The sequence below is a fragment of the Prionailurus viverrinus genome, chromosome B2 (genome assembly GCF_022837055.1).
Source record: "Prionailurus viverrinus isolate Anna chromosome B2, UM_Priviv_1.0, whole genome shotgun sequence".
NCBI lineage: Eukaryota > Metazoa > Chordata > Mammalia > Carnivora > Felidae > Prionailurus > Prionailurus viverrinus.
Window position 1 is genome coordinate 72,994,660 of NC_062565.1, and position 72,089 is coordinate 73,066,748.

Here is a 72,089-nt window from a genome sequence, read left to right on the forward strand (position 1 = left end):
CCCTACTTATTATCTTACTGATTTTTGGATATTATAATTACTAAATAATACAATGCAAATACAGTGAAAGTCAGTTATAAATGACAAAGCTTATTTTGCAATACTGTATTGGAGAGTTGATCAATCCATAGGCAAAATCACTGACAAATTAGAAATGGCATAGTGAAACTGCTTAATTCTGATTAAAAGAAAATAATAAAGATAATCACAAGATAGAGGCTTCTAAAGAGAAAGATTGGTTATCAAATGATTAACAAAAACCCTTGGGGAAATTGATGAATATCTCAAATATTTTTGTACTCTTTATGATCTTGTGGTAAAGACCAAATAGAAAATGAAGGGGGCACCTGTGTGGCTCAGTCAGTTAAGCATCTAGTGTCCAACTTCAGGTGAGCTCATGATCTCACAGTTCATGAGTTCAAGCCCCATGTCAGGGTCTGTGCTGACAGTTTGGAGCCTGGAGCCTACTTCAGATTCTGTGTCTCCCTCTCTCTCTTCCCCTAACCCACTCACTCTCTCTCTCTCTCTCTCTCTGTCTCTCAAAAATAAATAAACATTTAAAAAGAAAATGAAGAACACTGGCATTCATGCCTTTCATATATGATGTGATTGAATTCTTTTTTATTTTTGTCCATTCTAAGAATTAGGTAGAATTTCAATTATATTTTGAATGTTATTGAATATAAAAACACACATCATCTTAATTTAGTTTCATTTTAAAATACTATATCATTTAATGTTTTTTAATTTATTAATTTCATTTTTATCTTAAATAATTTACTTTACATAGTTTTTCCTACTACGAATGACCCAACATAATAAAGACTTTCTATTTTTCAAAGTCTGTAGCCCACCTTTAACGGGCAGGAAAGCATTTGAAGATTTCTCATTTCAACCATCAGCATATGGTTGCAATGCACAACTTAAGGCTATGAGTTTTGGGTAGGGTATAGAAAGTTTTAAAGAGATCAATGTGACGAGTGACAGTTAATTGAGCTTCTGGTGAAGACAGTTTTCTAACAGACCTTCTTGGGTCTTCCTGGAAAAAAAAGTGGCTTTAGAGAATAGACAAGACCTCTTAGAGGATTTACAGGAGCCAGAGAAACCCTTTAGAGGTCCCTGAAGTGAGGTAGAGTGTGTGGTCACTTCTGACCAGCTGCCATAAAGCCAGTATCATCAGCATGATTCAAAAGAAGGGTGAGCCAAAGTCCTTCAATCATGGTGAGGCCTCCTAGTGGCCCAGATAATCAGAAGGGTTTGATTAGACAAAATCGATTAGAGATGCTGAAAAGACAGTTAACAAGAACATCTTTTGTTGTACAAAACATTGGCTAGTAAATTGTTAATGTACCTATGTGAATTGCTTACTAAGTCTGTGTGTACTTAACAAAGAATATTTTTGGATTCTTTTCAACTATGTTCTTTCATTCAGTTCACTGAATTTCCTAGTAAGAATAATTTTAGATTTTGTAAAACAGAAATAGTTGATTTTGGGTGAACACAGTTGACTATTTGGAAGTTTCTATAGTAATGTTCTATTAAGAGATGTTTCTTTGTTTTGTTTTATTTTGTTTTAAATAGTATACTAATAAGCTGGTTTGAAAAAGTGATGGCTGAACAGGAAGTTGTTCCATCTTGAGTGTTTTCATAAAATTTTGCAAACCATTCTGTTATTCATCCCCCCATCATTTGCTTTCAATCTCTGTTTCTGTCTTTCACTCTTTCTCTCCCTTGCTCCCTCTATCTCGCTCTCTTTCTCTCTCACACACACATGTAACACACATATAGTCAATTTGTTTATTTGTTTAGCCTTCTGGTTCCCCTGCTAAATCATGACTTCCCTAAAGGCAGGAGCTGTGACCTATTAATAATTCCAATTCTCTTAGTTTAAAAGTGAATTAAACGAATCCATGAATTTAAATAATTGTGTCACAGTTTCACAGGTGGCCTTACTTTTTCTTTCTCAATATCTGGACTCATTTACCTTCTCTAAAATTATAAAGCAACAATTTGTACATAGGAAGCTAAATCTAATTCCAATTATTTAGCAATGTATACCTCCTAGAGAGAAGGAAATAAAATAAGATGGTGTTCTATTATCATTTTCAGATTTATGATTTGTTCTAATTGATTATATACAGATTATATGAAAGGAAGACCAAATAATACTTGAGAGCCTAGGGTCCCATGTTGAAATAAAATTCTGAGTGATAAAAGCTGCTGTAATTTACTACAATTTCCTGAGTATCTATAGTGTATTAGTTTTTTTGCTAGATATTTTGCCTGTGATTTTTATACCAAGTATGTGAGATGTTTGTAGCCCCTTTTTACAGAAGAAGAATTTAAACTTAGTAATTTTTACTGTATCACAGAGAATAAAGCTCATAAATGGCAGAAACTCAGAAGTTACACTCAGGGCAGTCAGACTCTGAAGTATTCTGGTATGTCCTGGCTCTTTCATATTCTCGCAAAAGTTACACTCAGTTTGGGCTATGGGAGAGTTAGTCGAAAGCAACCATTCATTAGCTGCTAGTACCTCCTTTGGGGTTAATACATAGAGTCCTCTCTCAACAAACACTTCACCTTTGTGAATTCTGAGTGAAGTAGCATCTGTAGTCACTGGTGACCACAAAATCTTACTGACTCATCTTGTAGTGATGTAGTAGGTTTGCACTCTCATTAAGTACAGAAAGTCTTTAGGCATAGCTAAGTCATCCCTCCCCTCAATTAGGCCTTTTACATGTGGTGCTCTGGCAGTCTGTCTGCCTCTCTGTTCAAAGTAGAGAGGAGGTTACCCATGTATTGTGTTTAGCTTGGATCTGGCAGAATAAAACAAGCCAAATAATCCTGGCAAATACAGAGAGCGCTAGGTTTGCATTAGATCCAACTATTGTCTGAATATATATAAATAGACTTTTCTTTGTTGGAAATAGTTTGAGTTTATATGCTACAGTGTTCTGTTCTTACCTGTAACTCATGTAATTGCCACTGCGGATCCTTTGCAGCTATGGTATCTGTTTCTGAGTCTTGTGGGCTTGATACAGATCCTGCTGTCTCCCTGATCTTTTTAATGAATGCTTTGGGCTGACAACTCAAAAGACTGTTGAAGCATTGCTGCCTCATATATATAGTGTGTATATCTCCATAACACCTCTTCCAAAAACATGAGCTCATAAATGGAGATTATTTATCAACATTTATATCAATCCCATCAAGTGGGTGAAAGCTAACTGTAATTCTTAAATTTAACACCCGTGTGTCAGCATCCTGGTGTTGCATTTACCAGGACTTTCTCCATTGTCATCACCCTTCCAGACACTGCTTCTGTCCCCCTCTTCCCAGCCCCCTTGTTAAATCCACAGATGCAGAGTGAAGCAGGCACCCAATTGGCAAGAGACTCATACTTCCATTACAGAGTTGGCAATAATTAGCTGTGTGAACTTGAATGAGTTACTCAGTATCTCTGGGTCTTAGTGTTCTCGTTTAAAAATGAGAGACTCAGCTAATTGACACCGAAGACTCCTTTCAGCTCTGACATTCACTAGTTTTACTGAAAAATGACAAGGAAACATCAATGATTTCTCATTAAACCTTAGAGGCTTAACAGGTTTTTAGGCTTTCATTTGGTCTTGAAAGCAGAGTTAAGGGAGCAAATAACTCAGTCTCCTGAGACTGGGCTCTAAGGAATGGGGTGAACAAGGCATTCCTTTGGGCCCCATACCTGTCTTGCGGTCTCTGTCATTGCTGTATTTTTCCTTCCCTTGCCTTGACAGAGCATCTGGTCTGCTGCCCAGAATTGCCCTTACTAACCCCTCTTCCTTCCCAACTGCCTCTGCTGTTTCCTTAATCCCTCGCCCAGACTGTAGCAGTAACCAGCCAACTAGTCTCCAACTTTCTGGCTCTCACAACTCTACTGAATTTTATACTTTGTTCCAGGTGAAGATGCTTGAAATGAAATCTGTTCATGTCACTGTCCTACAACAAAAATCAAACTAAATAAAAACGCTGAGAGTGAATTCCCACTGACAACAGAGTTGAAGCAAACTCCATTTACCTTTATAATTTGGCTCAAATATTATTTTCCAAAAATAATTCTCAGTACTCTTTACACAACATATGTTCCAGCAAACTGCCTTCACAGAGATCCCTACCGATGTACCTTGATGTGATGGACATTTCTGTTCTTTCCAAGAAAATTTCTAGAACTTTTCAACTACATTATTCTAAATCTTGGTACACCCAATCATATCCATTTTTCAAGATTCAACTCAAATATCACCACAACCTCAAAGTTCTTTATAATATTCCATTTCAAAATACTATCTTCAGGGTCACCTGGGTGGCTCAGTCGGTTAAGCATCCAACTTTGGCTCGGGTCATGATCTCACAGCTTGTGAGTTCGAGCCCAGCGCCAGGCTCTGTGCTGACAGCTCAGAGCCTGGAGCCTGCTTCGGATTCTGTGTCTTCCTCTCTCTCTGCCCCTCCCCCGCTTGCACTCTGTCTCTGTCCCTGTCTCAAAAATAAACATTGAAAAATATTTTTTGAAAATACTATCTTCATTTAATGTCCCATAGTATACTTATACTCATCCTATTAATATCTATTTCTCTTTTGCACTCATACTGCCTTACAAATAATAATATATCAATAAACATTTGATGGGCAGGTAAATAGTCTATCCATAAGAGTCACAGACAATTCATCACCAACACCTCTACCATATTAAAATTCTAAGTGGGAAATTGGAAGGGGTGTGTTAGAATCCTTGGAGAAGGGGGTTTGTAAAGGCATATTTGTTTTGATTTCCTTTGTGGACATAATATTCAACTAATTTTGAAATTGCAACTAACTCTAAAAGAAGATTTTGATATTTAGTTTTTAATAAAATAACTTATAGCTTCAAAAATTAAGCACTGCTATATTTATTTATTATTCGTGAATTTTGCTATTAATTCTGGATTCAAATTTTCATTGGTTTCAGGTTACATTTCTGTGTAGTAATATCACCAGGCTTATGCTGACCACAAATGCTACTTTTCAATAAGAAGCTTCTCCTGACTCCAAGCAAGGTATGTTCTTACTCTGCCTTGGAATCCTTTGTTTTCCTTTAGTTATACTAGCACATTTGGCTGCAGACAGGAAGAGGTTATGTTCTTGTCTTCCCCATTATGTATTTCTTCCTTATTCATCATTTTTTTCCACCCACAAACTAAAAGTATTCTTTGCACAGAGTAAGGAACAACGACAACAATAATAATAACAAATGATGAATTGAATTGTATTTCTTAAAAGGAAGCTTGTTTTCCTGTTTTTATAAAGTTTTAAGATCCCAAATAGTTGCCAAAATTTGAGAACTTGTCTTTGTTGCTCATCGTATCATTTCATCATTGTTTACTTTATTTCTTAGCTGAATGATCCTTTCCTTCATCTTCAAATAGCTTCTCTGTTTCATAGCACATGGAATATGTATTAAGCTGTCTACTTTTGTTTGTGTTTGACATGGCACACTGATTTGATTTTCCAGTTCATATCGCTAATATAGAAATTATCCCATCCAGGCTCATCCAATATATGTGTGGTCTATTTTGATGTTGCTTTGGAAATAAACAATGCATTTACCCTATTTCTGGTGAGAGTTTCAAGAAAAAAAAGTAGATAATATGCAGATTTTAAAATAGTTAGTTTGTGTTTTCAGAATTTATGATGATGTTTTTTTTTTCTTTATAAAACATTTTAAAAATCAGCCTTTGGTGGGAAAGATTACAAATTATGTGGGTTGAGACAAAGAGAGTATATATCAGATGGAGTTTGTGTGAGCACACCAGTGACTACATTTCCTCAAAGGGTGATTCATTTTTTCCTAAGACAATTTATTTTACTTCTCTGCAATTAAAATTTTCTTTTCATGAGAACAATGGAAATATGTACCAGGAAAAAATTAAAACTACTAGCAATATAAGTACTGTTTGGGGATTAAACTTGGAATTTAAACCTTTATAATATAACTCCATCTTAATTGAGTAAAATCTATGAGCACTTGCATGCCCTTCTCATAGGAAAGAGCTTTCTCTTTAAATTGAGGAATTAAGGTGATATTTTGTCTGTTTTTCCTATGAGGGAAGAAATGGGTCATAAATAAAAATGAGATTGAAAAATTGCCTACAAGATATTAACTTCTTTAATGATGCTTGTCAGAACAAAAGAATATACAGTCTCATCAGTAATATTACAAAATGGGCTAAAACAATATGCCTAAAATAACCGTTTCTGTGCTCACACCTTCTGCAGCAGAAGGCTAACATTCTTACTTCATTCTCCAGTTAAATGGTGGCTTTCCTAAAGGCTGCTCACACAATAGTTTCTAAACTATTGTCACTACGCAAAATCTGGCCTCTTTGGGTCCTAATGCCTGAAGACTGCTGCCTATAAATCAACTTAGACGTAAATCTGCCTGCTGTCATTGCTGGTGATGCCTATCATGAGAACAACAATGTCCCAGCTAATGTTGCATTCCGCATACTTGCTTTCAAAACCATAGACCTTTTGGAATCTAGACAGGGAAGGAAGAATGACCTCACTTGTTGCCTAGACTGTAAAGCAGTTATCGATTTATGCCCAGATGTTCATAAAATCTCCAGAGTACAGTTGTATCTTTTCCTGTCTTTCAACCCTCTTGCGGAACTTCAAAGTCTCTTGTGGAAACATTTGTTTCAGTTTTTGTGTTTGTCAATATTTAAATGTCCCTTTTGTGCATGGGAGTGTGCAGGCAGGTGCTTCACTGTGGTGGTGGTAGATTATGCTTCAACTTGTCTGTCTATTCATGACCTTCACTGTGTGACTTTACACTTACTGACTATATGGTCAATAGAAATTTATTCATTTGTATCAATCAGCTGTTTCTGCATAATAAACACCAACAAAGTATCTTAGCAGCATGGAACGATTAACATATATTTTTATAGAGGTGTCAGTCACTCAGGGTCCGATGAGTGTTTAAATAGGCTCAACTTGGTGGCTCTGCTTCTTGTTGCAGATTTATGAGTTAACTGAGGAAAGGGCTCTGTTTCTTATTTCTTTACCCTTTTTGGACCACTGAACTCACCTAAGTATATATTTCTCATGACAATGGTAAAAATACAAGAGCCAGGCGAAGATGTGCAAGACTTCTACCCAATTCCATTGCCAAAGTAAATCATATGGCCAGGCCCATAGTCTAAGGAAGGAAATACATGCTTTGCCAACTGGATTCCGTCTTTTGCAAAACAGCTCATCAAATTTTCCCCCAGCTTTCTACTGGACTTTATGTTTCCTTTTCTGCCTGAATTTTAGGGAAATTTGTATTTTTGCTCAGAGTCCATTCTTACGCTTTCACCAACATTTAACTCTCAGACAATAATTTTTTGTTTCCATCTAAACCAAAGCTATCTTTTATTTGAATTAAGGTGCTTTACCCATCCCCCAAAACAAAATAGTCATAGTTGTCCTCTTTACTAGTTTTATATCTCCAAATTATATCATTCTCCTCATTTTTTTCATATTGCTAGATTTATTCTGCTGTGAAATGAGGAATTCCTTGGTCAAATCAGTGATGTTTGGATTATAGTGATGGTCTATAAGTCATTCTGTTAGTCCACTAATGATGAATTTAGCAGATTCCAATCCATAAGGAAGACAAATACATATCCAGTACCAGTGTGAATACTGGTAAATACAAGTTACTGCCCTCTACTTTATGGAAATAAGTCCATGTAAGCAACCTATCCCCAGGTTGTTAGCTGATTCCCATGGTGACTGAAGCCATATCAGGTGTTCACATTGACCTCTTTATTAATATGGTTGGGCATTCAGTAGTGACAATATCTAGATCAGTCTGATGAGAAGATATCCATTATTTTGAGCTGTCCATCAACTCCATTCCAACTACTATTACTAATTTGTATATGGACCCATTAAATAACTATTGTAGCTGAAGATTAAAAAAAAAAGACTGATAACCATAGGACAAGTCATATTTTCCACCATATTTTTTATGAAATTCAATAGGTGTTCACATTGGACTTTCAATTCTGTACCCATTCACCCATTCTGAGAGCTCCATTAACATAGATGAAGCATTATCTTCAAATTCCATATCCACTCTGAAAGATCCATCTCCACATATCTTGACTAGTCTTCCCATTTTGTTCTTTCCACATACCAGACCAACCTGACAACCCACTGGCATTGCCTATGAATTGGTATATAATTCCAAATTATGTTATCTATTTTTCTATTAAGAATGGGAATCTACATGTATTGCCTGAAATATGCCCACTGCAATGATTTTCCTTTACCACCCTGTTTCAAGTTACCCCTGAATGGGCCGTAATGCAGCAGTATTTCCCTAGTTCCCATGCTACCATATGATGCAGACCCACTATAAAGCAAGTTTGATATTTTCTTCCTTTCTCCCCTGATTGTAGGTAACTTCACATGAAGTCATAAGAGGGGCTGGGGAAGGGTCTGCAATACAACAGGAGAAGATATAGTGAAAATCTGATCTATCTGCTCAGACAACATACTTGTATCTTCTGACCTGTTGAAACATGATATTTCACGGGTCATTCCACTTAATCATGCTGATGCTGCATTCACTTATTCCCATGGCTTATTGGATTAGCTAACATGGTTTGCTATAGTAGTCATTTTCTTTTCTTTAGTCAGGCTTTTAGACTCTACCAGGGTTAGGTATCAATCAAATAACTGCTTCTCCAAAGAGAATAGTTATCCACACAGGAAAAAATAGCTTTTCCCCAAAACTTTTGGGGAGGAACCGATTCTTCTATTTGGGCCAATTAGAGATGCAGTTTAAACATCTTTATTTGTTACAGATACTTTGATTAGCATTGGTTCTACTGACTTACAAGACTTAAGTCAAAAAACTAATTGCATCACAACTTGAGTCTGCTGCAGAGCAGTCTCATGCTCTGGGTTTCACTCCCAGCTAGTTGATATATGTGTTAAGTTACATGTAAAAACACCACACCCAAATGTGGTTTATGTTACTTTCTAAATCTAAACAGTGGGGAGCTCCTGGGTTGCTCAGTCAGATAAGCATCCTATTCCTGATTTCGGATCAGGTCATGATCTCACAGTTCTTGAGTTCAAGCCCTGCATTGGGCTCTGTGCTGACAGCTCAGAGCCCATTTAGGATTTTCTCTCTGTCTGTCCCTCTGCCCTTCACCCACTCTCTCTCTCTCTCAAAATAAATAAATAAACATTAAAAAAGAAATAAAACTGGGGCGCCTGGGTGGCGCAGTCGGTTAAGCGTCCGACTTCAGCCAGGTCACGATCTCGTGGTCCGTGAGTTTGAGCCCCGCGTCAGGCTCTGGGCTGATGGCTCAGAGCCTGGAGCCTGTTTCCGATTCTGTGTCTCCCTCTCTCTCTGCCCCTCCCCCGTTCATGCTCTGTCTCTCTCTGTCCCAAAAATAAATAAACGTTGAAAAAAAAAATTAAAAAAAAAGAAATAAAACTGTTAAAAAATAAATCTAAAAAGGTCCATTATATGTTGCATTTTTCAACATCTGGTAGATATTAACAGGTATAGTAATCTGCCTTTTTCCTAGAATAGATATCCATACGTATCACAGACCACTGAATCTCTAGAAATTTTACTGATAAATTTAATTTATTATTTTTCAGGGAGTTTACTGTCCACCCTCTGACATTCTTGATATAAGGCATCTTAACATCTAGAGTAGCTAGTACTTCCTACTCACAGGTGCAATCATAATGTCATCAGTGTCATGGATCAACATGATGTTCTTTGAGACATTATGTAGTTGATGTCCCTGTGTCCTATATTATGACACAAAAGAGAAGAATTAAATTAGCCCTGAGGTAAGACAATAAGGTTGTCCCTGCCAGGTAAAAATCAAGTGACTTCAGATATGCCTTGCTAATGGCAAAAGGCTTATTTGCCAGATCAATAGCTCCATACCACATGCCACTGGCTATGTTGATTTGCTCCAGTAAAGACACGCATCTGGAGGAAAGCTGCAATTAGAATCAAACTTTGATTACATTAATAATAACCTACAGTCATAGATCCATCCAACTTTTGCATTGACCAAACTGGCCAATTTAAACAAAGATGAGCTATAGATCATCACCTCTACATCTTTCAAGTCATTGATGATTAAAGTAATCTCTATAATTCATTCATAAATGCAGGACTGGATTTGATTTAGTGTTTTGGTAGGGAGGAGTAAATTTAGAAAGGTCCATTTGGTATTTCTACCATATTAGCCCTTAGTCCATGAGTCAGGAAGCCAGTTTGTGCATTTTTTCCCATTTGCTGAGTCCAGCTATTTCAACTACAAATATAGGAATTGACATGTGGGAACACCACAGGATGTGTTCATTGATTAAGTGGGCCCCATGTAAGAGATTCAGACTAAAGCTTCTTTTATCAATTGCCTAACTTCCATATGGACTACAGAACTATTTTGTTTCCCCAAATTAGCATTAATTCAGAGCCAGTATCCCTAAAGTCTGTTACTCTTTTCCAAGTTCACAATCATCATATGTAAATAGCTTCAGAAACCTTTGGCAACATCTTGGAGAAATATTTATAGTATATGTTAGTTTTCTCTTGTTGATGTAACAAATTACCACAAATTTAGGGGCTTAAAATAACACAAATATATTATCTTACATTTCTGTAGGTGAGAAGTCTGATATAGGTCTCACTAGGCTGAAAATAAGGTAGAACTATGTTCCTTTCTAGCAGCTTTAGGGGAAAATCTCTCCTTGCCTTTTCCAGCTATAGAGGCTATCCTCATTCTTTGTTTCCTGGCTCTCTGCCTCTGTCTTCAAAGCCAGCAGCATTGCGTCTCTCTGGCCATTCTTGCTAGCCACGTCTCCCTCTGCCTCCCTCCTCTGCCTCCTTCTTCCACTTTAAGGACTCTTGTAACTACATTGAATTTGTCTAGATAAAGCAGAAAAAATGTCCATTTTGAGGTTAGCTGATTAATAGTCTTAACTCCACTTTGTCGTATAATCTAACAGGCTTCATGGATTAGGACAAGGACATCTTTGAGGAATCATTATTCTGCCTACCACAATACTATGGCCTTATTGCAGAGTACTTTCCCAAGAAGATCAGACTCCTCTTCTATACAGGACTGCTAACTGGTAAGAAAACCAGGACTTTCTATGTTGATAGTTCAAATAAAGTATCTTTTCACTGTGCCTAGGGACTTTTTGGTTATATGGATGAAGTAATATTTTAGTAGACTGTGTTATCCCTTGGCTCACCATAAACAATAAACCACTCTGATTGATTTCATTATGTCAAAACACTCTAGTTTCCACTCTATCCATGATGCCTATTATTACAATGTTGGTGCCCGCATTGACTCTGATGGTTAGTCACTATTTGCTGGACTCCTTTGCTACAGAATTCCATCATCTCTATTAAACTCAGGAACCAATTTCAATGGCAGTATCTGTCATCATAATTCCTAGCCTATCAAGGACAGCCATCATGGAGATATCATGGATGCTATTTCTCTTATTATTTAATTTCTTAATGCCTTAAGAATTGAGTGTTTCCTGGGTCCTCTGATGGATGAAATGGAAGTCTATTGATACAAAATAACTTCAGTCCACAATTCCCATCCCTATAACCCTTGATTCTTACCAATTATGCCAGGGAAATTCTGTCATAAAAATTTCACTGAATGAAAGCCACCGTTAAAATCAGGATTCTGGCAACCAAACTAATAATCTATTGAAGTCACTTCAAGCTGATCACAGTAACACACTAAGTCAAGAATCTTCATAAAAGGCACCCATATTAATAAATTTATTCTTCCTCTGTGATGTAACACTCTTAGAATCTCATCCTAGACTTGTTCCTTAGGTTACAGCTGAAATGAATTAGCAAAATATTGCCAAACTTTAGTTCATAAATCTCTTCATAGAGAAGATTCTGCACTTGTCCTGCTGGAGCATATTGATATTTAACTACTTATAGATTTGAGATTAATGGATGGTGTTTGGGTGGATTATGAAGAGAATAGGATGCTCTTTGTGAAGCAATCCTGTCAGATGAAACCATCACAGGGGTTTTAAGGGAAGGGCTAATCTATTTAGATAGGAAAAGAGAGCTTACCTCTGCTGGTAAAAGGAGCCCAGGAATATCAGACTCTACATAAGACACTCCAATCACATTTTACACACTCCAAATAATATCCGAAATTAAATTAAGAAAAAATAGAACTTTTTTGAGGCTGGGTTTTCAGCTTGAGTTTTGAGATTTAATTTTTGAATCTAATTCTAAACTATGTATTCTCCGAAGCTACTAAAACAGGGGTCTGAAAACTGAAAACTATAGCCCATGGCCCAGGAAGAGGAAGGCTTAGATGTTTTTAAGGAGTTAAAAAAAATAAAAAGGATACAGACTGTATGCAGCCCCACAGATCCTGAAACATTTACTATCTAAACATTTACTATCTATTACAGAAAAAAATTGCTGAACCCCAACCTAGAAAAAAAGTTATCTTAAGGTTATAGAGAATTCAAAATGAACTAAAGACTTAAACATAGGACCTGAAGCTATAAAACTAGAAGAAAGCATAACAAAAATTCTGTATACTGTAAAGTATTTTTCACCTCTTGAATTACTTCATTTACATCTTTGATAATCATTGCTATTGCAGTTGATCTTTTTTAAATCATTCTTTCTAAACTCTCCATTCTCTGTTCTCTAAATTATTACATCCCTCATTGATTACATATTTTTTGCTTATTGTGTAAAAAGCCATACAAAATGTGAATTTCTCCTTTGCATTGCTCATTATATTTGTTATATTTAAACAAGCCTTCAGATGAAGTTTGAAAATCGGTATATCATTTTTTTCACAATCTTCTTTTTCCTCCTTTTCTAATTCATCTCATATTCTTGCTTTTTTATTTAATCTTATTTTTTCTTTATAAAACTTGATTTCTGTTTTGTATAAGCTATGTCATACTTTTTCCCATTGAGCATGCAAGGTAATTTTCTTAACTATTAATTTGTGTTCTGTTATTGAAGTACTTTCAAGATGTTATATTTCCCCGAGTCTTCCAAAAATGTTGTCTTTTATTCTAAAGAATTTTTTATACCTATTACACTGGGTTTTTAATATTTATAAATTCTTGATCTAAGGAAATATGACCAAATGTCTTGCCAGTGATTTGAGTATATGTATAATCCTTGTTCAAATTCTTTGTCAACCTCAGTGCTGGTGGAATTCTCTTATCATTTTATAATTGCTGGATACATTGCTGTAGACAGTTTATACCTCCATCCTCAGTATCTGACAGGGTTTATTTAATACAATGCTGCTGTAATAACTTAATCTTCTGGTATCAAACTGAAAATCTTAGCATATCAAGTAATTAAGAACTTTTATATACAAGTAAATATTTATATCAGGATACTAATGTCTCTTCTCACATCCATGGCATGTTTCATGTGAGAAAAACATCCTTAGTAACATCAGCAGTAGTGTTTAGCTCTTTAATTATGTGTAAGTGGTAAATTGAGAGAAACCTAACATACTTGTTTAAAACTATTAGACAACAAACCGGTTTTTTATTAATAAAAAATATATACATACCCACACGTGTACACTATAAACTATTTCAATAGTATAGAAAAAATGCTCACAAAAGATAGTTATCCATTTTTATTTCCAGAACTTTCCTTCAATCCTGTTTACACATCATCGTGTTCAACTATAGTATGAGAGAGGATATAAAAAATATGTAGCAACAATAAAAATATTATTTAACTTACAGAGAACTATCCAACTTTATTCCACAAATTTACAATTTTATTTCTTAATTTTACCCTCATTTTAGTCATGAGTTCCTTGGAGAAGGTTATAAACTAAAGACGTCTCCAGCACCATCTGGTGTAGATTATTGCAGATGTTGCTTGTAGAGAGACAAAGGTCTGCGGTACTGATCCTCTGTAGATCATCTAATCCTGTACTACAGAATCCAAAGTGTATCTGTGTTCTGTATAAAACACAAGAATGCTGAAAGCCTGCCAGAGCAGCACAAAGCTTTAATCAATTCACTGTTTCTTGTTGAGGATGGTTTTGCTTCAGTGGGCAGAAATCCGATTATCCTTAAAAGGCTAATAGTAAAGTTGTCTATACCCTCTGATAAGGGTTTACTGACTGCATGGCTTTTCCAATTTCAGTTTCCTTACTGAAATATGACCTCCTCCCCTCTTCCACTGAAAGGGAAAAAAAAGGGCTCATTTAACTGGAAATGAGTGTCAGGACGAAATGAACATGAAATCCAGTATTTATTCATTCTTTCAGCAAAAACTATGATTGCATAAATGTGTCAGACACTGTAATAGGCACTGAAGGATCCAAGGATGTATACATACCACTTTAACCTCAGGATGCTGCCAGTCCAATAGTGAAGGAAAACCAAGATAAGACAGTTCATTAGCACTGTTTCAGGGACATAAACTACGTTTCTTTTATTTTCTTACCAGTGAGATGAAAAAAATGAAAGTTCTAGAAAAGTGGCTTAAAATTACAACATGTTTTCCAAGTTTGAAACTATGCATATGTATATATATATATATATATATATATACCCACATACATTCTCCCTCTCCCTGTTTTTTTATCCGCTCTCTCCTTTACTTTACTTTTCCTCTATTCTTATTAAAGTTTCAAAAATAGAAGAAACACTGATTAATTATATTTTATACACCTTGATAAGGCAACCCTTTCACATAATATAAGGCACTGATATAATTATCCAAAACACTTTGAGGTTCTATCATACTTCATAAAGTAAAGAGGAATTACACTTTATAATGTAGTGACTTTTTTATTAGGGATCAAATCTTGCCAGAGGACAATAAAATATTGGAAACATCAAACAGAAAAAGAGAAAATTGTATTTAATCTAAATCATACTGGTAAAATACAAGAAATTAGGAAATGTGGGGTGTTTCATATTTCTTTTCCCTAATCTTTCATGCCTGCTTTAAACTGAATTTCCAGTATTCTTCAAAGCATGATGAATTTCTTCAAGAATTATTTTGAAATCATGGAACAGAAAGATGTGTTTTACCCAGTGAACCATGAAATGAGTCTTGGAAGTATAAACTTCCTCTGAACACTTTGGACTTCCACTAGAACCTTTACAGAATCACATCTGTTTTAGTTCAATAAATTTATCTCACTTATGAAAAGTCACCGTTAGAGAGAAGGTTTTGATTATACAGGCACTAGTTTTAAAGATTCACCTTTATTGATAAGCATTCATTATATAAGGCTTTTTTTAAAATAAGAATTTAAATTTAGATAATTCATATGCTTTTGAGTTTGAACTTACCAACTGCAGTGTCTCCTCTCAAACATATTAGTGAAAGGGTTTACAATGTACTTAAACACAAAATACTTCTAATTAAAAATATACGTGGGGTGCCTGGGTGGCTGTCGGTTGGGTGTCCGACTTTGGCTCAGGTCATGATCTCGCGGTCCCAGAGTTCGAGCCCCACGTCGGGCTCTGTGCTGACAGCTCAGAGCCTGGAGCCTGTTTCAGATTCTGTGTCTCCCTCTCTCTCTGACCTTCCCCCATTCATGCTGTGTCTCTCTCTGTCTCAAAAATGAATAAACGTTAAAAAAATTAAAAAAAATATATATATATATATACGTAGCAAGACCTTCCAATAATGACTATGTGAAGAAGCCAGTGATTCCAACCATAGATAACAATTTCACATTTTAAAAACTAGAACAAAATATTTTAAAACTGTGTGTAGGCATTTGAAAATGAAAGAGTCAGTCAGAAACTTGTAGTTTTTACTCCTGAGCAACTGCTACATTGGATAAGAATGACAAATGTATGGCTCTCTTGTTTGAGGGGCTCGGTGACCCTTTTTCCCCCCAGTTCAGGAAATGGCAGTATGCAGTATCTCTGGCTCAAGGTGCACGTGACAGTCCTGAACAGCAGATAAGCTGCCTAACATTGCAAACACACGGAGGCCCGAGGGCATCTGCTGCAAAAGTGGACAGAAATTAGAGAGTACCTAACTTAAACAGAGAGAATTGCTCCTGGTGAGATTTGCGTGTTTGCTGTTCTTTTAGCATGTTGCCAAACCCATGTACGGTTTGGGAGGCTTATGAGCAGAACTGAGGCTCATGGTAAGATTGGGAGCAAACTCTGGAGGCAAAGAAACATCTGAGACAGTAAGTTTCAACATCTGAATATAAATTCTGCCTGGTCTTTGAATCAATACTAAGCTACACAGATTCAGGGGAAACTCTCAGGAGCCCAAGCTGAGAAAGGAACATCTGGCAGAAGGAAAAACTGAGCAAGATTATCAACAGTTGCCCACCATGCCAGAGAAAGATTTCTCAGTTTGAGTCTTGGCAAGTTAAACAGCTCCTATAACAAAATACAGGCAACAATTTTCACCAGGAAAAAAAAACAACAACCGGATCCCAAAATCTTCAAAACATAGTATTCACAATGACCGATGGAACATGAATATGGTAATCACACTCAAGAAAGAAAGCAGACATTAGAAATTGACTCCAAGTGGACCCAATTGTGGGGTATAGCAGATAAAGGCTTTAGAGCAACTATTTCAAATTTGTTCAAAGTGCTAAAATATGCTATGAATTAAGATTTAAAGACTAATTTGATACTAATGACAAAAAGGTAAGAAATCACAATAGGGAACTGGAAATTATACAAATGAAATAAATATTTTCCAATGTAAACAACAGAGAGAAGAAAAGATGTAAAAAAAAAAAAAGATGAATAATGCGGCAGAGACCTGTGGGGCCATATTCAATCAATGGACACTATACTTCGTGGAGACCCAGAAGGAAAGGAGGAAAGTAAGGAGGCAGGCCATTTTTTTTTAAAGAAACAATGGCTAAAAAACTTCCCAGATTCAATGACAAACATTAATATAAAAACAAAACAATATAAATGCAAAGAAAATTTCACATAGCCACATTGTATAAAAGCCAAGCATAAGAAGAAAATACTGAAAGCAACAAGAAAAAATGACATCATATATATAGCAAACAATAACAATTAATTACTGACTTCTCTTCAGAAATAATGAAGGCCAGAAGACATTGAAATGTTGTATTCAAAGTACTGAAAAGAAACTGTTAATACGTCTATAACTTACCAAACTAATCTTCAAATCTGAATGCCAAATAAATATTGAAACCAGAGAGAATTTATTGCTTGCAGAATTTCACTTCATGAAATACTACAAGAAATCATGCTGAAGGGAAATGGCACCCATGAGTAAAATGGATTATGCAAGAAAAAAATGAAGATCATCAGAATTGAGATATTGGTAAATGTGATACATACATATGTAATACATACATACATACATACATACATATATGCTTATACTCACACATGTACATGCATATATATGTACAATTTTTCTCTAAATTTCTCACATCACTGATTAAAACAAAAAGTCTCACACTTTAGGTAAGAAGCATTACTAGAGACCCAGTGAGATGTGATAGTGATAAGATTAATGCAGCAAAAAATATTTAACAATTATAAATGTACACTTGGCTATAAACAAAGCTCCAAAATACATGAAGCAAAATTAACAGACTGAAAGAAGAAATAGCATGCCAGTCATAGTTGAAGATTATAATACTCCTTTGTCACTGACAGAAAGAGTAGACAAAAAAATCAGTAAGTATACATATAAAACTTGAGCAAATCTATAAACTAAATTACCCTAATACATATAAAACAGTCCACCAACTAGAGCAGAATATACATTCTTTTCAAATATACATAGAGCTTACATAATTCTATGTTAGAGGTTCCATGTTCTATAAAACATGTCTCAGTAAGTATAAAAATTCAAACCACATAGATTGGGCAACAACAAAATTAAATTAGAAACTAATAACAAAATTATACCTAGTAAATAAAAACAATTTGGAATTCAAATGACACACATTTAAATAATCCATGGGTCTAAGACAAATTGGAAAAGATATTAGAAAACCTTTTGAACTGAAAATGAAAACACAACATGGAAACATTTTGAGAAGCAAGAAGTAAAATTAATGTGTGTAAATATGAGAAAATAAGAAAGATCTAAAGATCAATGATCTAAGCTTCCACCTCTAGCTAGAGAACAAAATAACTTAAATTCCAAGGAGGCAAAGGAATAAAACAATGAGAAAAGTAGAAACCAGTAAAATAAACAGCCAAACTAAAGAGAAAATTCAGTGAAATCAAAAGATGATTCTTTGAAAAGATCAATAAAATTGGAAAAAATCTCTTAGCTGGTCAAGAAATAAAGAAAAAAAGTCACAAAAAATAACATTACTAATATTAGTAATAAAATTGCTAACTAAAATTAGTAATAAGGGACATCAGTACAAATCTCATAGCCAGCAAAAAGATGCTAAATATTATGTACAAATTTATGCCAGTCCATTTAACAACTTAGATAAAATAGAATACTTAAAATTCCTTAAAAGCATTAAGTTACTAAAAGTGGCTTACTAAGAAAGAGAAAACATAAACATTCCTATATTTATTAAAGAAATTGAATTTATTTTAATTTTTTTAAATATGAAATTTATTGTCAAATTGGTTTCCATACAACACCCAGTGCTCATCCCAACAGGTGCCCTCCTCAGTGCCCATCACCCACTTACCCTCCCTCCCACCCTCCATCAACCTTCAGTTTATTCTCAGTTTTTAAGAGTCTCTTATGGTTTGCCTCCTTCCCTCTCTGTAACTTTTTTCCCCCCTTCCACTCCCCCATGGGCTTCTGTTAAGTTTCTCAGGATCCGCATAAGAGTGAAAGTATATGGTATCTGTCTTTCTCTGTATGACTTATTTCACTTAGCATAACACTCTCCAGTTCCATCCACGTTGCTACAAAAGGCCATATTTCATTCTTTCTCATTGCCAAGTAGTATTCCATTGTATATATAAACCACAACTTCTTTATCCATTCATCAGTTGATGGACATTTAGGCTCTTTCCATAATTTAGCTATTGTTGACAGTGCTGCTATATAAAGAATTTGAATTTACAATTAAAATCCATTCATAAACAGAACTTCAGACCCAGATGTTATATATGGTGAACTTTATTCATGCCTTCAATGAATAAATAATTATAAACCAACTCTCAGATAACAGAGGAAGAAATATTTTCCTACTTACTCAATGAGGATAGTATTATCCTGATACAAAATCAGAGAACTGTCTCAAGTAAAGATTACTAAACACAAATATATCCTATGAATATAGGTTCAGGTATCTTAACAAAACATTAGAAAATCATATCCATCAACATAAAACAATGATTAGTAGGCAGCTAGAAATACTATTATCTTTTTTTTTTTTTAAGTAAATCAACACATTCTTTTCAATTGTTTTTCTCATACACTTTACATTTTTTTTCTTCCATACTCCACTGCAGTTCTGTAAAGGCTCTGCATTATGCCCCTAGCAGCAACCTTTCACTACACCTTCCTTCCTATCCATCTTACTTACATGCTGCTGGTGACTTTATCTTCCTTTTACAGAATGTGCAGCATATCACTCTTCTCTTCAAACACTCTAACTCCCCATTGTCTCCCTAAAAAAATCCGCACTTCTTAGTCTTTCAATAATTTGGTGTTAGTATTTATTGACTTGATAATCCCCAATTCCATAATTGCACTTTTTTCTCACTAAACTTTGATTGAGACTGTTTCCTTTATCCAATAATACTCTTCCTGATTTTAAGCTGTTATGTTTTATGTACCAAGATTGAGGTAAGCAGTGTCTGTCTGGCTCAGTTGGTAGAGCATGTGATTCTTGATCCCAGGTTCATAAGTTAGAGCCCTACACTGGGGGTAAAGTTTACATTTAAAAAAGATTGTGGGGAGCCTGGATGGCTCAGTTGGTGAAGCATCTAACTTTTGGTTTCAGCTCAGGTCATGATCTCATGGTTCATGTGTTCCAGCCTCCATCGGACTCTGAGCTGATAGTGTGGAACCTGTTTGGGATTCTTTCTCCTTCTCTCTCTGCCCCTCCCCTGCTCATGCTCTATCTTTCTCTCTCAAAAATAAATAAATAAATTGGGGTGCCTGGGTGGCTCAGTTGGTTAAGCGTCCAACTTCGGCTCAGGTCATGATCTCATGGTTCATGGGTTTGAGCCTCATGTCAGGCTCTTTGCTGACAGCTTGGAGCCTGGAGCCTGCTTCAGATTCTGTGTCTATCTCTCTCTGCTCCTTACCCACTCGTGCTCTGTCTCTCTCTCTGTCTCTCTCAAAAATAAATAAACATTTAAATAAGTAAGTAAGTAAATAAATAAATAAATAAATATTTTTGTTTTAATCTCTGAAAAGAAAAAGATCGAGTTAAAATTCAGCCACTTCAATGACTTCTCTTTTATGATTCTCAGATCATGAACACTTTCCTTTAAAATTCTATAGGTCTTATCCTTTAAACCTTTGAGAGGAGCAAAGTAAGGAGCAAAGCATAGGAGTTTGAGTCATAGATTGATTTTCTGAGGTTTTTTTTTTTCAACGTTTATTTATTTTTGGGACAGAGAGAGACAGAGCATGAACGGGGGAGGGGCAGAGAGAGAGGGAGACACAGAATCGGAAACAGGCTCCAGGCTCTGAGCCATCAGGCCAGAGCCCGACGTGGGGCTCGAACTCACGGACCGTGAGATCGTGACCTGGCTGAAGTCGGATGCTTAACCGACTGTGCCACCCAGGCGCCCCAATTTTCTGAGTTTTTTAAAAGACCTACCTATGAAATCATAGGGAAATCATTTGATGTTTTTGAGGATCAGGTATTAGAATGTATGTAGTAATCCACAGAACAATGTGTAATTATTAATTATAATTATTACTCATAGATGGATTTTTTAAAACTCTCATGTACTACAGTTTTTTGATACTGAAATTCTACCATTGAATCAGGATATCTCTTATTATTATACTTATTATTCACTTATTACTATACTGCAGCTAGAATGCAAAAAACAGCATTCAACAAACATGCAGTCAATTAACTCTTTGAAAACCATTCATAGAAAAAGTGTTTGATATAAATACAGTGTTTATATACACACATGTACATGTATACATATAAGAAACATGGATATATATTATATACACAAGTTAGAAATGGAAGAAGCAATAATACTTTTCATTATAAAATTAATGTGCAACATGTAGATGAAAAATTAATTTTTTTCAGTCCACCTTAGACTAGTAAATTCCACTGATGCTAATTATAACATTTTCCAGAATGTGACTATTTGGATTTCTTTGGTGGCCTCTATAAACCTTTTAAACAATTGTTGAATAATATTTGGCTTCTTTTAAAAATATTAACTTCCCTGGGTTCCTGGGTGTCTCAGTCAGTGGAGCATTCAACTCTCGATTTCATCTCAGGTCATGATCCCAGGGTTATGGGATTGAGCCCAGCATCGGGCTCCTTACTGAGCTTGGAGCATGCTTAAGATTCTGTCTCCCTTTGCCCCTTTCCCCAGCTCATGCACTCACTCTCACTCTCTCTCTCTCTCTCTCTCTCTCTCTCAAATAAATAAGTGAATTAATTAAATTAAAATGTTAACTTCAAAATTTCAATTATGTTTTTCATCTGCTGCTGAGTTAAGGATAAATCATAGGTGTTGCCACATGACTCCTACTATATTTCAACTTCTTCCATTTTGTCCTTAGCATAGCATGGCCATAGAATCAAATTCCCTTCTGCATGTGATAACCATGTTTGTCATCACTGATTAAAAAATGCAACTCACATGCAAGTCCATTTAATAACAACAGCGACAGCATAATAAGAATAAAAATAATCATCCTTTAGTAATGTGCTAGGTACTATTGCATACATTTTACAAGTGTGATTTATTTTAATCCTCACATAAAAATTATGAAATAATTATTGTTTCCATCTGTAAGTGAGGAAGTCATGGTACAGAGAGCTTAAATTACTTCCCAAGGTCACACATGTAGTATATGGAGGACCCAATTCTTGAGGCCAGGCAGTTTGAATCTAGACCCCAAAGTCTGATTAAAATCTTGAGGAAAACCAACTCCTTTTGTAAGGTTTAATACATCACATATGTGTGGCAGATATTAAACCAAAGAATCTTTTTTGGCCAGTGATGTGATAAAGAAGAAGTGGTAATTCAGAAATAATCAGTATGATTAGGAGGGTAATTTGCTTGTGGTAGGCTGAAAAATTATCCCCAAAGGTATCCAGGTACTAATTCCTAGAATCTGGCAATGTTTATTTTTTTTTCAACGTTTATTTATTTTTGGGACAGAGAGAGACAGAGCATGAACGGGGGAGGGGCAGAGAGAGAGGGAGACACAGAATTGGAAACAGGCTCCAGGCTCTGAGCCATCAGCCCAGAGCCCGACGCGGGGCTCGAACTCACGAACTGCAAGATCGTGACCTGGCTGAAGTCGGACGCTTAACCGACTGCGCCACCCAGGTGCCCCTGGCAATGTTTAAAGTGATGTTGGATGTGATTTAGTTAAGGATCTTGAGATGGGGAGATTATTCTGGATTATCTGAGTGATCTCAGATCTATTCTAGATTCTCTAAAAGAGATCTCAGTGATCCCTTTTAGAAAGCTACCAACAGTACATGTATAGAAGAGAAGCAGAGCAAGATTCCACACCGAAGAGGAGAGGGTCCTGTGACCATAGAGACAGAAATTGGAGTGACACAGCCACAAATAAAGAATGCAGATTTTTTATCACACTGCGGGATTGGAAGGGCAAGGAATGGACTCTAAGCTAGAGCTTCCAGAGAAATGCAGCCCCACTGACATCTTAGCTTCAGCCTCGTGAATCTGACTTTGGGTTTCTGACCTCCTTAACAGAATAAATGATGTAATCCAATGAATTTATGGTAATTGTTATAGCAGACACAGGAAACTAATACAATACCAAATGACACTTCAGACAATTAGTGTGCAGTCTCTATTCCCCCTCAGTTGCTACACAAGGTATGAAATAGTATGAGCTATATTCCTCTTTCTTCAGTGTTGAAAATTAAAGAAAGATATATTCCCCAGGATGCAGGGGAGAATAATATGAACTAATTTATATTCAGCTTGTATTTTGTGCCTGGGTCTGTGCTAAACACTGCATAGTTTGTCTTATTTAACCCACCCACCAACTCTATGGGGATTATTTCCATTGCAAATGATACAAACAAAGCATTCAGAGAGATGAAACAAATTGCTTAGAAATTGCTTAGGTTTACCCAGCTGAGCCTGGAACTCACTTCTGTCTTTAGACCATGTTTAGTTTAATCATTACATTAAAATGACTTTTAATCAGATGCATTGTTTCCTCACAACCCATCGATGGGAAAAAATTGTTCTAGGAAAAATCTGGGTATAATCAGAAAAACAGTGATGAAATGTTTAAAAGCCCCTGACCACTTGCCTTGTTTGTACTTTGACATTTAAATAAAAGATTTCTAATGAGAGATATGGGAAAAGAGAAAATGGAATATTCTTGCTTACTATCCCTTCCCACCTAGCTAAACACTCAAAAGAAGATACAGAAATGAGTCTCTGAAATTACTCACCCAGTAAGTCCCATAAAAGATAATACTTTCAGAAATTTAGATAGATAAAACTACAGATGATAATTGGTAGTGATAAAAAGCTAACTTGCTAGCTAGATTCCTTAATTAGATAAGTAGGTATGACTCCTTATTTACATTCCACATTTTTTTTTGACTTCCAATAAAAACATACTTCTCTTTCCTTGTGGAGATGAATTCAATACATTGGGGGATAGTCGGTCCAACATTCTTTAGTCTATGTTCAAAAGTATACTTTTAAACTCTGCTGATGTCCTCTTTCTTCCACAGGATTTGGCCTAGCACAATGACACCACACATAAAATGGTTGTGAAATACAAGCAAGAATGATATATTAAACCATGGGTTTTTAGATAGTCTAAATTGCAAGCAAAATAAAAATGTTATGCTCTCTTCAGAAAGGAGCACTAGAAGGAGGGTTCTGCTTTATTTAATCTATGTGGGTTAGACTACAGATTACAAGCATTTGCAGTATCCTAGAATGTTCTAATAAATTGGTAGAAATACAAACCAATTTTTAAATACATCTTAATATATACATATGTTATATCCTTATAAATTAAAAGTATTGCTTCTGAGTAAAAAAAATAACTCAATTTTGTTTAATAAAAGTAAAAATCTCTCATGCTGGAGGGTAGAAATTCCTGTTATATTTGTGTACCAGTAATGTATTAGAATCACTAAGTGGCATACTACATTAAAAAAAAACTCATGCTAAGAACACTTAATTAGTTAATTAATTAATTTCAGCTTTAATTGACATAAAATTGTAAGAAAAATAAAGTGTATATCATGATGATTCATATATGCATCCCTTGTGAAAGGAGTCTTACCATCTCGTTCATTAACAGATCATCACCTCACATATTTTTCTTTTTTGTGTGTAAGAATATTAAGTTCTACTCTGCTAGCAAATTTCAATGATAGAATACAATGTTATTAACTATAGCCACCGTGCTATATTAGATACTCAAAACTTATTCCCCTTACAACTGAAAGTTTGTGCCCTTTTACCAACCTCTCCTATTCCCACCACTGCTTTACCCCTGACAACTACTCTTCTGCTGTGTTACTAAAAGTTTGACTTTTTTTAAAACCATGAGCTCAGTATCGGGAAGATTTCTTTACTATGTTTTATGGTCTCATTATTTGTAACAGTTTTCTTAAACATGTGTACCTTAAAAGTCTTACCTACGTCTACTTTATTTTAGTTTTCATTTTGACTGTTATGTTATATATTCAAAAAAAGATAAAGATGAATGTAAACACCCATTTAAAAATCATCATACAGGGGTGCCTGGGTGGTTACGCATCGGTTGGTTATGCGTCTGACTCTTGGTTTGGCAAGGTCATGATCTCACAGTCTGTGAGTTTGAGCCCATCAAGCTCTGCACTGACAGTGCGGGCCCTCCTTGGGATTCTCTCTCTCTCTCTCTCTCTCTCTCTCTCTCTCTCTCTCTCAATCTCTGACTGCCCCTACCTCACTGGTGCTGTCTCTGTCTCTCTTGGAATAAATAAGTAAACTTTAAAAAAATAAAATAAATTTAAAAATGCAAATCGTCATACAAATGAAATAAAATACACTCCTTTCCCAAGATTATTCTCACTCAATAATATCATACCAGAGGCAACTATTATCAGCATTTACTTGCATAACTGTCCTTCACTTTTTATTCTTTTCATATATGTATCTATATGTATAGATATATAGATATATATAGATATTGTCAGCGTACAATGTTGTTTTGTAACTTTTAAAACTTTACATTTTTATTACACATGACTATGTATATGTTTTTCTAATTTGTATTTTCTCTTAATATAATGCCTTTTAGTCTTTCTTTCAGTGTATTAAGATATAATTGACATATAGCATTGTGTAAGTTTAAGGTGTACCACATAACAATTTGACCTATGTATACATGCTACAAAATGATTACCGCAGTAAGTTTAGTTAACATCTATCTCCTTTTGTAATTACAACTTTTGTTTTCATGTGGTGAGTACTTCTAAGATCTATCCTCTTAGCAACTTTCTTATTTTTTTATTTTTAAAATGTTTATTTATTTATTTTGAGAGAGAGAGAGAGAGAGATTATACACAAGTGGGGGAGGGGCAGAGAGAAACAGAGAGAAAGAGAGAATCCCAGAATCCCAAGCAGGCTCCACACTGTCAGTGCCCAACATGGGGCTCAATCTCACGAACCATGAGATCATAACCTGAGCTGAAATCAAGAGTTGGACGCTTAACCATCAGAGACACCCAGGCGGCCCAGCTTTCAAAAATACAATACGGTACTATTAACTATAGTCACCACACTATACATTACATACCTAAAACTTAATTGTCTTATAACTGGAAGTTTGTACTTTTGACAATTTTTACCCATTTCCCCCATCTCCACTTCCTGCCTCTAGCTACTGCCAACCCATTCTCTGTGTTTATGAGTTCAGTTTTTTTAGATTTCCCACATGAGATTATACAGTACTTGTCTTTCTGTGTCTAACTTACCTCACTTAGAAATATTTCAAGAATATTTTTTAAATAATCTCAAAAATATACCAAGCTGTTTTTTTAATACCAAACTCTTAAACAAATAGTTCATTTTAAGGTATGAGATTGTAAATAATTTTAATGATCTTATATAGTTTTTTTATGCATCCAATTTTTCTACAATAAGCACCTATGTTTACTTTTTTCTAGCAAGTGTAAAGATATTTATTAATTGTTAATAATTAAAATTTAGTCTTAATGGCTACTGGAACATGTAGCTTTGGTTCACCCTTTCTAATTGATGAATAGTAAGCCATTGAATAAGTGTATCACAATTGTTTCTTCTGTTAGGCAAATTCATATGTTTTCAGAGTTTCTATTGCAGTCAATGGTGCTATGAACATCATTGTACATTTTTCCAGAAACCTATGCACAGAACTTTCTCTAAGGTTTATAGTCTGTAATGAAAGGTTATGGTCAATTTTATTAGGTAAAATTAAATTGGTGTACTTTCCAAAATGGTTGTGTGAATTTATAAGCTCTCCACAATGTAGACAAATTCTCATTGTTCTATGACCTCATTTACCATGCCATTGTAAGTCTTAACATTTTTTCCAGCTATGGTTGGAGAGGTGCTCTTACTCCTATTGTCTCTGGCTTTTCTTTATTTTTATCATCCTAATGATGCAATATTTGCTGATTCTTGTTTGATTTCTGGTGGTCTATATCTAGTACCCAAGTCACTGAAATGACTGTTTCTTTTACACCCAGGCTTTCATACTGCTCACAAGTGGTGAGGTGGAGGGAAAGGAAAGCGTCTGCCTCAGTGCCTACTATGTGCCAATTACTTCCAGTCACTTTACACATATTAGGTCCTTTAATCTTCACACAGCTCCATGAAGTATGTTTTATTATCCAACTCTTACCTACAAAAAACAGAAGCCTTTAGAATTTGTGAACAACATCACAAATTTCACAAGTGAAATGGAGCCAAGGTTTATGGCCAGGTATAGCTGTTATTAAAGAGCAGGCTTTCTCCAGGAAAACCAAGTCAGGTTGTTGTGATCTTCCTCTGCTCTGTTTTTACTGGTACCACTTCTATAGTTCTTAATTTGCTAATGAACTGAATCTTGCAATGTTAGTGCTGAGGCAGATTCATTGTCCTCAGTTTGTTTACCTCCTTGGGGGCAACTGCCATCTCTCTGGGGATGGCATCTCTCACTCTGTAGTATGGTAATGGAAGAGATGATATGAACTGTGGTAGTTTTTGGTAAGTGTCACCAAATTAAGCAACACATTTCTCCTACCTGAGTGTATCTCTTTTGCAACTTAGAATTCATGAATGCATATTACTTCTGGGACTGGGACAGACAAGGTAATGTTTAATTATTTTATCTCCATTATGTTTGGACCATACTAGCAACTTGACCCAAATGAAAAGTGTTGAAAGATACACCTTTACTCCCTTTCCATGAATTTGATGAAGTCTCTTCATTCTAATGCTTTGTAAAGTAACTGTAAATAATAAAGCAGTGAAGGTTTGCAGGCTAGTTTGACAATTTTCTATTAGTGACCTTGCAGCTTTGTATATAAGCATGCATATTTAATTTGTATACATTATTTATTTTTTAGGAAGATACCTATTTCATTTTTTTAAAGTAGGCTCCATGCCCAAAGAGGAGCCTGAACTCATGACCCTGAGGTCAAGACCTGAGTTGAGATCAAGAGTTGGATGCTCAGCCGACTGAGCCACCCAGGTGCCCTGATACCTATTATATTTCATATAACCTTATAATACTGGTCATAAAATTTTTAATTATAGTGCTTTTTATTAGCATCAATAATTAAATTTATTAATTAATTATAAGTCTATTAAGTTAATTAATAATTATTATATAATAGTAATTATTATAAATATAAATTAGTGTTTTAATTAATAATTCAATAAAATTCATTGGCTATAAAAATCATTAATTGATCCTCTAAATGTATATCAATATGCAGCACAAAAGATCCCAGGTGAATATTTAACTCCAATCTGCAAGTTGCTTAAACTTGTGAAATTAAATTAATCCATTCTATTGTATAGAGATTTGGTTTGAGTAGGCAAAATTTGGGGTTAAAATACTTTTGCTTACTTTTATAGCCACATTTACAGTTTATCTTGATTTAGATGAGCATAAATAGTTGGAAGCCATTTTAAAAAGTATAAGCACTTGCCGAACCTACTATAGGCTACATTTCTAAAAGGTACAGAAAATTGAAATGATGACTTTGCTTTTCCCTAAAAAGTTAATGTTATAATTGGACATTATATTTCTGTCCAAGGACCCTAAGGTATACTTTTAAAGATCACAAATACCATATTCAATCAACTCTGAATAAATAGTACCCACTATATAACATTTCCCAAAATATATATAACTATGACACATCCATCTTATCAAGTGTCATATAACCTTTCAAATAACATTTCTCAAGAATATTTAAAAAGATAAGTTTTGTTTTGTTTTTCATAAAACAGAACAGACTAGAAATGTAGAAAAAACAGCCTTTAAAATTAGATTGTCTGAGTTTCAGTTTTAAGTACTTACTAAAATTTATCTCTAAGCACTTACTAGCTGGGTAAATTGAATGAGTTGCCTAACCTCTTTGTACCTTATCCATATTTTTATAATGGGGGAAATTATAAATCATATCTCAAAGGACTACTGTGATTATTGACTGAGATAATATGTGTAAATACGTAGTGAGCTCCTGGCACATAACCGGTATAGAATGCTAACAATTATAAGCCTCTTTCAAAATATTTCTTTTAAATAATCTCAAAAATATACTAAGGTGTTTTTTTTTTAATACCAAACTCTTAAAAAAATAGTTCATTTTAGGAGATGGGATCATCAATAATTTTAATGATCTTAGATAGTTTTTTTATGCATCCAATTTTTCTACAATAAGCACCCATGTTTACTTCTTCTAGCAACTATAAAGAAATTTACTAATTATTAATCATTTAGTTCATTAGCAAGTCGGCAAGAATCAGTTCATTCAACCTAGGGATTAAGTTCTGTGAAGTCCTAGCTGAGTCTCTTTAGGTGTTCCAAAGTCAGTGCTCTTTCCATTTGACAACCAATGATTACACAGAGGACACTCAGGGATCAATTAGTGAATATAAGCTAAAGACCTCTCTAGTTTCTTAAACTATATTCAGGCAAAAATGGAGAGTGTCATCTAGTAAAAATTAACAGCTGGCTCTGCAGAAAAGAAAAGTTCTAATTTTTAGCATTTGTTCATTTCTGTGGTATAGATATATATCTCTCTTGTAGACAGCATATAGTTGGGTCTTTTTATCTATTCAGCCACTATTTGTTTAAAGTAATTAATGATAAGGGAAGTATGCATTGCCATTTTGTTAATTATTGTGTCTTTTTTGTTTTCTCTGTTGCTGTTTTTTCTATCTTCTTTTGTGTTTTATTATTTTTTGTTGTGATATTCTGTGATTCTTCTCTATTTCTCATATGTATCATATACCTGATATATATCAAATACATATATATCAAATATCATATATATCATACATATCTCTGTATATGTGTTTGCTGTTACCATGAGGTTTACATAAAACATCTTGAATTTTTTATTTTGAATTTTTCTTTCAGCACTTTGAATATATCATCCTATTTTCTTCTGAACTACAAGTTTTATGTTGAAAATTTGCTAATAGTTTATGGAAGGTCCTTTATATGTGATAAGCCTCTTTTCTCCTGCTCTTTTCAAAATTTTTTGTCTTTAACCTTGACAATTTTATTATGTGTCTTGGTGTAAACTGCTTTAAATTTCTCATATTTGGAGTTTCTTGGGCTTTTTAAATCTGGATGGCGTTTCCTTCCCCAGATTTGAGAAGCTTTTGGCCACTCTTTCCTTAAATGAGCTTTCTGCCCCTTAATCTCTCTCTACTTCTGAGATTCCTATACTACCTGTATTCTTAGTTCATTTGATGGTTCCCCACAAGTCATTTAGGTTTTAGCACTCTTATTTTTTCCTCTTTGTTCTCTGACTGGATAATTTCAATGACCTACCTTCAAGTTTGCCGATTCCTTTGCTTCATCAAATCTTCTATGAAACTCCATTGAATGAAAAATTCTAGAATAGTTATCGTATTCTTCAGCTTCATATTTTCTCTTTTATTGCTTTGTATGGTTTCTATCTTTTTGTTGATATTCTCATTTTGTTCATATTTTCTTTTCCTTACCTTGTATAGTTGTCTGCCTGTTTATTATTGCAGCTCACTGAGCTCCTTTAAGACAATTATTTTTAATTCTTTGTCACATACTTCATAAATCTCCTTTCCTTTTGTGTTTGTTCCTGGGGATTTATTGTTTTCATTTGTTAATGTTGTATTTCCTTGATTCTCTCTGTTTCTTATAACTTTGTGTTCATGTTTGCACATTTGAGGAAGCAGCCACCTCTTCCAATTTTAAGGACTGGCTTCAGCAATAAAAAAAACCTTAACCAGTCAGCCTGGCTAGATTCTGGGAACCTCACAAGCCTTATTATGGATGTGAACATTCTATTCCTCTCCCTGCTTCCTGGGAGATAAGTCTCAGGATTGTACATCTTCTTCTAGTCCTGCTGAACCAGGATACTGAGAGCCATCCTTCTTTTTCCCCTTGGGCAGTAAACTGAGATGCCGGGATACTGGACACAAGTTCCACTTCCATCCCCCTCTCCTGAAGAAGTCTCATGGTTATGCTCCTCATTCCAGTTCCTACAGATTTCATCCAGCAGCCGAGAACTGTAATGTCTTCTGAGATCCATGCCTTCTGTTGAGAAATGCGTCATCTGCTGAGATTTACAGGGACTGCTGAGATCTGCACTGTCTGTTGATTTCGTTGCCAGCTTCCAGGGATTGCGTTGGCTGCTGGGTGCTGAGCTGGCTGCTGGGGGCCACACCAGCTGCTGAGAGCCACCCATGCTTCTTCTTTGTTCTTAGCTGTTCTGAGGCATTCCAGCTATGCCAAATTCCTCACCACTCTGGGTGAAGCAAGACAGGAGAAAATTTCTCAGGCAGCATTCCAAAAGGCTATGTTGGATGCATCCTTCACTGTCTCTTTCGCTTTCAGGAGAAGTCATTGGCAAATGGGATTTTTCTTGATGTTTAACTTTGCCAATTTGGAGGAGAGGGAACCACAGGTAAAGGTCAATTGCTCTTCTTATTTATTTCAATGCAGCTGTTCTCAGTCCTGTGCTCTTCTAGGGTACTGCAACTTCTTAACTGGATTCTAGGATTTTTGTAAAGGTATTCTGGTCCATATATGGCTGTTATATCATTGTTTTTTTAGTGGGGGACAAGGGCCAGGATTTCCTTTTCTGCCATCTTGCTGACATCAGTCCCTCTCCCCAAAATTTCTCGAGATATATTCTTGTCAGGACCCCTCTCCCACTTGTATCTGAAATGTCATCCTTCTTCACCTCAGAGTTCCTGGTCAAATAAATGTAAATTCTGTTCTCAGCAGTATTTCCTCATAGTGCTGTTTCCAGTCACTGAGTATTTTGGGGGACCCTCTGGGCCTGGGATGTCCAGCATGTTCTCATTGTCTCATTTGCTTACAAGGTGGAGCCTTTGGGGCCCCTCCGGAATTTGTCAGTTGACTCACTCAGAGTGAGGAAGCCTTCTTATAGAAATGAGGGCTTGTTGGGAATTTCTGGTTCCTAGATTTTAAATCTGTTAGAAGCCCTCTTTGTCTTTCTTCTGCTTTTCCCACACAGCTTCTCTTCCTATGCAGGTTTTCATACGACACTGGGTTGGCCTTGCTTGCTCACTCTGAGGCTCATAGAAATATCTTGTCAGCAACTTTTGTGATAGATGTTATTTCTTTGCTCCTAGTTGGCCTATCTCTTTTTAAGAAGAAATTGGGAAGGTTCACTGTCAGCAGTACTGCACCATCATTCCTGCCTTTCACACATTACTTTTAAAAATAACAACATTAAGTATTTAAAAGCAGCATAAAACATATATGACACAATTAAATAGCACAATACAAAAGTGCAATTTGTTCCATCAAAAAATTTCTCTGGAAAAGAGCTGCACAGATCCAACTAGAAGTTGTGAAACTTTAAGCAAAAAAGTGAAGCAATATCATGATTTGGAAGATGGATGGTGTCAGAGGCCAGAAACTTATTAATTCCAAAGGAAAGACTGGGAGATTCTACCTAACACAGAAGATTTATAATTGAATTTTGTGTCAGAAGCAATAAGTGTCAGAAGTAATCTGATAGGAGTTTGATGGATTAAGGACAGCCAGAAATAATATGGACACAATAGGCAGGGCCCTAAAATAGTAGATCCTTGTAAACTGAAATTCAGAATACTGAAAATAATCTATGAGTGTCAAAATACTCTACCTGAATGACCTTGCCTAAGCTACTCACCCATGTGTTAATTCTCTTTTGTCCTAAATACTTTCCTACATCATTCAGATTATTGTACCACCCCACTGAATGTTCACACGGACTGGCAGTCTCCCTATTTTATAACCTTTTACATCCTGTAGTATTACGTTGAAATGGTTTAGTCCAAAAGACAAAGACCACTTAATTTTATAAGAAGGTAAAATAGATAGTAACCAAATATTAGGATGTGTCAACACAAAAATAGGGAAGAAAAATATGTGTAGTAACCTAAGGAAGTTAAAAAGATGTGCTTCACAGCAACCTCGCAGGTGGAAATTACCAGTTGTTTAATTTACTTGTTTTACTGGGGAAGGAAGTGAATCATCCATTCTGTAACAACATCATAGCAGACTAGTAAGTAATCTATATTTAAAAATCATAACATCTAGAATCACAAAGATAAATTTGGAGGATTGTAGATAGACAATACAAGAAGATCCCATTAAGCAAGCAGTATTCCAGTGTATAATAGTTCTGTCTAAAATTTCAGAAAAATCAGATAGGATAGTAATGTCTGGTATTGAAGTTTAAAGTCATTGTAACCATTGTGATTTGGAGTTTCAAAATCAGTTTGGACCTGGCTTTACTTCAATTTTAAAAAGAGTTGTATAAATGAGTTATATTTATTTTATTTAGCAAAATTGCTCACATAAAATTTTCACTCTGATAACTTCTCTCAATATTAAGAGGGCTCCATATGAATGTTAAAATTGGTTCACTAATCTTATCATTACATATATTTCTAAAATGCAAGCACCCACATGGAGTTAGCATTAAAACTGATTATAAAAAATTTTTGATTCATTGTGCCAAATGATGTATTGATTCTTTATTCTTCATTGTTTCCTTATTCCTCAGTAATTTATATCAAAATTGGAAAAGCCCATGAGATTATGATTAGTATGTGTATGTGGAGGAAATACTATATACTATATCTCTTCCCAACTTTATGTTCAGTGATATCACATTGGTAACTTGAAGTCAGCCATAGTGGTATTATTTACACCCCCAAAACCAGCAAATGCCACAGACAGGTTCCTTCCTTTCTTTCTCCCATAACCTTCCTTCCTTCCTCCCTTCCTTCCTTCCTTCCTTCCTTTCCTTCTTGTGCTAGCAATGTAGTTGTTAAATATTTACTAACAAACCACTAGTGGTTGTTAGTGGGGACCAAGAGTATGATAGCAAATGACAACAATTAATTGCCAAAGATAAGGTTAACATATTTACCATAAAGAACCAAAAGGATATATCAGTAATAAGAATTTCTTGGTTTTCAGGGATTTCTGACAGTGGCAAATTGTTCCTGGTGTCCTTGGAAACAACATAAATGGTCATTCAACTAGAGCATTGTATGATCTGTATAATAGAAAAAAAATAAAAAAAACCACTCTGTATCAGGTAGCCAAGAATGTGACTTGAGCTTAACAATGGAGACTCACAGCCATATAAATTTTTGGACCCAGAGCTTTTTGAATGAAGAGGAAATTGAGTTCCTTTGAGGAAAAACCCTGCACTATCATCGCAAGTACATATAGTAAACATTCCAGGCCTTCTCCAAAGGGACCTGAGGCCACAGTAGAGTGACAGTGAACTAAGAAAAAGGAAATACCCAGATCTTTTAGGTTGTACCACACACTAGCTCTGAATCTTTGACAGTCCACAAAATTTTACATTAGGCCTTTTTATTAACTTCATTATGTTGATTGGATCCTATGAATAAGAAGCGCAAGTACTTGAAATGCCGTAATAAAACATATCCAAACTAAACAGTGGGAAACAAACTGCACCAAAGTTTAGGGGCTCTCCAGCTCAATAATATTTCTAGTGTTGGGGGGGTATATGTCTTGAATATGTTGAAATATCCCTCCAAAGTGAAAAACAAATTGGTGTACTTCACACAATCTACCTTGAAAAAAAGTGTTATGGTCCTTGATATGCTTTTCTGGATTTGGGAGGAAACATATATTTACCACATTCAACACTGCTACTTCGATGAATCAAGACTCCTCTGTAAGACTACCAGTTTCCACAGAGGAGTAGAACAAAAGAAAGCTTTGCAGGAAGTTAAGGCTTTAGTAAAAGTTGCTCTAATACTTGGATTTTTGATCTTGCCAATCCAATAATACTCAGAATGTTCATAGCAATGGGTATGCTGAATGAAATCTCTGTCATCACCAAAAGGAGAATCACAGCACAAACCTCTAGAATTTTGGAGCAATTCAGTGCATTTCACTGCAGTTAACTAACCTCATTTTGGGGAACAGTTTCTGGCTTGCTATTGGGACTTGGAAAAGACTCAGCTCAGCATGGGATCTGAGATTACTGTTACTAACTGTCATCTGCCCCACTTAGCTATAGTTTGGGTGTATGTAGTAGCAATCCATCATCAAGTGGAAATGGTATATTGGAGACTGAGCTCAATCAGGTCCAAAAAGTATAAGTTGTGTCAGAAGACTCAGATTCTTTTGACACTGATTCATCTTAGATCACCTTCTGTCTCTCAGACTGTACCTATGATCCATTGCTGTGTTCCTTACAACTGTTTAACTGAAGAAAACAAAAACAATATCTTGAGTCCAGTGAACAACTAAGTCTGTGCAATATGCTATTATAACCTAAAAAGGGAAAGTCATAGCAGTACAGCTCCACTCAAAGGTAACCCTAAGAGACAGTGGTAAAAGAAAATCTTACCAAATGGGCATAACCTCAAGCAGAACATTTGGTTGTCCACTTTATCTGGAGTGAGAGATGATCAGAAATATGGATCTACAGAGATCTATCACCAGTTGTTAATGGCTTGGATGGATGGGTGGTGACTCAGAAGGAATAGGATTGGAAGACTGGTTTCAAAGAACTCTGGGTAAGAAGTATGTGGATGGACTTTGAAAAATGAGTACAGATTATGAATATAGTTGTGTCTAATGTGAATATCATTCAAAAGGATCCACAACAGAGGCGAATCTTAATTCTAACCAACAGACTTAATTCTAACAAACTAACAGACTCTGTGGATGTGTCACTTTCTTTCCAGTTCTTGGCTAACGAGTCCATGGAAGGAAAAATAGCCATGGAGATAGGAGTAAAGGCTAAGAGTAGGTTCAACAATGTGCGATTCTCCTTATCAAGTCTGAGCTGACTAATATTGCTGCTCAATGCCTAACCTATTAATAGCAGGGACCCACATGGAACCTCTCTTATGGCACCATTCCTCAGAGTGGCCATCTAGCTACCTAGTTAATTACATTATGGATAGGATTTACCTTCCTTGCCTATAATACTTGTGTAAGCACAGGCATCTATAGACTCACAGAGCACCTTAATCACTCTTATGGAAGTCTCCATAGCACTGTTCCTGATCGAGAAAATTGCATAACAAAAAAAGCCCAGCAATGGGTTCATGCTTATGAAACTGACTGGTCTTATCACACACCTCAACACCCAGAAGTTGCTGGAGTTACTGAAAGGTGGAATAGTTCTACTTCTTTGCTGCCTTACCCAGTATCTCCTCCAGCTCTAATAATTTTTAAATTTTCATGAATAAAGGATAGCAAGTAGAGCTGAATTTTGTTATGTCACTTGGAGTCAAGTAATTATTACTTCCAATATAAGTTTTGTATCCTCTTCCTCAATATATTTTAAATTCTATTTGTAGATTCCTGTCCTCCTTTGCTCCCAAACACTCAAAACTGGTTTTAATCTTTCTGCATGTGTTTTAGCTTCATTCTTTTGGCTATCTCTCCTGAAATCTGTAGCAATACAATGGTGCCACAGATCAGTTGACAGTTTTATGTAGAAATTTCATGTTTGGCAGGCTTTCACCTAGAAAAGCCTAGAGGACGTTTGTCATCTGCCAAGTGAGGTCCTCATAGCTTCTCTTCTCCCACATTCAGAAATGACATACTATGAACTTGCACCCTCCTACACTCTATGATTTCAATAAGATGCTCACCCTACTTCCCCAAGGGTTGTTGCTAATCTTAAAACTGTATTAAAATTTTTCACATTTAATTTTTTCTGTCTGTTACTCAAGTTATTTTTAAATATTTGTTTATACCCTGTGTTCACATCTCTAAGGACTTGCCATGGGAACATCTGTGATTCATGTACTTGAATGGATTTGGGGGAAAACTGAGCCAAGCAAAGGGAATCATATTTATCTGTCATGTTAAGAATGAAGGTACTTATGTGTTATTATTTTTACTCATTTTTGTATTTTTTAAGTGGAGCTTACTGGGTATCACATATTACAACAAAACAAAACAAAGCACTTTATTGAGAAATGCTTTATTTCTTGCAAAAGTCTTATGATCTTTTGATATAAAAATTTTAACAGTCAAGACGTTTTTCCATTTAAATGTGTTAAAATATTTTTTCATTACATCCAAATCCAGTGGCCTAGTATTAGTCTCATATGAAAATAAAACGCAGCCATGATAACTTTTTATGGTAAAGGCAATACATTTCCTATATTGAATATTTTAAACATTCATTTTGTTTTTGTTAAATTTTTAAAGGGCATATATAGCTAGTAGCTGTGCTTATGGGAAGAGCATAAATAAGTGCCGCAGATTTATCGCTATGTTACTTTTATTTTAGTTTTACATATAAATTAAACCTGTACTCTGGGTTTTTATCTAGTTTCAAGTGATAGAAATTGTAGGAAATATTAGTGTTAAATTGGCCCTCATTGCCAAATCTTGGTGACTGATTAGATATATTCATTATATGAACTGAAACACTTAGAGTAAAGGGAAGCTTTAACCTGAGGATGACGGGATAATAGGTGTACACTGGGAAAATTCCCAGACCAACTGGGCCATAGGTTTACTGTAGAAGCGAGGGATAAACTACCCATACATTTTGAGGATGAAGTCTGGAATTACTTACGCTAATAGACCTGTGTATCTATCCCAACACTTCTCTGATTTTGTTGGAGATAGAGAAAATTCCTTTCTTTTGGGATACGCTTGAGTATCCATAATGTTCCTGTCACTGAATTGATAAACAATAAGGAAAGTGAAGCAACCATTTGATTTCCAGGGGTCATTTGAACTATTTTCCACGGGGCCTTGACAGGGTAATTTAGAGCCTGTGGCAAGGAAAGCACTTCTGTGAGAGACCTCATTTGCACCAGGATTGGTTTAGACCTACTCTGGAAGCACTGATGCTTCATCTAGGAGTTTTCTTTTTTTTTTTTTTTTTTTTTTTTTTTTTTAATTTTTTTTTTCAACGTTTATTTATTTTTGGGACAGAGAGAGACAGAGCATGAACGGGGGAGGGGCAGAGAGAGAGGGAGACACAGAATCGGAAACAGGCTCCAGGCTCTGAGCCATCAGCCCAGAGCCCGACGCGGGGCTCGAACTCACGGACAGCGAGATCGTGACCTGGCTGAAGTCGGATGCTTAACCGACTGCGCCACCCAGGCGCCCCTAGGAGTTTTCTTTTTAAAGTGGTCTAGATCAAGTCAGGAAGAGTCCAAGCAGACTTTTGCACCATCTCTGCTTCCCCCTTACCCAACTTAACGTCCATAATCAGTCATTACAATCATTTCATAAGTTCTCACCTTCCTCGCCCCTTCCTTGCTTCATAGACTTGATGAGTAAACACACGACCAACTGAATTTCTCTTTTCACCTGTTCCCCACCCACAAAGTGAACAGGACTACAGAAAATGACACAACCCATGCTGCTTTTCACTTCATGGCCACAAACCTCAAATGAGCTCATAGAGCTGCCCAGAAATTATTATTATCTTAGTCTATTCTTCTCCAGCTCTTTTCAATATCACAGACTTTTCTCATTACAATTTCAGCATGTTCTCCCCCTCATTCAGTATTTGCTTATGATCTTGCTTCCTAAACTACTGTGCAATCCGAAACAATCAGAAAAGGGCTTCCATAAACTTCTACCAGCACATCCACCCATCTAATAATCTGTACCCCCCAATTTTGCCTTCCTTCTTCAAAGTGTAGTTGATGTGTCCATGTTTTGCCCTTGGATACCTGATCCTCTCTGCTATTACATATTCGAGATACTTTTGTTGAAAACCAAGCTCTGTGCTCTGGAGCCGAAATATGTAATGCAAAGACAGAGTCTGGATATAAAAAAGGAAGATAATTTATTACTTTGCTTGGCAAAAGAGGCTGCAGTCAATAAGGCTTCATTCAAAACACCGCAAGCCCACCCTGAGAAAGAGGCTGGGGGTTTTATAGGGAAATACAGGATCTAACCAGTTTTGACACGAATTGCTTGGCAAAGGAGGCTGCAGTGAATAAGGCTTCAAAAAACTGCAAGCCCACCCTGAGAAAGGGGCTGGGGGGTTTACAGAGAAATACAGGATCTAACCAGTTTTGACAAGAATTGTGTATGTGCTGCCTGCTTCCTTCCTCATGTGATAGGGTGGTATCCGGTTCCTGAAACAAAAGGTAGGGGAGGTTTATGGAAGGAGGAAAAAGGTTACTTTAAAATTGAGTTTCGCTGAAATATTAGGGCAGCCATTTGGGTTTTTGTTCAACTTTGTGCTTTGAAGCCATTTCAGTATCTCTCTAGCAATTCTCATCAACATTGTCCATTTTTTTCTGCATGGAGCTATTCCACCAACTGTGCTATTATTTATTCAATCTCAAAAACCTTCTCTTGACTTCACTTACTCCTCCAGCAACTGTCATAATCTATATATAATTTTATTGTAGTACATACTTAGAAAAAACTATGGAAAATTATATGACCAAACTTTTAAAAGGACCATCTAAAGTAATGGAATTATTTGGGGTGCCTGGGTGGCTCAGTTGGTTAAGCATCCAACTTCAGCTCAGGTCATGATCTCAAGGTTCATGAGTTTGAGCCCCGCATCGGGCTCTGTGCTGACAGCTCAGAGCCTGGGGCCCGCTTTGGTTCTGTGTCTCCCTCTCTATCTGCCCTTACCCTACTCACACTCTGTCTCTGTCTCTCAACACGTAAATAAGCGTTAAAAAAAAAAAATATATATATATATATATGTATATATTAAAGTAATGGAGTTCTCAGAATTCAAGATATTTCATTTCTTAATCATATGTGACTATAAGTTTTAGTGTCTTTAGTGTCACACATGTTTTCATGTGTGTACACATGATAGTTATGTAACCATGAAATTGAAAATATATGTTCCATTATGCTTTGAAATATAAATAAATTTAAGGAACATCATTTACAAATGCTGAGATGAGAGTTCTTTCAATTTAACAGTTTCATAAATGTAGTACCTAAATGGGGTGTATCTGGATCAGATGGGGACCACCAAATGTGGGGCGATGATCCAGTGGAAGTTGGTAGCATGGGTGGTGAAAGAATTCACCTGGGGCAGAACAAAGGAGATAGAGGTTTACGGAATACACACCAAGGGAGCAGCAGACAGGACAGCAGAGGAGGGGCTGTCTGTAAGAAGGCGATTAGAAGGGGCTGCTTTTAAGGAGGGAAGATGAAGAAGTATGGTGACCTATGGAATTTTCCCTTTTTTGGTAACTGTGCCTGGTTGTAAGTACCCCATTGGTCATTTAGGGCCAATGGATATGCTGAGGTGGGTCGCCTGGTGGACCTGTCTGTATTCAGCCAGATGGTCACCATGGCCCTGTCTACATTCCATTGCTCAACCCTGTTTGCCTGAAAGTGACTTCCACCATAAATTTATACTCTGTCAGGTTATTTACTAAATGACATAGGCAGGAAGGATCATTTTAATGTAATTAAGATGCCTAAAAATAATAGGACACCAGTACCTCCAAGAATGAAAGCTCTTCTTAAGGAAAACAATTTGTCATCCCAAAGTAGGCCTCTTTGACATAAGGATTGTTTTAGGCAAATTATTTTTAAGAAAGAGCAGACATAGGGAGAAGCTCTGAAAACTAAGCAGAAGTTACCTGTGGTGTCTAAATAGAGGATCTGTCCAATTGGATGGGGATCCCTAAATGCGGGGTGATGGTCTTGTGGGAGCTGGTGCTGCAGGTAGTGAAAGGATTCCCCTGAGGCAGAACTAAGGAGAAGGACTAAGGAGAACTAAGGAGAAGTTTATTGAATACATCACAACGGAGGAGCAGGCAGAACTGCAAAGGAAAGGCTGTCTGCAAGGAGGTAGTGGATGGGGGCTTCATTTAAAGGGGAAAGATGAGGGGCGCCTGGGTGGCGCAGTCGGTTAAGCGTCCGACTTCAGCCAGGTCACGATCTCGCGCTCCGTGAGTTTGAGCCCCGCGTCGGGCTCTGGGCTGATGGCTCAGAGCCTGGAGCCTGTTTCCGATTCTGTGTTTCCCTCTCTCTCTCTGCCCCTCCCCCGTTCGTGCTCTATCTCTCTCTGTCCCAAAAATAAATAAACGTTGAAAAAAAAAATTTTTTTAAAGGGGAAAGATGAGGAGGTAGCCACCTCTAGAATGTTCCCTTTTTTGGTAACTGTGCCTAGTTATAAGTAGCCCATTGGTTATTTAAGGCCTATGGATATTTTGAGGTGGGTCACCTGTTGGGCCTGTCTGTAGTCAGCCAGGTGGTCCCTGTGGGCCCTTTCCACATTCCATCACTCAAGCCAGTTTGCCTCAAAGTGGCCTCTGCATTACCCTTTTGTAAGAGACATTTACATTTAGAAGGGAAATCTCCATTTCTGAGAGTGTCTCTCTCCCTGTACCAGGAAGAAGAGGATGACTAAATCTCCAGAAAATGTTATCATTGGAGAAGGTAGAAACTAAATCTTCTTAACAGTCATACGCTGGTTTACTGTGCTTTGCCTGAAAATGTCCCAAAACTGGCTTCCCATCCCCCAAAATCTTATTTTTGGCTTTAGCTAGAGATAGTATTTAAGGTGCTGGCTCGGTACATTTTGAAGAGTTACTCAGCTTCTCTGGGTATCTCCCATATATACAGCAATAAAGGGATGCAGGAGAAGACACCCCAAAAATGTGCCACTTTAGCATAAAGATTATTTCAAATTTAAAGTAATGAAAACCAGGGCTCTTGGGGGGTCTCAGTCAGTTAAGCATCTGACTCCTGACTTTTGGCTCAGGTCAAGAGCTGAAAGTTTGTGAGATGGAGCCCCATGTCAGACTCTGCACTGACAATGCGGACTGCTTGGGATTCTCTCTCTCTCTCTCTCTCTCTCTCTCAATCTCTGTCTCTCCCTTTCTCACTGCTCCTCCCCCATGCTCTCAGTCTTCTCTCTCTCAAAATAAATAAACTTAAAAAAAAAAAAGATTCTGTCTCTGCTCCTCCCCCAACTCTCTCTTTAAAAAAAAAATGTAATAAAAACTCAGCAGATGCAGGAAAGGTGCTCTGCCACCCCCATAACTGCCTAAATTTACATTGGAAAGGAGAGCCTGCAACAGGAAGAGAAATATTAACAGGCCCCCTGTACCAAAGGAACTCATCTGAATAATAGAGCAATCTTGTTTCCCCCCCCCCCCCAACATCTCCTTTCACTTTCTTGCTAATGAGTTTTCTCCCTTTTGTGTCCTTAGGCCCCTATCCCTTTCCTTGGATCATATAAGGTTCATGCTGCCTCACTTAATTTCACGTCTGTGTGGATTCCAGGTATGTATACCTATTAAATTTGATTTTCTCCTATTAACCTGTCTTATGTCAATTTGATTCTAAGTCCAGCTAGAAGGACCAAAGGGCAGAGGAAGGTCTTCCTCCCTGACAGGAAGTATACATGTTACTAAATTTCCGTTTGTTTTTTTCCAGTTAATCCGTCTTTTATTACATGGAGGTTTCAGCCAAAAACCTAGAAGGGTAGAGGAAAAATTATTTTTCTGTCTCTATAATTCTGTGAAATAATAAGACAGGTTTTCTTTGAAGAGTTAACATGGAAATTTTGTCTTTATTATTACAATATTATCATCAAAAGGAAATGGCTTGTTTGTTTTGCCCTGAAGGTCAATTATTTGTGATACCCTCCAGTACCATTTAATTTAAACTAGGCTTATAGTATAAGAAACTAACATTGTTCCAGATTTTACTAGCACTTGTTGCAATTAAAAATCTGTAACTACTATTTATTTTCAAATGCTGAAAAAGGTTAAGAATTACATTATCTTCTTAAATTGCATTGTTTTTGAAGGTTTGTATCAATCCTTAATTGTTACTTCAAGTTCAAATCATGAATGAAGGCTGAATAGGCTTTATTAAACACACATTTGAGACTTCCCTTGACCAAACACATCAGGAACACTTGTATTATGACTTTGAATAGTAATCTTGGATTTATGTTACTTTAACACTTTTAAGTGTTTACTTGATTTTTTATGACAGCTGTCTACACATAATTCAAGTAACCAAAACATAAAAACAATTAGCTTTATTCACAGCAAAATAGAAATCTTTGTGGAGCCCTGTCCTGAGAAAAATTTGATGACTGAAACCTACACAATCATGACCTGCATATTCTGAGCAGAGAAACTCATGAGAACAGGGAAAATAAGTTTTCGTGCTCTCCTGTTCTCACGACTGCATGTAAATTTACCTGAAAAATAAACTGAAATATATTAGGAAGATATATGGTATTGTACTATTAGAGACTATTTAGATTATTATTTCACATAAAAAATGAGAACATAATTTTTTAACTATTTTTATGCTCCAAATATGATCTACTAATAAAATGATGTGTACATGTGAGTATTACTGCTAAATAATTGCTGTACAGTATGATCTTAAAAAATCTCATTTGAAAGATGTTTAAGGAAGCAACTGTATTCCTGTGTGATCAGTTTGTTTCTTCTGAGTAATTCCATGCTATTAAGAAGCATTATTATAAATGCAAACATAATTAGCATCTTGAACATGTGTGCTACAATTAACCAATGATACTGGATCTGAACACTTGTGATTTCACTAAAAACAAGTGGAAAATGATTTATATAGCAAGTCTCTAAGTGCTGTAGTAAGGCTTTATTCCAAATTCCAATTCTATATTTTTGTCATTGTTGCTGTTTTTTTTTAACTTATTGCTTTCATAATGTAAATAGAGCATCCCAAACCATACAACATTGGGTGACAGTTTACTAGGGGACATTTTAATACATTTTCTTCAGGAGAATCCTATAACCTTTATCAGACTGACCAATGATAATTAAAATTTAGAAGTAAATGCTCAGAGCTAGACATAAATATGAACAGAAAGGAAATAGAAAAAGAACCATTCAATGCCTCTGTGGAAGAATATTCTTGCTTTACCTAATATTAGTGGACCCCTTGCTCCTTTGATAGTACACATTTTAGATATGTTGTAGAGCAAACATGAATGAATGAAATAACCCATTCAACTCTCATTAAGTATTATGTTCCTTTCCACTTTAATCTTGAACAGACTTCATCCCAGAGTAGTCCTCAATCATGGCAGTGCATCTGAGTCACTTGCAAAATTTTGCCAAGATTGACTAGTCCTTAGTCAGTCCTGAAGTTTCTGATGTGGACACCTGGATCATATCCTTATTTAGAAAATTACTTTTACCTCTACTCTACTTTATCCATGTGTGACGCTTTGTGAAAAAAAAACTTCCAACATTTTTACCAAGTTGGAAACAGAAGGCCCAAAGTTTGCTTCCACTTTGGGTAGGATCAAAATATGACCCTAGTAAGTCCTCACTCATCACTCTCAAACAGTATTTATGTAATGACCACAAGAGTAAGCCATCACATCAGGAAATTATTATGCAATCAAATTAATCCACCTACACAAAAATCTTTCTAAGATCTAGTTTGTATTTTGCACCATTCCAGAAGGCATTAAGAAGAAAGGAGCAAACACATTTTAAGAGAACTAATTCTTCAGTGTGTCTTGATAACTTTCAATCTAATGAGAATAGTTTCAGTGTTACTTTTCACCTTTTGGCAATGGCCATTTAAATAAATATCTAAACCAACTCTGCTGTTATGTAGTATCCACGAAGGCATCTTTTGAGCTTTAATTTGATCATATTTACTTTGGAGATTAGCAGGTGAAGACATTTCTATTTTTGCAGACAGATTCACTAAACAATGTACCATGTGGGGAGAAAAACACTAAGTTTTATAAATACATCAGTAAATGCAATCAAAATATATTTCAGGCTGTCTTACAAATGTCTTACATCCTTTTCCATGCTCTAGGCTATTGCTCCACCTCTCCCTCTCTGACGTTTGAAGAACCTGTTTTGAGAATACCATTACATGGGGGAGTAATACATGGGGGGTATTGAACAAAGTCCAGACCATTCAACCTTTGCAAGACATAAGCTGTATCTGCCCACTTGGGTATATTCTTTACCTCTATTCACTACTCCATTATTTCTCTCTAGTCATATAGGGAGGTTTAAGGATGTCCTAGCCTGTATTACAGCTCAAATAAAGCATATTCTCTGGAAGAACTGCTGCACTTGATGTGAAAAATGTTGGGGTTCAGAGCCAATGTTTAAGAAATAATTCTTGAGTCATCTTCTATGCAAAAAGGGTGATTTTATTAAAGCATAAGGACAGGACCATAGGCACAGAGAGCTGCCCTGGGGTTGTGTGAGGAGTGGCCTATTATATACTTTCAAGTTGGGAGGGAGTTAGGGATAGCATAAGTCTCTGTGGAATTTGGAAGCAAGGTTTCCGGGACCTTGAGGGGTTAGCTGTTGTTAAGATAAGGTCATTTACTACCGTCTAGTAAAACTTAAGTCATGAGACCCTTCAGATATATATCAGTGGACCATATGTTTGGAAGATGATGGCTAACATAGCTTGGGGAGTAGAGATAAAGGAAGTTTCCGAGGGAACTTTTATATGTTAAAGGAGACTTACAGGATTCTGGAGGCCGGGCTAATGTTGAAATTGCGTTTGCCTTTAGCAAACTATTAACATGGAGGCAGTTGAGTTCCTAGAGGAAGGACTAGGCACTTACCAATGTCTCAAGGACTTACCAATGGACAATAGGTTGTAAGGAAATACATATATATTTTTCTCTTGCCTTTATTCTCCACATCACACTCAACTGAGTTGTGAATTCCAGTGATTCATAATTGTGCACCTGTAACAACAGAGTAAATTAAATAAAACATAACTTAAAAATAAAAGTAAACATGCCAATGAATTTTTGAGGTGCTGCTGATGATCAGTGATGATCAATTTTATATTGAAGTGGCTGGGAGGAGATATTTGAGATGGGCTGGGTTGACATTGACATTGCAATTTTTTGTTAAGTGGTTTAAGAATTCATGATCTTGGTCCAGGGCTGGTAACATTGTGCCATTTGCTTCTCCCTCACAAAAAAAAATGGTTCTTGATAATGTTCAAAGCAGTCAGGGTAACATGAGGGTTCTCATGAAGTTGCAAAGCCTCAACTTTCTTAACTACAAGTAGGTGAAAAATAGATCAAAACTCTTTGATGGATGAGGGCAAAATATTTAGAGTTATATTTTTTTTCAAGATTGTTATCCAAATTAGTTGTGTGGGAATCTATGTTGTTTGCAAACTTATATATCATCACCTATGCAATAGAAATCATTTCTTTACCTATTTTTCAGTGATGTTCAAAGAATGAGAGGAAATAAATACAAATCATCCATATTTAAAAGAACATAAAATAAAATGAAGCATCATTTGGGTTTTGCTATAGAATGAGGTGTTCATCTAGGTGAATAATATAATCAATAAACTTTCTTCCTTTTTGTATTTAATAGAAGCATTTAAACACTGCATGCATTACATGCTTTCTACAACAAATGGATTGTGGAACACTTTGTACACTTTAAAGTATCAATGTCATCATTAAAAATATGTTCTTATTGTTTGTACTTCAATGGAAAGATGTCCAAAGGGACTATTAGACTTCTAAGACATTTTGCCTCTATGATTCTTAAATCTGTTTTGTATAATTTTCTTTTTCTTTTCTCTCACATTTATGCAATGAACAGTTTTTTTTCACTGCATGTGTACCTGGTAACTACTTTTAAAATCTCTCATCCATTAGCACGTTTGTACTATGCTGCCCTAAATCTACTGTGAGCTGGAAAAAGAGAGTTAATTTTGCTAAATATGTGGCCAAATAAGAGAGAACATATGTTAATTAAAAACAAAAGAGCTGGGGCACCCGATTGGCTCAATCAGTGGAGCCTGTGACTCTTGATCTCAGGGTTGTGATTTTGAGCCCCACTTTGGTGTAGAGATTACTTAAAAACAAAAAAATCTTTAAACAAACAAACAAAAAGACCTGCCTATGAAATAAGAAGGTGAGGTTTAGAACTTTATATGCATGCTATTTTTGTTGACCCTTTTGTTGTCTCATTTTCTAGTTTATTTTTCTCAACACACTTTTCTATAGGTGAAAATGTTCTATATATTAAGTTCTATTTTATTCAACAATCTCTGAGGTCACATTCTTTTTAGCAAAACATGATGTTAAGCCCTCTGAATGATGGAAATATGACAAAAGCAATTACACAAAGGGTTTATAATAAGGACAGAGATAAGCTTTCTTAATAATAGAATATTTATTGAGTTATTATAATATATAATGCCTTCTTTCAGGAGGTTACAATCTGTAGACAGAAATGTCTCTTTACCACAATAGAGAAATATTAAAATAGACATATAAAATAGTAGTCTGAGGAGGATATATAAGAATGAAGATAAGCAAGTAGAATTTTAAATTCAAAATGAAAAGTGAGGATATTTTAGTTTTAAGGATTGATTCAGAAATTCATAGAAACAGCCTAATCAATGTACAATTAAGTGATCTCTCTTTCTAGCTGTGCATATCCCATCTATAAAGACTACAATTTGGCCACCTTTCTTTTACAAACCCTAGCTAGATATTTTGAAGTATTTGCTTTTTGTTAAGAAAATGAACTCATTCATATTCATTATAATTTTCCCATTAGCTCAATATCTTCTACAAATTTTTAATTAGATTTTTAAAAAAATATATTTGATTGAGCAAGTTTCTTTTTAATTACATCCTCACTAATTTATAAGTTCCATCATGTACCTCCATTTGACTACTATTTATCATTCTATCTTTAAAGGAATATTAAGTCTGTATTTTTCTACCATTAAATGTAAAGAATATCCTTCTTTATGAGGCTGATTTACTTACTTTCTTCTCTTTTCACCATTGAGATGAAACTTTTATATGGCTTTGATTTTCCCAATGATGTTTAATTGCAAAAACTTTAGGACTTTTAGTCTAAGTTAGTGTTTCTTCCCTTACTTTAGTGTGTGTGTGTGTGTGTGTGTGTGCGCGCGCGCGTGCATGTGTGAGATCTTTATTTAACACATTTTACAAATCTTCAGTTGTACTATTATGATTACATTCATATACATCAATCTATGATTTTTTCTAGATTTATTGTTCATCATTATTTAGTATGATCTTTGTCTTTTCTATATTGGAAATTTTTCCTGATTTAGTTTAATTAGAATAGTTTCCTAATGATTTTCCTCATGTAGGGGACAGAGGTGACATCCATTCTGAGTCCTTCTATGTAACAAAATCTTTCTTCAGCTCCAAAATGGGACTACTCTGGGTGTAGACTGCTTGCACTATTGCACTGTTTTTCTTCACTGAGGTCTATAAGTTTTGCTCATTTAGATTCTAGCATTGTAGGTAGTAAATTAAAACATGGGTTTAATTTTCTTAAGTCAAATACTCTTTCTGCCCATAAGCAGTATGTATTATTTACAGTCAGGCTTAGCTTCAAGGAATATAGTACAGAAAAATAATAGCTTAAAACAGTAGATGTTCGTTTTTCTCCCATGTAAAAGAAATGGGAGATGAAAAGTCCAGTGATCTCTCTGTCTAAATGTGTATATCTCATCTAGATATACATGACTCATGTATACCTATCATGAGTACGTATCATTTCAGAGACTGGAAGTCTTTCATGCGTTTCTCTAGTATCCCCTAGGAGACAGATCTTGTCCTTGTCCAGTGTAGCTGCTAAAGCTCCAGTTATCAGATTATCATTCCAAGAAACAAGTTGAAAAAGAAGATGAAAATGTAACTTTTTTCTTTTATGAAATCAACCTTATTAAGGTATAAATTTCATAAAATAAAATGCCCCTATTTTAAGTTTTCAGGTCAATGAATTTATCTGTATGAGCACTACTACAAAATTTCAAACATTTCCATCACTCCAAAGAGTTCTCTCATGCCACACTACTTAGCTACTTGAAGCCCAGTTCAAAACAAAAGCTGATCTGATTTTTATTCGTATAGGATAGTATTGACTATTCTAGAATTTCATACAAATGAAATCATACAGTATGTATTATTTTGTATCTGATTTCTTTTTCATGTAATGGTTTTGAGATTTATCAATTTTCTTATTATTGGAAGTCTGCAGCTTTCAATTGCTAAATAGCCTTTTATTTCTCAGTTGTTCCCTTTACAATCCCCAGTAATTGTTTTTTGCCTGGTGTTGTGGTGTATCACCCTATGAAATTTAATATTCAGCCAATGACTCAAAGAAAACTCCATGCAGGTTTCTGAAGTTATTTTTTTTTATATTTCACTCCTCTCTAGAATTATGCTCTACAAATTTCAGATACCAACAATTTCTATTTTCTCAACTCAGTGAGATAGCTGATCTCTGAATTTTTCCTTTCCACACTAATATCTAGATAGTACTCTCAGATAGAAAGCTGGCACAATTGTTGAACTTTCCTTCTTTTCATTCATTCTGGGGTTATAATTCTATGGTGCCTCTTATCTAATGTCTACAAACAGATGCTTAGTTATTTAATTCAGTTTTCTAGTTGTCTATGTTTGGAAAGCTAGTCTGTTACTAGTTATTGCATATTGACTAGAAACTAAGAGAAAAGCCCTTACTGTTTAAGTAAACATTCTGGAAGTTCCATTTAACATGTCAGCTTATATTTCATTGATCAGAACTAATGGCTACATTCAGTTTATAAAGGAGACTTAGACAGAGATATAAGAAGTAGGGAACAGTGGGATTTTAAAGGCAATTAGAAGGTACAATCACATGAAGCCTATATGATTTTCTGTTTATTTTAGGTTACATACACAGGAATATTGTCAGGAAAAATATATATAAAACTTTGGGAGGATGGAGAGACAAATAAGAAGCAACAAAAATTATGACACACAAGGAAAGCTCAACTATCTAATCTAGTAATCAAAGAAACAAAAATTAAAACCACAGCCATATAGGGGCAAACATTGAAAAGTCTGGCAATAAAATAGCAGAAAGGATATGAAACAATGTAAATTCTCACAAACTGCTAGTTGAAGTTAAAATTGGTACCACCACTTTGAAATACAATTTATAAATATCTAGTATAGATGAATATCTAGGAATATATATGCATAATATATATTCCAGCCATTCCATTTCTAAGAATTTGCCTGAAAGAAACTCTTTCACAGAAACACAAGGAGACCTATATGAGGACATTAATAGCAGCATTCTTTGTAATAGCCAAAAAACAAAACAAAACAAAACAAAAAAACCAAAAAACTAAGTGCACACACAAAAAGGATAAATTGTGGTATACGATTATATTTCATTCAGTGAAATACTTCATAGCAGGACAAATGAACTAAGAACTTCCATGGACCATAAATTTCTCTGCAAACTCATGTTAGTATGTTTGAAACCTCTCAACATGGAGGTAAACTTATTGGTGTCTTGTGGCTAGCATTGGATGGAGAAATGGTAGAAACTAGAATGAGAGTTTCTTCTTCAGAGATTTAAGGTCATTAGTTTAGGAAGTTGTGTTGAGGCTACTCTACTCTCAGGTACAAATGTATAGGTTATTCTCAGCCAACAAATATAATTATACTCCAATGTTTCCATTTCTACTAAGAGCTAGTCACCACAAATCCACAAGAGTAGCACCTCATCCATGCTCCAAATACATTGTCACACAGATCAAATCACTCCCTTCCCCCCACATAATATTAGTATAATGCTTCTATTCATGAACTTTGTTTCAGATTCCATTGGCAGTATGAGACTTTTAAAGTACTTGGGGCTTTTCTTTTTTTTTTTTTTTAATTTTTTTTTTCAACGTTTATTTATTTTTGGGACAGAGAGAGACAGAGCATGAACGGGGGAGGGGCAGAGAGAGAGGGAGACACAGGATCAGAAGCAGGCTCCAGGCTCTGAGCCATCAGCCCAGAGCCTGACGCGGGGCTCGAACTCACGGACCGCGAGATCGTGACCTGGCTGAAGTCGGACGCTTAACCGACTGCGCCACCCAGGCGCCCCACTTGGGGCTTTTCTATGTGCTATCTACCAAGATTTATTTTAAAGGTCTCAGCTATCTGCAGCGAATCTCATATATGATATTTCCTTCAGGCTCTAATAATCAGCCATGATTAGGTGAGCAGTGGGGAGTGGTAAGGGACAAGGTACCAGGCTCTTACAGAGGCTGCCATCTTCCTTCAGTTTATAAATTTATAACTCTTACTCTGCTTTCTAGTCTATAGACCATACCAAAAATAAATCATTACAGCCTCCTAAGACATCAGAGATGGCATTTAGGTTTTTACTAATATTAGGAAAAAATTGTTATTTTCAAAGTATCAATGGTATTAAAGATCCACACCCTCCTTAGTGTCTGTTTTACTGATGACATGCCTGTGCTTTTTTGATATGTATTCTCAGCCATGCCCACTGCCAAGTGACACTGAAGTGTCTCTTTGCCCAAGCAATTTTACAGGCAATCTTCAATGATTATCTAATGATCGCTGCTTTCCCAATTTCATCCACCCTCCTTAATCACTGGAAAGATTTAGTTTTAATGTCAATAATAGAGATCTAATTTCACCAAGAGGAATGTAGTTCACACAAATAACTACGTTTTTTTGCATGCCCAATATAGATTCTCCTAAACAAAATAAATCAAAACATAAAATAAAACCTCCCAAAGTGCAGATAATCTTCCAAAACAATTCCAAAAATACATAGCAAGACTTTATGCTATCTACCTATTGAAAATTACCAACGGAGAGGACCAATGAAAAGAATCTGTTTTGTCCATTACTGAATAGCATTGGAATTGTTAAAAAAAAATAAGCCAACACATTTTTTGAAAAGGAACATCCATTGGCATTAGCTAATCTGAATCTATCCTTAAAATTTCAAATCAAGCAAGTGAAAATAATAATCCAGATGAATTGGCAATAAAAATTAGGCAGTATGTCTGTTTTTAACATTGACAGCTCCCAATATTTCCAATTTTATGAATAATTTACATCACAAATGTGTTGAAAAGGTAAAACACACACACACACACACACACACACACAAAACACAATGCCATATATATTGAAAAAATAGATTTATGGAGAAATGGTATTTTGTGCACCATATCTGGAGCAATACTTGAGTCTCCTAAACCTGGAAAACTCCATTCTGAATATCTTCTATTTCTGCTTCTTTTCAGAGATCTCTGAATAGTTCTGTTTTATTTTTATTTTTTAATATTTATTTAATGTTTATTCATTTTTGAGAGAGCACAAGAAGGGGAGGGGCAGAGAGAGGGAGACAGAGGATCCCAAGTGGACTCTGCACTGACAGCAGCGAGCCTATGTGGGGCTCAAACTCGTGAACAGTGAGATCATGACCTAAGCTGAAGTCAGACACTCAACCGACTGAGCCACCAAGATGTCCATCTGAATAGTTTATGTTTTATACTTTCACACTTTTAATATGTAATTATTATAAAATAGCAAAACATATTGATATAAAAAAAAGCATTCTCTCAATGCGGTGGTTTCTGGACTTTGTTTCACAGGAGTATTAAATGGTTTTAAAAACCCAGTGCCAATGCTGAACCTCAAACTTATTAAATCAGAATATGTGGGAAGCAATGCAGGTATCAACAGTTTTTAAAGATTTCCCAGATGATTCTAATACATGGTGTATGGTTTGGGAATGACTGCTTTAATGTCTCCATCATGTAGTAGTTCAAATAAATGGCATTTTTATTTTACATATACATTGTTATCCCTAACATAATGTTTCAAGAATTTCTGGGGACCACTGGGTGGCTCAGTCAGTTGAACATCTCATTCTTATAAAAATTTTTTTTTTATTTATTATTGAGAGACAGAGCAGGAGCAGGGGAGGGGCAGAGAGAGGGAGACACAGAATCTGAAGCAGGCTCAAGGCTCTGAGCTGTCAGCACAGAGCGCACCACAGGGCTCGAACCCACAAACCGGGAGATTATGACCTGAGCCGAAATCAGACGTTCAACCAAATGAGCCACCCAGGTGTCCTCGAACATCTCATTCTTGATTTTGGCTCAGATCTTGATCCCAGAGTCATGGGATCAAACCCCGTTTGGAGTCTACTTAAGATTCTTTCTTTCTCTACCTCTTCCCCTCTCCTCTGTGCTCTCTCACTTTCTCTCAAATAGAAAAAAGAAAAAAAAAGGAAGATGGGGTGCCTGGGTGGCTCAATCGGTTGAGTGTCAGACTTCAGCTCAGGGCATGATCTCACGGTCTGTGGGTTCAAGCCCCAGGTGGGGCTGTACTGACAGCTCAGAGACTGGAGGCTGCCTCCGATCCTGTGTCTCCCTCACTCTCTGCCCCTCCCCCACTCTCACTTTGTCTCCCTGTGTCTCTCAAAAATAAATAAATGTTAAAAAAATTTTAATTTAAAAAAAAGAAGAAATTCTTAGCCAAGTGTTATGAGGTAGAGCCCAGCTATTGGTATTTTTTTCAAGGTTCTCCAAATTAGTCTAGTTTTCAAAATTGAGTTTGAGAACTCTGCCCCAAAGTGCTCAGTAACACCTTTCTAGCCTACACAAATGACCAGATGCAAACAAATGATCAGGTAAAACTTAAGTAATTTGTAGGATTATTTTCATGTAATTAATTTAGTATTAATTAATTAATTAATTAGTTAATTAATTAATTAGTATGTAATTATTTTCATGTATTAATTTAGTATAATATACTAAATTATTTTCAAATATATATATATATATATATATATACACTTAGATGATTATATTTTCAGTGGTGGGAAAAACTTCAAATCAACACAAGGTAAATGATCAAATGAAAAATGAAGTTAAAATTCTATGAGAGAAATGAAGAGAAATTCTTTACAACTGCTCAGTGTGTCTTGGATTATTCCACTGCCTTTTACTGTCTGGTAGAACAGAAACGTTAATAGCTAAACAGCAAGGAAAAAGTAAGGCTTATAATCTCCAGTGAGCACAGGATTTGCTGAATATGAGCTTGAAGTCAATTGAAGTCTTGAGATTTCAGCACATGACTAAACTAGCATTAAAAATGAATGTTTATTTTTTCATAATGGAACAAAGTCTGTACATCACATCTAGAAATATCTGCCTTTATTTCAAACATATTTTCAATCAAAGAATTAAAGTCACTTGAATATTTACAGATAGGTAATTTGAAATCCTAGGTTTTGCAAGAAAGGAAACAGAGGTCCAAAAGACATGATTAATCTTGAGAATGCAATGTTTGTTAGTAGCTAAGCTGGGTCTGGGACCCTGATTTTCTGACTCTTTTTTAAAAATTTACATCCAAAGTAGTTAGTATATAGTGCAACAATGATTTCAGGAGTAGATTCCTTAGTGCCCCTTACCCATTTAGCCCATCCCCCCTCCCACAACCCCTCCAGCAACCCTCAGTTTGTTCTCCGTGTTTATGAGTCTCTTATGTTTTGTCCCCTTCCCTGTTTTTATACTATTTTTGTTTCCCTTCCCTTATGTTCGTCTGTTTTTTCTCTTAAAGTCCTCATATGAGTGAAGTCATATGATTTTTGTCTTTCTCTGACTAATTTCACTTAGCATAATACCCTCCAGTTTCATCCACGTAGTCTGAGTCATCATATGACAGTACTTTCATAGGCCAGACAATGGAAGACTATAAACAGGGCACAAGCTGATGGAAAATGGAAAATGATGTCTTCCAGATTATACATGCTATCTTTATAATGCAGTTGAGCCTGAAAATCCATCTGAATTAATAAATGAATGAGAAGTAGACAATAAATCACCAAGTGATTCCTTTACACTTTGGTTCCAAAAAAAAAAAAAGTTTATATTCTTTGAGAGACATTAGGGGACTTATTCTATTGTCATTCTGTTTCTAGACACCCAAATACAAATAGAGCATCCACTTCAGACCATGGGTGATATAGATGATATGCAACCAGAACATACCTGGTCAACTATATTGGCTTTTAATGGCAATGATTGGAATGGCTATGGCTTCTGGGGACTAGTTAATGAATACAGAGTGACTGGTTAAGGCTCTTACTTTATCACTTATTAAAGGTTTTGTATATTACTGTTAAAAAAGTTATTAAAAAGCACACAATTACAAAAATGCTCTATAAAACAAACAAAAAATGTAATGAATAGGACAAAAAAAGCAATAAGACAAAAGGTTGACACCACTGAAAGTTTAATTGTTAAATTGCAAGAATATGCTAGGCCTTGTTGAAACAAGTATGTGCTAGTAGTTAAGAATTAAAAAGGTAGGCTTTGAAATATGAACTATTTTAAGCAAAAAGGGGAAAGGAGATTGCAAGGCATTTGCATTATTTTTACAGTGTGGTTAAATAGTAATCACACTTAAATATACACAATGCTAGAATGCATTCAAGCTTTCGCATGTCAACACTCATACCATTCATGGTTTCTGAAGATTTGTAAACCATAATAAACTGCTTTGACCCTAATAAATGACACTTACAAATGTACTACATAAATAGAACAATCATGTGTTAGAAGGCATTTTTGTTTGTTACAAATCTAGCTCACTCTGTACATCATTTGGAAATTTATTTATACCTTATAGCCCTAAACACCTGATTGATTATTCTACAAAATTAATGGTTGTTAAACCATTCATAAAGTCAACAGAATTTATAATAATAATTTGGTATTAGTAAACCAAGTCCAAAGCTAACCAGGAATAAATAAGAAACCTCTAACTTATATCTTTAATACTACAGTATCCTATGTCATAATATAATTATGTGGCCATTAGTGTGGCACTTAGAACAGTGTAAAATACCAACTGATACTGATGAGTATTTTCAAGTGTTGAAGACTAAAGAAGCATCAGTAGTGACCCAACTGGTAAGAACTTTTGGGCTGCTGTAGTATTATGTTTTTCCCGCTTAAACTTTCACCATGTATCTTTTGTTTTTAGACCATCAATCAGTGTGATATGAGCACTAAGTAAAACCAAACAAAATTTGTCGCTTTCAATACTCAATGGACTTTACAGTAACATGTGGTAAATATGTGCCCCATGAAATGCATCTTGATTCCAATACTCTGGTGACTTAAGGGCCTCCAGGCATCTGGTCTTCTATTCAGTTCATTAGATGGCTCATTTTTAATGCACACTTTATTTGTAAAGTCCAATTTGTTGAATTAAAATTAAATTGTAAAGTTCACTTTAATTTCATTAAAATGAAAATGAAATGATATCCATGGTAAAAATGTTGTTCATAAATATGAAGTTGATGATGATGAGTGGCAACATTAAAGAAGGATTGTCTCCACGTTCCAGTGGGAATTGTAAATACTTGCTGAAACTACTCACAGAACTGGATTTTCCAGAAGGAAAGTGGAATGTTTCAACAAATTTGTGATTTCACCTGCTAATCAATCCAGCAAAGTATTAAAGATGGGATGATGTGAGAGTGACAAATTATGCTTAAAATAAAACAATATTTCCCCATTATTTTCCACTTCTATTGAGCCCTTCTTTCAGATGAAACTGTGTCATTTTTAAATGAAAAAAAATTCAGTCTAAACTATCTTGTTGGCAAGTTAGGAAATGCACCCTTGTTGCCAGCCGGCAATACAAGTCAAAAACTCAGACTTTCTCCAAGTGACATATTTCCCAAATTCTCAAACATCAACACACACTTCAAGATCCATGGTAGCATTCCAAGCAAGGTCAAGGTAGGATATTGACTGGAAGAGAAGAGGGAGGGAATTCCATCCCTCATAGAAGGAATGACACAAACAAAGGCTCAAAGATAGCAAAGTGGAAAGTATGTTCGGAAAATGGAGCGCGATTCAGTGTGCCCAATGAATAGGGCTCTTGTGGTTGGAAATAAAAATGAGAAAGAAGTTTCTGTACTGATATTCAAAACTTCACATGTGAGACTAAGGAATTCTGAGTGTGTTTTGTGGGATACGTGAATCATTGAAGAGTTTTGAATAAAGTGAGGAAATAACTCTGAACAAAGTCAGAGCTCACATTGGCTTGAACATGTATGAAAGATCAAAGGAAAAATCTTGTGTTTTAATCTTGTCAAATGTTTGCTAAAGGTTCGAAGTACTCAATGAAGATGTAGCAAAAGCATCATCACTGGTGGGAGGATATGGCCCATCTTGACCTTTCACATTTGGAATCACAAGGTAGAAAGGGGTTTTGCAAAAGTGATGAAATTAAAAAACTATATGATTACTAGAGAACATTTTTGATTTCCAGCCTAGTATTAGTGCAAGGTTAATCCTAATATTGAACACAATTGTGTCTTTTCAGACTTGTGATTCTAATAGCAGACCTAATAGATGAGTTCTCAAGGCAACTTGAATATAAAACAAAGGATACACAGAGACACTTCTAAATATATTCTCTTCCTCTTCTCATATAGGAAAGTGGCATTTATGGCAGAGATAGGAGAAAGAAAAAATACCAAACATCTTTGGCTTTTGATAGTTGGGAATAAAAAGTACACATTTTAAAACAAACAAAACAAATAAACTTCACTTTCATACAGTTTTGTATCCAAATACATTTCTTATTCAGAGAACTTAATTTTTTTTCTAAAAAATGATATCTAATGATATATCTAATAGGCATGCTCTAAAAGCTTTAGGAAGGTAATATCCTGTGGCCTCAGATTAACTGATGAACTGAGAAGAAATTCTAAAAGGAAATATGGTGACCCTATGGCATGCAAATTTGGTGATGTTGGTTTTATTTCAAATAAACTGACCACTCAAGAGAAGTAAAGCCTTTGTAGTTAATGGCCCTTCTGGGGAGGCAATGTGGTTTGGAGGTCTAAGACTTGAAATCAGTATCCTCACATTTATTAACAAAAATTTCTTTCTTGGTCAAAGACAATGTCCTTCCTATCTTTCCAACAATGTGTTAAAAGGATCAAATATTTTATTGAATATGAAAGTGATATTTCAATTATTATATTCTTTTTTAAAAGCATTTATTCATTTTGAAAGAGAGAGAGTGTGTGTGCGCGTATGTGCACACAAACGGGGGTGGGGAGGGGAAGCAGAGAGAGAGAGAGAGAAAGAGAGAATCCCAAGCAGGCTCCACTCTGTTAGAGCAAAGCCCAGTGGGGGGCTGGAATCCACTAACTGTGAGATCATGATCTGAGCCAAAATCAAGAGTGGGAGACTCAACTGACTGAGACACCCAGGCACCCCTCAATTATATACTTGAGTGAAAGTTAATATTCAACAAGAATATTTTTAAAAGAAATAAAATTTTTAGTATTATTAATAGTTTATAATAGACATAAAATATATGTACACATAAAAGCTATTATGACTGAGTGCCTGTCATAATACATTTGTCTAAACCCATAGGATATACAACATTAAGAATGAAGCCAATGAGGGGCGCCTGGGTGGTTCAGTCAGTTAAGTGTCTGACTTCAGCTAAGGTCATGATCTCATGGTTCATGGTTTCCAGCCCCACTTTGGGTTCTGTGCTGACAGCTCAGAGCCTGGAGCCTGCTTCAGATTCTGTGTATCCCTCTCTCTGCCTCTCCCCTACTCATGCTCTCTCTCTCTCTCTCTCTCAAAAATAAATTTAAAAAGACATTAAAGAACGAAAAAAGAATGAACCCCGTGTAAACTATGAGCTTTGGATGATTATGATGTGTCAGTGTAGGCTCATCAGTTGTAACAAATGTACTCTGCTGGGGGATGTTGATAATGGGGGAGACTGTGCATGTATGTGGGTGGGCATATGAGAAATCTCTGTACCTTCCTCTCAATTTTACCATGAACCTAAAACTGCTCTAAAAAATAAAATCTTAAAGAAGAAAAAAATGAGAGGAGCTCTGCCTTATCTGATTAGTTCATATTATTAGTTCATATTTTGTGTCACTCTACTTTTTAGAAATAATTGGTAATGTTCAAACTATATTTCTTGTCCCTTAGTGCCTAGTAAACATGCCACTGCAGCCTACACTAATGTTTGTTTTACATAACGAAATGTTTTTCGTTACCACGTCTTATGGATGACGTGGTAAAATGAGAGATCCAAACAGCAAGCGGCTCAGAGACTTTGGGTTTGTGATGCGTGTCACTGCGGAGGAGATGGATGCAGCCATGAATGCAAGGCCACAGAAGGTGGGTGGAAGAGTTGTAGAACCAAAGAGGGCTGTCTCGAGAGAAGATTCTCAAAGACCTGGTGCCCACTTAACTGTGAAAAAGACTTTTGTTGGTGGCATTAGAGAAGACACTGAAGAACATCTAAGAGATGATTTTGAAAAATATGAGAAAATTGAAGTGATTGAAATCATGACTGACTGAGGCAGTGTCAAAAAGAGAGGCTTTGCTTTTGTAACATTTGATGACCGTGACTCCATACACAAGGCTGTCATTCAAAAATACCATACTGTGAATGGCTGCAACAGTGAAGTAAGGACAGCTCTAGCTAAGCAAGATATGGCCAGTGCTTCATCCAGCTGAAGAGGTCAAAGCGGTTCTAGAAACTTTGATGATGGGTCATGGAGGTGTTTTTGATGTGAATGACAACTTTGGTCATGGAGGAAACTTCAGTTTTGGTGGACAAGGTGGCTTTGGTGGCAGTAGGGATGACCATAATGGATTTGGTAATGATGGAAGTAACTTTGGAGGTGGCAGAAGCCATAATAATTTTGGTAATCACAACAATCAAACTTCGAATTTTGGACCCATTGAAAGGAGGAATTTTGGAGGGAGAAGTTCTGGTCCCTGTGGTGGTGGAGGCCAATATTTTGCCAAACCACGAAACCAAGGTGGCTATGGCAGTTCCAGCAGCAGCAGTAACTATGGCAGTAGCAGAAGGTTTTAATTACTGCCAGGAAACAAAGCTTAGCAGGAAAGAAGTGCCAGAGAAGTGACAGGGAAGCTACAGGTTACAACAGATCTGTGAACTCAGCCAAGCACAGTGCTGCCAGGGCCTAGCTGTTACAAAGAAGACATGTTTTAGACAATGTGTATGGGCAAAAAACTCAAGGAGTGCCACTGTGATTCATTGTATAAAAGGTTATTTCATTTTCTATTCTGTGGGAAGTGTAGAACATTCCAACAAAGGTTTTAATGTAGAATTTTTTTTTGCACCCACCCATGCTGTTGATTGCTAAGTGTGTGTGTGTGTGTGTGTGTGTGTGTGCGTATACACTTTTTTTTTAAGGTGCTGTGTAAAGTTACTCTACTCTGAAGCCATCTTGGTAAACTATCACAACAGTGTAAGGTTAGAATTCCTTCAGGGTCATGCCAGGTTTCATTTGAAATTTATTTGCAACCCGCTTGGGCACAGAAGCCACTGTCTCCACAAACCTCGGTGTAGTTGAAGTGTCAGTTAATGTGTTGTGACTTTTACCATCAAAAAGGTCACCCAAGGAAGTCCTGGAGATTATTTGTTTATCAACATGATTATTGGTACATCCTATGCAATGTATCGGAATTGAATTATGGTATCAGATAAAATTATAGACTGGGAAAAAAGGAAAACTTTCTATGATTCATTGAATATATCATAAATTATTATCTTTACCAATTTGTACCAGCTAATTGTATCTATTTATTTACTCATGATCATGCATTTTTAAATTTTTAGATTTTTAAATAAAGACTCCACAATTGCAGGCTGAACATAAAGAAACTTCAGAGATTCAAAACAGAGAAAAGTGTTTCTTCTACCCTTTCCACACAATAAATGAAGTGGACAATATTTCAAGCTTTGAAAATTTTGTGAATTAAATAACAAACAGTGATACTTTTTTATTAAAATTGCTTTTTAAGCTTTTACAGGCTGCTAAAATGGCTAACAACTGAAAGTAGATTCAGTTAGTTTAAATCAGTAAATTAACATTTCAACATATTATATTTGTGAATACTAGTACATTTTAATTCATGCATATAATTACTTTAATTATTATACTGAAGCTCTTAAAATCCTTACCCAGACTTTTTAAAAAAGACATTATTCAGCAAAGTGCTATTACATGTTATCTCTAAGTGTTTGATTTCTAGATGTGTTTAAAGAGATTTAGTAAGAGATTTATTAAAGGTTTATAAAGTTAGGTTTGACAAATATTTTCTTTTATTTGCGGGGGATTGCACTTAACAGAGGGAATTTTAATTTAAACTATGAAAAATGTCAATCACTGATGTTTTCTTGGGCCTAAATACCATCTCAGTACTAATAGAGAAAAAGCACACATAGTAAGTTCTTAAAAATAATAACTGTATTTGATTAGCTTCCATTATATAAAAGTAAAAATATTTATAAATATACCTAAATTAGTATATAATGCATATTAAAAATTTTTTATTAAAATAGCTTTTGGCAGCATATGTAAAATATTTTATACCATTAGGTGTTATAAAATATTTTACACTATTAGATGAATAGCTTTGATGTAGAATGTAAGATACTAATTTAATTTATATACTTTATATATATATAGACTACATTATTATGGATTAAATGACTAAATCATTTAATGACATGAAGCTTAATTTATTTTAAAATGGGTTGAAATACATCATATGTAGAATTTTAAAAATAACTTCTTCCTAGTCTCCATTTGATTTGTAAAAAAGGGATAAACTAAGTAATTTTAAAATGACTTATGAGAATTTTGAATTAATATTTACTGAGCTCAAACCCACACTTGAGTCAGTTTATCATCGATATTTAAGGAAAATTCAATTCCTCTAGAAAATAATCTGGCTGTAACTGCACACAGAAGAAGGGACCAGACCAGTCACCATTGTTTTGATCCCCTCATGGAAATTCTTGCCATTTTATCTGCCTTCCTTAGTTTCTGAATCCTTGGAGAAATAAATTAGAGGTAGAAGTGGTATGAGGAATAAAAATGAGCCTAATTATTGCAGTGACAGTAGTAAAGATTTTTAAATATTAAGGATAATAGAGTACTTTATCCTAAACCTTTTCCTCCTCAAATTTCCTCTAATAGTTCAGATTAGAAGAATTGTGGAACTTTACCAGTTTTCTTTCTTCTTTCCTACCCCTATCACAACTTTGTCATCAAATACTCTTACTCTTTTTATTATTTTGCTTTATTTCCAGTTTAGAGAAGAAGAAATATTTTGGATAAGAATCACAGTTACACTGTCATGCTTAGTAAAACCTAAATGAAATCACATCTCAAGTGCCTTATTAATCATCCGAGTTAGAAAATTTTGGACAAGTGATAATCGCAGTTCTCATAACACGAAATCCATGTGTGTACACATACATAAGCTGTTAAATGAGAAACAGAAAGATTTGATTGTGTTTGTAATTATTCACAAGATAGACAAAAGAAATGTTTTATCAAGGAAGTTTATAGTATAAAGAAAAGTAATGTGGATTTAGGATGTCCATTCAGATCGGTAGCGATTAATGGTCACTTTAAGGCTAAAAAACAAGCATTTAAAACGAATCCCCCCTGATCACTCACACCCTGATAAACCATAGTGGAATTAGGCATTTCTATAATATCTGGACTGCCACATTAAGTTATGTGCATGCAAAACCAGGTTGTTTAGAGCTCATGTACCAACAGCCTCAGGGGACTGAAAGTAATTGCTCTATTTAGAAGGTGGAATGCAGTTTTGGGTCTTCTATTCCTGCTGCATTAAGACCAGGACTGTACCAACTTGCTATAATTTAAAGCCATTATTGAAATCCTCATAGCATGAGATAATTCCTTTCACATCTTTGAAAGCCTTGATACAAAGCGGCTTATATCCCAGGATTTTCTCCACAATGACATAGTTGTTCACATAATGTGTAGCCCAGAAAATATGTTCCATTATTATCGAATGCTTATTGAGTAGCTATAATGGCCAATTTTTGGCATATATTCAATATGAGCACAGCTGAGGAGGACCATCAAATTTGATGAAAAGACAAAATCAACCTAATCTGGTGGTAGTGTGAAATGCATCATAACAGCTTCTCTCTTTAATGAAAGAGAACTTGATTATATCACACAAAGAATTTTACCAAAAAGACCTCCACTCTAATGTTATGGACTTGGGTAGAGCAGACAGACCACAGAATAGTTCTGTTAATACTATGTTATCAGATTTGAATCACATATCAGTCAGGACTCCAATGAGAACCAGATGATATACTCAAAGAGGTAATTTGAGGCGCACTCACATGGGATTCAATTGCAAATATATCAAGTTTGTAGAACAGAAGAAGCCCAGTAATACAACATAATAGCATCTAAGTTTTTACCACTCCTAGGATAAGGGAACAAGGGAAGCACAGAGTTCTTGGGTCTCTGAAGCAGATAGTTTTGTAGACTCCTCTGTGGTCTTCAGTGGAAGGACACGTTCAGCTAACTGCAAATGCTTAGTGGGGGAAGCCCAGAGCAAAAAATACCCTGACCTTCTCCCTTCCTTTAATCTCCTGCTGGCCTTTCTAAACCCAACAGAAGCCAGGGGACGTGGGTGAATTTTTTTTAAGTTTATTTATTTATTTTGAGAGAGATAGTGTGCAGGAGGGGCAGAGAGAGAGAGAGAGGAAGAATCCCAAGCAGGATCTGCACTGTCAGTGCAGAGCCCCATACAGTGCTCAAACTCATTAACCGTGAGATCATTACCTGAGCCGAAATCAAGAGTCAGATGCTTGACTGAGCCACCCAGGCACCACCCAGGTACACCTAATATGTTCCACAAAGGTGAGTCTTCTAGGGCAGCAAACAAGATGAGGCAAAGTAGAGAGAGGACATAGGAGAACACACAATAAGGAAAGTATTAAAATAAAACAGAACCCCCCAAAAAACACTTTTTTTTTAGAATGCAAAATGAAACACATTGCCTTCTAAAATTTGGAAAATAAGTAAAGTACATATTGGTGCAGACATCCCTTTTTAGCAGTTACTCCTCTCCCTGTTGAAAGTAGGAAAACAATAGCAAAAACAATAATAAGAGCAAAAGCAAAAAAAAAAAGCAAATGAAAGTCTTTAAGCATACTTTAAAAGTGTAGAAATTAGGACAGTCTTTGGGGTTGGTTTGATTTTGTGACTCAAATGATGACACTAAAGACACAATTTCTCTTTGTTTCTCTGCTTGCCCCATAGTGTCAATGTTAGCATAAAGTTGACACTTCATGGTGGCAAAATGGCTGCAACACTTCCCGGTTTCACACTTGTGTACCCCAACATGTGGAAGAAAAATGCAAAGAGAAATCTGTCCACTGCCATTTTTTTTCCACCCACAGCTTCCAGAAAATTTCCACCTATGTGGAAATTCAGACCTATGTGGTCTGAATTGAATCACTTGAACCAATATCTGTAGTTAAAGGAAGGAGAACCATATGCAGATTAGTTTGGGAAGAGGTTATTGAAAGCCATAATACTGACAGAGAAACAAGATTTCCATTCCTCAAACTGATGGCCAACTCAGCATCACTTCCAAGGGCATATGGCAGGACACCTAGGAATAGGCAGAATTAATGTTGTGGAGACAGTATCAATATGTAGTATTGCTCCCTTTATTCTCCACAACCCCTTTAACACATGAAGAAATAGGCCTAAACAGATTAAACAGTAACATTTCCTGATGGCATTTAGTTATTAAATAATGGGGCTGGATTTATGTTTTTAATTTTCCAGTTCAAAAGCGTACATTTCCCAACCATTAAAAATTGCTGTAAGAAGTAATTATTTGGTATATAAAGTATCCCATAGTCTTCTGAGTAAGGGTTTGTAAAATATAAAGTATGGGGATCAAAAGCATAGATAGAATGGATAATTGTAGTAAACCCACTTTAAGAAAGCATTTTTTTAATATAAGCTCTAATTAATCAATTTTATAATAGATTAAGGACTAAGGTTCACTGACATATTTTTGGAAACAAAATTTGGAACCATCAGAGCAACTCAGAGCAAGAACTACTACTGTTCAGGGACACCTGAATGTCTCAGTCAGTTGGGTGTCCACCTCTTAATTTTGGCTCAGGTCATGATCCCAAGGCTATGGGATCAAGCCCCATGATGGGCTCCACGCTGAGCATGGAGCCTGCTTAAGATTCCATCTCTTCCTCCCTTTGCTCCTCTCCCCTACTCTGGATCTTTCTCTCTCTAAAAAAAACAAAAAGCAAAAAACTACTACTATTCAGTTAGTAGAACATATATAAATTACAGAGAGGAAGGAGTACTTATGGTGCAACTATCATTTGTGTGGGTGAAATACTAAGTTTTAATATATACCTAAATATACATATATATTTTTGATCTCCTGAACTATATTGCCTAATGTATCATTATCCTAATTTTTCTCTATGTTTTATTTGTGCCTTTGAATGTTTATTCCTGGTAGATAGTTGTTTTATATTTAATCAAATCTACAAAATATGTAACTCTGAAGATGTTTAAATGTATCTTTTTTCTATTTATGTCCTGATATCCTGTTAGGCCAAATTAGGAATCTAAGTGCTCCTTCTTACCATGTCCTCTAAGCCTTCTGAACTAGGTAAGTATAAAGTGCTAAGCAAAACACACACACACACACACACACACACACCAAACAGACCAAAAAACCCCAACTCTCATTCCTTAAGGACAGTGTTACTTCTGCAAAAAGCAAAGAGATCAAAGAAAAAGTTAGAAGTAAAATGTCAGATCTTATAGTTTCAGAGACAGTTTCTCTCACACCAAGACAAATTTTATCCTTTGTAATACATTGCATGCCTCTAAATAAAGTTCAAAAAACATCATGTAGATGAAATGTTTGATTCAATATCATGTCCCCTGGGAATTAATAAGGGTTTACAACCTACTTCTAATCCCTAGACATTGGACACAATTGGGCTTACTGCTGAAGTATAAATGAATAAAATATTTGGGAAACAAGAAGCACAATGTACTAGTACAATGTTAGATCTCATTGTAGGTGCCAATTAGACTTTTTCTTTGATTTTAATTTATTTTTATATAAATTGGTACAAAGTTTTATAACATAGCAGTGTAATTCCTGTCCTTTCCAGGAGTAGAGAAAAGCAATTGGTGTTTAGATTTGAAAGTTGTGGTATTGTGGGATAAAATATAGGGAAGAAGCATGTTGTGATGCTCCCCCAAACGCTGCTTATTATGGCCGTGTCGTAGAGACAAAACACTTCTTTTATTAATATTTCACTTCCAGGAGATCCCTAATAACTATCAGAGAGGCATTTTAGCTGTCTGTTGATATACTGACACTAAATATGGTATTATATATAGCTGGACACTACCAAGGAATCTATAAAATCATGCGATATATGGAGAATACAATTTAAACATCAGATTAATCATATATTCATATTTACTAAATGTAGAATATACACTACCTTTTGATAATTCCTTCCTGGTTAAGCAAAATATAGTATGTTCACACACATGTTCAGTTATGTGACACTACATGGGCTGGATTTATCCCCTCTTGGGATGAAAGTCTTTTTGGGCTGTTGAGATGGTTCACAGCTTCTGCCTCCTCATGAGCTCTTTATTTAGGCCAATAGTGAAGAATCTGTGGAGAACCAATGCACTCTGTGAGACAGGGATGTGGGAAGCATTGGCAGAGTCAATATCATGGCTAAATTTCTTTTAAAGCCTTTGATTTGGTTGGCAGTGCATCCCCTATGAAGTTGACATTTGTGTTGCCTTCAGAGCATGCTGAAGTTGACTTTCTTTATAAAGGCCATATTCCTGCCAAGGAACAGAGAGGGCCCCAAAGCTGTGTTGTACAGACAGCTGTGGGGAAAACACAAAGGCATTAATTAAGAATGTAAGTAAGTATGGTCTGGCTCAGAGCTTTAAAAGTAGGTGGAAATAGCTCTCTGGGGTAGCAAAATGCCAGATATATTTTGTCCTCAGGTCACTTTAGGACTCCCAGTGCCTTCTCAGAAACCTGCTGTCCTTTATTTCAGTGGGAGTATCTTTTAGCAGCACACTTTTTTGTTGATGTTAAAACAAGGAACCAAAATTCCCTGACCTAAACTGGGAAGCACGATTAGTTTAAGCCTTTTGTATTTATTTGCATAACTAAACTGAGTTGGAGAGGCAGTAAATTAACATTTGTTAAACAACTATTGTCCCAAGTTGACAAAAGGTTAAGTATTGAATTCAGAGGAAGTGCTTGAGGAAAAGATCAGAAAATTAATTATAACTCACCCATATTTATCCCTAGGAGATAGAACAGAAAAATAATCGACAGAGGTAAATAGATGAGCTAATGAAAATTATATAAAACAATATTTATAATTTAAATAGTAATTGTCTTGCCAGAATATAGTAAATTGTAATTTAGGTTTCCCCTCATTTGCCCTGGCATATATCTGTTTTTCTAAAGCCCCTCAATATATATATGTATGTATCTTCATTTCCATTTGCTTTCAGAAAAGATTAACATACACAAGTTTACAGGTGTTTTATTGATTGTAATTTAGTTCAACTCCATCCTCAGGCTATAAAAGGAGGTATGATATGCTCACCAGTAAGCTGTCTTTCAATGATTTTCAGGATGGATTATTGTTAGGATTGTTTATCATAGACAAATCCACTTCAGACTTATAGCTAGGTGTTAAAGTGTATCTCAGAGGGTCAATTTTCTAAGCTTCTTTCCCAAACCAAATGTTTTAAATTCCTTCTTGCTTTAAATCTTAGCCTTTGTTTTACTTTTGTACTTGTAAACTAGGTTTCTCTCAATTGATTATAAGTATTATTTAATAATTTATTTTAATTAAAAAACAACTGTAAGAAGATAAATGATCTAAACGTAAGAAAAGGAAACTCCTATTTAACCTGGTCTTGTATATTTAACAGCTGTCTTTAGCAAATTAATATTGGTGAAATCATAGCAAATATATTTAACATAAATTTGAGAGACCCTGCTCTGCATGGTAAATTGTTTTGCTTGAAAATAACGTGGTATGGAAGACATTTTTTTCAATGATTTTTTTAGGAGCTTGAAACAAAAGTCAAGTTATGAGTTTGTTTACATAACATTTGGGACAGTTTTTTCAGTACATATAGAAAGATTTTCAGAGTTGAAACATTTAGGTACCGTGTTCATTCATATTCTTGTCTTTTTATTTTGATAGCTCATTTTAATAAAGTTCACTATTTCTCAGGAAATGTTACCATTTGATATGAGTTGGAGTACTTTGTACATTACTATATTTTAAATGTTTATTTTATTTGTTTTGAGAGAAAGAGACAGAATATGAGCATGGGAAGGGGCAGAAAGAGAAGGAGAGAGAGAATCTCAAGCAGGTTCTGTGCTGTCAGCATAGAGCCTAATGCGCGGGGCTGGATCTCACCAATGATGAGATCATGACCTGAGCTGAAATCAAGAGCTGGACACTCATTCAACTGAGCCACCCAGGCACCCCTACATTACTATATTTTTAAACACTGTAATACTATAGGGGGTGCCCTGGTGTCATTTCTCATTCCAGTCCCCAGTATATCTCAAATTCTCACATATCTTCGATTGTCAAATATACATGGATGACTCACAAAGTCCTATTTTCTGCTCAGCTCTCTCTCCTAAGTTCCAGACTATAGCTTCCTAGTGGAAATGTTCACATGAATGTCTTCTAGATACATTAAATTTGTCCAGAACTAAATTGCCCTCATTCCCCCTCCTCTGTATTCCTCACTTCAGTGAATGGTATCATGTTTCACTCAGTTCTAAGACCAGGAACCTGAGAGCTATTGTTGACTTCTTCTTCTACTTTCTTGCCCTATTCTTAATTGATCATGGAGTCCTGTTGATTGTACCTCGTAGACCATCATGATTAAAATAGTCTCTTACTAGGTTCCCTGGCTGCCATTTTGGCTTTCTCTAATTCACTCATTGAATGGTGCCATTATGATCTTCCTGAAATTAAACTATGGTCATGACACTTTGTTGTCTCAATTCCCCCAGACTGCCTAAAATTACATGTATACTCACGGGATATTATGAGACCTTTCATCACTTAACCAGTGGTTTTGCCTTTACACTGTTCTCTGGGCATTACCCTTCCTTTTGTCAAACTGTAGCCATAGGGAATTCATTCAGCTCTTCAGCTGTGTCAGCTCTGTCTCACTGCAGTGTCTTTCAACAGGCAATCCCCATGTATGCCCAGAATATTTTTCACCCTCCTCTCCCTTCCTTCCCATTCACCGGCCTATGTTAAATATCTGTCTCAGTCTGTGTGTCAATTCCTCTGGAAGACTTACTATGGCCCCTCCTAACGTCTTCAGATTGAGGTAGAGCTCCCTTTAATGTGCTCCCACTGCACATTGCATTCTCCTCAATACCCATCATATTTTACTTAAACTATTTCTTCAGTTGCTTATAAATTTAATTATTATAGGTTTCTCTCACTAGATTATAATCTTCATTCAAAACTTTGTCAATCTCTTTTTAAATATTATGTCTCCTTTGCTTAGAACAATGATCACGTAGACGTGCTTAGTGAATATTTGACTATATGAATGGTTGAATATTGGAATAGTTCTAAACAAAGTCTAATGAATTAAAATCAATTCAGAAACATTACATTTAAATATAATATTTAAATAGCATCATTTTGATATTATGTTTAGAAATATATGTAGGACCTAGCTGCAAACTTATTACACAAATACTAATAGATATCTTGTTAAATTGACCAAATAACATTATTTAAGTTCATTTATAATTGAAAATCAGCTAAGTATAGTGACATATTCTTTTCTTTTTTAAAATTAGAGCATATGGTTCAGTGTCTTACATTTATCCCAAACATGATCATTTTTTTCATATCAAGTTTTATTTGGGTGGGACAGTATTACCACTTACAACATCCAAAGCAAAGAAAGAAATTAGCCAATTGGCTATTTTTCACAAACCTCCAGTTGTTACTCTGTTTTGCTTTTGTTAAAAACATTTTCTCTCTGATGAATTTGTTCAGCATAACAATTTTATATGGGATAATACAAGCGTATCACCTATGTTACTTATTTTCCTTTTACAGATAAAAGAACAACTTTTATTTGGGGGAGATATCCAATTCTAACTTTGAAAAGGACTAATCTCTGTTCATAAAATTAGTTTCAAGAAGACAGTGACAGCTTGAAAAATTGCTGTGGGAATTGTCTGAAAGGAATTAGTTTTGGGGAGTATAGGCATGTGTGTGTTAGAAAATTATAGACAAGTTTTCACAATTTAACATTTTGCACATGTATAACGATATTTTCACCAAAGAACTTTTTCATCTTCCCCAAGGAACTAACGCATTAATTATCAAGACCCTTATAGAATGGAACCATAAACAACCAGTATAAAATTTAACTGGCGGTATGATGATATTTATTTTTATCATGATGCTAATAAGAAAGTACATACAAAGAATAATGCAGGGTACTGTAATAATCTTGGCATTACGAAATCCCAAACTCCAATTAAACCTTCATATTTACTCTGTACTTTTATTTAAGTCATGATTTTTCTCAGAATTCTTCCTGAACACTGACCATTGGCAACACGCTGTCATAAATTTTCTAAACAACTAATTATCTTATTTATATCTATTGTATATGCCATTTATAAAGTTTATTTTTTGAAGATGATATGATCATTTAAATTGAAACCCAGGAAAATAAACAAACTATTGAAGTGAATAATGTACTTGGCTAAGTTAACAAGACACAATCAACATTTATAAAAAAAAAAGTAAGGAATTTTTCTTTACACTAATAATAATCAACTATAAAAATAATAATAAAAATAAAAATAATAGAAAGTAAGATAACTATTACAACAATCTTTAAAGAATATAATAAAAGACATTAACATATGAGGAACTTTATCATGGTCATGAACATAAAAACATTAATTTCCTTTTGAGGGATTATGAAATAAAAAAGGGCAGACATATTTTATGAATATTAAGATATATTATAAAGCCATAGTTATTAAAAGTGTGTTATTGATCCCAAGACACTATAACAAATAGAAGAGATTAGTGAGTCTTACTTGGTATATAGCAGAAGTAACACCACAAATCTATATTAAAAAGTAGCTTTAGATTATTGCATTGAGAAAGTTGATTCACCATATGGGAAAAATTTCAGAATTTGTATATCACATATGCATACATTAAAATTAAAATCTCCAACTTATTTAATATCTAACTATAAAAGGTTAAAACCAAAAAATCTAATGGAACAAAACAGAGGGGAATATCATCATGGTTTTTAAATCCTCCAAAAGGCCATTCAGTAGGAACAAAAGGAAAGTAAATTGTCAGGTTGGCAGGGGGTATTTATAACATCAACAATTGCAAAAGATTAATAGCTGAAACATAGGAAAAAACTGCTAATCTGTTAAAAATGAAAAAAAATCAAATTAATATAAATACTAGCAAAGAATATGAACATCAATTTACAAGAGGGGAAACCTAAATGATAAATATGCACATGGGAAAGATATATGTCTTTTTGTTTTTTGGAAGATACACATCTTAACTAGTAGTCACAAGAGCACAAGGTAATTCAGTGAAATACCACTTTATATCCTTAATGTTGACAAGAGTTAGAAAACCAGATAACATTGAGTTGTAAGGATATGGGAATATATACCTATGTGAAATATATATATAAAATGTATGATGTATGTATATATATGTAAAATATATGCAAAATACAAAATATATAAATATGAAATATATATAATATGTATATGCACATATGTAATTTAGGATATATTAGTATATATTTAGTATATATTACAGTATGTATAATATGTGTACCATCCAGCAATTCTCTGTTGGATACACAGCCCAGAGAAGTATTCACACTGGTCTCCAAAGAGACAAGAATGAGATTATTCTAAACTCAGTGGGTTTTGAAAGCAAAGAATTAGAGATAGCCTAAGTGCCACTAAGGATAATTATAGTAAATATATTGTAAATTTACAATATGCACTAATACCAAGCAGTCAAAAGAATCATGTAAATAAGAGCAACATGACTAAACATAAAGAAGAATGTTAAGGAAAAATGTGAAAGAGAATGTTATTTGTAGTGCTATACCAGTTATGAGAATTCCATTGACACAAAACATACATTATTTGTTCCAGAATAACAACTATGAAAATAAATGACAGGCAGATAAATTGTAAGATGTGTATTAAATTTACTAAAGTTGGTGCCTTTGGGGATAAAGACAAGAAATTAGAATCAAGAGATACAAGTGAACATACAGGTTTATGTAGGAATCACTGATAAGGACATAGCAATGGGCTGAAG